The 72,089-nt window shown below is 60.2% G+C and overlaps 2 long non-coding RNA genes across 3 annotated transcripts; both read left to right on the forward strand.

Annotated features, from left to right (window-relative positions):
• Positions 1 to 3,301: 3,301 nt before the first annotated feature.
• Positions 3,302 to 34,382, forward strand: LOC138651195 (uncharacterized). Its single transcript, XR_011315450.1, has 3 exons — positions 3,302 to 3,570; positions 6,638 to 6,956; positions 34,262 to 34,382. It is a non-coding gene; the product is annotated as an uncharacterized lncRNA (long non-coding RNA).
• Positions 34,383 to 46,350: 11,968 nt separating this feature from the next.
• LOC138651090 (uncharacterized) lies at positions 46,351 to 55,215 on the forward strand. Of its 2 annotated transcripts, XR_011315434.1 has the most exons (3): positions 46,351 to 46,628; positions 49,746 to 50,064; positions 55,094 to 55,215. It is a non-coding gene; the product is annotated as an uncharacterized lncRNA (long non-coding RNA). The 2 variants fall into 2 exon arrangements; XR_011315433.1 differs by lacking the exon at positions 46,351 to 46,628 and having other exon boundaries at positions 49,261 to 50,064.
• Positions 55,216 to 72,089: the final 16,874 nt, after the last annotated feature.

The raw sequence follows: 72,089 nt of genomic DNA on the forward strand, positions 1-72,089 counted from the left end.
CACCAATAGTACACCTGGTGCTTGAGAATGCCGTCCAGTGCCCACACCAACAGTACACATAGTGCTGGAGGATGCCGTCTGATGCCCATAGAAATGGCACACGTAGTGCTGGAGAATGCCACCCAGTGCCAAACACCAATAGTACACCTGGTGCTGGAGAATGCCGGGGTCGGCCATGTTTTTTCTAGACCTGGCTAACGGGACGTCTTTATCATGCTCGTTAGCCCGGTATAGAGTCGCCCCTGCTGCTGGAGAGGGGCGTGGTCGGCTAACGGGACGTCTTTAATCATGCTCGTTAGCCCGGTCTAGAGTCGCCCCAGCTGCTGCTGGAGAGGGGCGTGGTCGGCTAACGGGAAGCATATATCATGCTCGTTAGCCCGGTCTAGAGTCGCCCCTGCTGCTGGAGAGGGGCGTGGTCGGTCATGTTTTTCCAGACCGGGCTAACGGGACGCCTTTATCAGGTTCGTTAGCCCGGTCTAGAGTCCGCACCAACAGTACACATAGTGCTGGAGAATGCCGTCCGAGGCCCGTAGAAGTGGCACACGTAGTGCTGGAGAGTGCCATCCACTGCCAGACACCAATAGTACACCTGGTGCTTGAGAATGCCGTCCAGTGCCCACACCAACAGTACACATAGTGCTGGAGGATGCCGTCTGATGCCCGTAGAAGTGGCACACGTAGCGCTGGAGAGTGCCATCCACTGCCAGACACCAATAGTACACCTGGTGCTGGAGAATGCCATCCAGTGCCCACACCAACAGTACACATAGTGCTGGAGAATGCCGTCCAGTGGCCATACCAACAGTACACATGGTGCTGGAGAATGCCGTCCAGTGCCCACACCAACAGTACACATGGTGCTGGACAATGCCGTCCGTGGCCCGTAGAAGTGGCACACGAAGCGCTGGAGAGTGCCATCCACTGCCAGACACCAATAGTACACCTGGTGCTGGAGAATGCCAACCAGTGCCCACACCAACAGTACACATAGTGCTGGAGAATGCCGTCTGATGCCCATAGAAATGGCACACGTAGTGCTGGAGAATGCCACCCAGTGCCAAACACCAATAGTACACCTGGTGCTGGAGAATGCCGGGGTCGGCCATGTTTTTTCTAGACCTGGCTAACGGGACGTCTTTATCATGCTCGTTAGCCCGGTATAGAGTCGCCCCTGCTGCTGGAGAGGGGCGTGGTCGGCTAACGGGACGTCTTTAATCATGCTCGTTAGCCCGGTCTAGAGTCGCCCCTGCTGCTGGAGAGGGGCGTGGTCGGCTAACGGGACGCATTTATCATGTTCGTTAGCCCGGTCTAGAGTCGCCCCAGCTGCTGGAGAGGGGCGTGGTCGGTCATGTTTTTCCAGACCGGGCTAACGGGACGCCTTTATCAGGTTCGTTAGCCCGGTCTACAGTCCGCACCAACAGTACACATAGTGCTGGAGAATGCCGTCCGAGGCCCGTAGAAGTGGCACACGTAGTGCTGGAGAGTGCCATCCACTGCCAGACACCAATAGTACACCTGGTGCTTGAGAATGCCGTCCAGTGCCCACACCAACAGTACACATAGTGCTGGAGAATGCCGTCCAGTGCCCATACCAACAGTACACCTGGTGCTGGAGAATGCCATCCAGTGCCCACACCAACAGTACACATAGTGCTGGAGGATGCCGTCTGATGCCCGTAGAAGTGGCACACGTAGCGCTGGAGAGTGCCATCCACTGCCAGACACCAATAGTACACCTGGTGCTGGAGAATGCCATCCAGTGCCCACACCAACAGTACACATAGTGCTGGAGAATGCCGTCCAGTGCCCATACCAACAGTACACCTGGTGCTGGAGAATGCCATCCAGTGCCCACACCAACAGTACACATAGTGCTGGAGAATGCCGTCCAGTGCCCATACCAACAGTACACATGGTGCTGGAGAATGCCGTCCAGTGCCCACACCAACAGTACACATAGTGCTGGAGAATGCCGTCCGAGGCCCGTAGAAGTGGCACACGTAGTGCTGGAGAGTGCCATCCACTGCCAGACACCAATAGTACACCTGGTGCTTGAGAATGCCGTCCAGTGCCCACACCAACAGTACACATAGTGCTGGAGGATGCCGTCTGATGCCCGTAGAAGTGGCACACGTAGCGCTGGAGAGTGCCATCCACTGCCAGACACCAATAGTACACCTGGTGCTGGAGAATGCCAACCAGTGCCCACACCAACAGTACACATAGTGCTGGAGAATGCCGTCTGATGCCCATAGAAATGGCACACGTAGTGCTGGAGAATGCCACCCAGTGCCAAACACCAATAGTACACCTGGTGCTGGAGAATGCCGGGGTCGGCCATGTTTTTTCTAGACCTGGCTAACGGGACGTCTTTATCATGCTCGTTAGCCCGGTCTAGAGTCGCCCCAGCTGCTGCTGGAGAGGGGCGTGGTCGGCTAACGGGACGCATTTATCATGTTCGTTAGCCCGGTCTAGAGTCGCCCCTGCTGCTGGAGAGGGGCGTGGTCGGCCATGTTTTTCCAGACCGGGCTAACGGGACGCCTTTATCAGGTTCGTTAGCCCGGTCTAGAGTCCGCACCAACAGTACACATAGTGCTGGAGAATGCCGTCCGAGGCCCGTAGAAGTGGCACACGTAGTGCTGGAGAGTGCCATCCACTGCCAGACACCAATAGTACACCTGGTGCTTGAGAATGCCGTCCAGTGCCCACACCAACAGTACACATAGTGCTGGAGGATGCCGTCTGATGCCCGTAGAAGTGGCACACGTAGCGCTGGAGAGTGCCATCCACTGCCAGACACCAATAGTACACCTGGTGCTGGAGAATGCCATCCAGTGCCCACACCAACAGTACACATAGTGCTGGAGAATGCCGTCCAGTGCCCACACCAACAGTACACATGGTGCTGGACAATGCCGTCCGTGGCCCGTAGAAGTGGCACACGTAGCGCTGGAGAGTGCCATCCACTGCCAGACACCAATAGTACACCTGGTGCTGGAGAATGCCAACCAGTGCCCACACCAACAGTACACATAGTGCTGGAGAATGCCATCTGATGCCCATAGAAATGGCACACGTAGTGCTGGAGAATGCCACCCAGTGCCAAACACCAATAGTACACCTGGTGCTGGAGAATGCCGGGGTCGGCCATGTTTTTCTAGACCTGGCTAACGGGACGTCTTTATCATGCTCGTTAGCCCGGTCTAGAGTCGCCCCAGCTGCTGCTGGAGAGGGGCGTGGTCGGCAGTGGCTGGCCGGGGGGCGGGGTTACGGCGCTATGGCAACCATGATCCGGCCTGCATGGAAGGTGGAAGGGGGAGGAGTGGTGTGACACGCCGGGCTGCCTGTAGTGGAGGCTCGGGGGGCGGAGTCAGCACCGTGCAGCAGCCGCACACTGACATGCTCTCCCCGGCTCTTCCCGCCTCTTCCCGGTACAGTGAAGCCGGGGGAAGGGCGGCCGGGCTCTGTGTGTGACATGGCGCCGAGCCCGCCCCCTGCTTCCCCGCTCCGGCTGCAGCAGCCATGACGTCACCTGTGAGCGCCGGCTTTGAACCGTGGAGCTGCCGGCCGGTAAGTACGTGCCCGTATCTGCACCACCGCTGCATGTCTGTATGGGGTCAGCTGTGGGGGGCACGGCCGGGGAGACCGGGGTCCCTGCAGTCTGTATGGGGTCAGCTGTGGGGGCACTGCGGGGGAGACAGGCTGTCCCCCTAAGGGGACGGTGAGAAGAGCACAGTGTATGGGGTCAGCTGTGGGGGCACTGTGGGGGAGACAGGCTGTCCCCGTAAGGGGACGGTGAGGAGAGCACAGTGTATGGGGTTAGCTGTGGGGGAGACAGGCTGTCCCCGTAAGGGGACAGTGAGAAGGGACCAGTGTATGGGGTCAGCTGTGGGGGCACTGTGGGGGAGACAGGCTGTCCCCGTAAGGGGACGGTGAGAAGAGCACAGTGTATGGGGTCAGCTGTGGGGGCACTGTGGGGGAGACAGGCTGTCCCCGTAAGGGGACGGTGAGGAGAGCACAGTGTATGGGGGCACTGTGGGGGAGACAGGCTGTCCCCGTAAGGGGACGGTGAGAAGAGCACAGTGTATGGGGTCAGCTGTGGGGGCACTGTGGGGGAGACAGGCTGTCCCCGTAAGGGGACGGTGAGGAGAGCACAGTGTGTGGGGGCACTGTGGGGGAGACAGGCTGTCCCCGTAAGTGGACGGTGAGAAGAGAACAGTGTATGGGGTTAGCTGTGGGGGAGACAGGCTGTCCCCGTAAGGGGACGGTGAGAAGAGCACAGTGTATGGGGTCAGCTGTGGGGGCACTGTGGGGGAGACAGGCTGTCCCCGTAAGGGGACGGTGAGAAGAGCACAGTGTATGGGGTCAGCTGTGGGGGCACTGTGGGGGAGACAGGCTGTCCCCGTAAGGGGACGGTGAGGAGAGCACAGTGTATGGGGGCACTGTGGGGGAGACAGGCTGTCCCCGGAAGGGGACGGTGAGAAGAGCACAGTGTATGGGGTCAGCTGTGGGGGCACTGTGGGGGAGACAGGCTGTCCCCGTAAGGGGACGGTGAGGAGAGCACAGTGTGTGGGGGCACTGTGGGGAAGACAGGCTGTCCCCGTAAGTGGACGGTGAGAAGAGAACAGTGTATGGGGTTAGCTGTGGGGGAGACAGGCTGTCCCCGTAAGGGGACGGTGAGAAGAGCACAGTGTATGGGGTCAGCTGTGGGGGCACTGTGGGGGAGACAGGCTGTCCCCGTAAGGGGACGGTGAGAAGAGCACAGTGTATGGGGTCAGCTGTGGGGGCACTGTGGGGGAGACAGGCTGTCCCCGTAAGGGGACGGTGAGGAGAGCACAGTGTATGGGGGCACTGTGGGGGAGACAGGCTGTCCCCGTAAGGGGACGGTGAGAAGAGAACAGTGTATGGGGTCAGCTGTGGGGGCACTGTGGGGGAGACAGGCTGTCCCCGTAAGGGGACGGTGAGGAGAGCACAGTGTGTGGGGGCACTGTGGGGGAGACAGGCTGTCCCCGTAAGTGGACGGTGAGAAGAGAACAGTGTATGGGGTTAGCTGTGGGGAAGACAGGCTGTCCCCGTAAGGGGATGGTGAGAAGAGAACAGTGTATGGGGTCAGCTGTGGGGGCACTGTGGGGGAGACAGGCTGTCCCCGTAAGGGGACGGTGAGAAGAGCACAGTGTATGGGGTCAGCTGTGGGGGCACTGTGGGGGAGACAGGCTGTCCCCGTAAGTGGACGGTGAGGAGAGCACAGTGTATGGGGTTAGCTGTGGGGAAGACAGGCTGTCCCCGTAAGGGGACGGTGAGAAGAGCACAGTGTATGGGGTCAGCTGTGGGGGCACTGTGGGGGAGACAGGCTGTCCCCGTAAGGGGACGGTGAGGAGAGCACAGTGTGTGGGGGCACTGTGGGGGAGACAGGCTGTCCCCGTAAGTGGACGGTGAGAAGAGAACAGTGTATGGGGTTAGCTGTGGGGGAGACAGGCTGTCCCCGTAAGGGGACGGTGAGAAGGGAACAGTGTATGGGGTCAGCTGTGGGGGCACTGTGGGGGAGACAGGCTGTCCCCGTAAGGGGACGGTGAGAAGAGCACAGTGTATGGGGTCAGCTGTGGGGGCACTGTGGGGGAGACAGGCTGTCCCCGTAAGGGGACGGTGAGGAGAGCACAGTGTATGGGGGCACTGTGGGGGAGACAGGCTGTCCCCGTAAGGGGACGGTGAGAAGAGCACAGTGTATGGGGTCAGCTGTGGGGGCACTGTGGGGGAGACAGGCTGTCCCCGTAAGGGGACGGTGAGGAGAGCACAGTGTGTGGGGGCACTGTGGGGGAGACAGGCTGTCCCCGTAAGTGGACGGTGAGAAGAGAACAGTGTATGGGGTTAGCTGTGGGGGAGACAGGCTGTCCCCGTAAGGGGACGGTGAGAAGAGCACAGTGTATGGGGTCAGCTGTGGGGGCACTGTGGGGGAGACAGGCTGTCCCCGTAAGGGGACGGTGAGAAGAGCACAGTGTATGGGGTCAGCTGTGGGGGCACTGTGGGGGAGACAGGCTGTCCCCGTAAGGGGACGGTGAGGAGAGCACAGTGTATGGGGGCACTGTGGGGGAGACAGGCTGTCCCCGGAAGGGGACGGTGAGAAGAGCACAGTGTATGGGGTCAGCTGTGGGGGCACTGTGGGGGAGACAGGCTGTCCCCGTAAGGGGACGGTGAGAAGAGCACAGTGTATGGGGGCACTGTGGGCGAGACAGGCTGTCCCCGGAAGGGGACGGTGAGAAGAGCACAGTGTATGGGGTCAGCTGTGGGGGCACTGTGGGGGAGACAGGCTGTCCCCGTAAGTGGACGGTGAGAAGAGAACAGTGTATGGGGTTAGCTGTGGGGGAGACAGGCTGTCCCCGGAAGGGGATGGTGAGAAGAGAACAGTGTATGGGGTCAGCTGTGGGGGGGCACTTCGGGCGAGACAGGCGGTCCCCGGAAGGGGATGGTGAGAGAGGCACAGTGAATGGGGTCAGCTGTGGGGGGCATGGCAGGGGTACAGGCAGTCCCTGGGGGGTGAGGGGAGGGTTAGGGGGGCTGTGTTGTCACTGCTATGAACACTAATTATAAAATACAATATTTCCCTTATTAATTTTTATTTTTTTCTTTCCCTGTCTCTCAGTAGGTAACAGAGCGTCACCCACAGGAAGCTCTTGGGGCAGTCGCTGGCTCGCTGTGTCTCTGCTGGGAATATACGCTCATGGAAGAAGGGGTTAATGTACCAGTAGACTTAATAGGACTTAGAATAAAAATTATTTAAAAATTCAATAATTTCCTTTTTTTTTTTTCAAATAGGTAGCAAGGCATCGTGGACACTGGCTCAAGAACTGGCGGGACAAGGACTCCGAGTTTCCCTAATGGACGACATCGCTATGGAGGAACACTGCTCTCCGGCCTCCATCATCATGTGGAGTAGCTAAGCCTCTTCATCCTCGGTTCGGGTAAGTGACAATCCATGTATGTAAGGTCTAAGGAGCTGTCATGGCACATGTACATACATGTATGTGTATACATGTATATACAGTCAGTTGTCATGGCACTCGGGAAGTCACACCAGGGGGCTGTGTGGCTCTGTAGACCTCTACAGCACCACACAGCCCCCTCTACACCAATCCACAGCCATCCTCAGCCCCTCAGAGACAGCACCCATCCTCTGACACCCTCCTCCAGGGCCTGACACCCTCCTCCAGGGCCTGACACCCTCCTCCAGGGCCTGACACCCTCCTCCAGGGCCTGACACCCTCCTCCAGGGCCTGACACCCTCCTCCAGGGCCTGACACCCTCCTCCAGGGCCTGACACCCTCCTCCAGGGCCTGACACCCTCCTCCAGGGCCTGACACCCTCCTCCAGGGCCTGACACCCTCCTCCAGGGCCTGACACCCTCCTCCAGGGCCTGACACCCTCCTCCAGGGCCTGACACCCTCCTCCAGGGCCTGACACCCTCCTCCAGGGCCTGACGCCCTCCTCCAGGGCCTGACGCCCTCCTCCAGGGCCTGACGCCCTCCTCCAGGGCCTGACGCCCTCCTCCAGGGCCTGACGCCCTCCTCCAGGGCCTGACGCCCTCCTCCAGGGCCTGACGCCCTCCTCCAGGGCCTGACGCCCTCCTCCAGGGCCTGACGCCCTCCTCCAGGGCCTGACGCCCTCCTCCAGGGCCTGACGCCCTCCTCCAGGGCCTGACGCCCTCCTCCAGGGCCTGACGCCCTCCTCCAGGGCCTGACGCCCTCCTCCAGGGCCTGACGCCCTCCTCCAGGGCCTGACGCCCTCCTCCAGGGCCTGACGCCCTCCTCCAGGGCCTGACGCCCTCCTCCAGGGCCTGACGCCCTCCTCCAGGGCCTGACGCCCTCCTCCAGGGCCTGACGCCCTCCTCCAGGGCCTGACGCCCTCCTCCAGGGCCTGACGCCCTCCTCCAGGGCCTGACGCCCTCCTCCAGGGCCTGACGCCCTCCTCCAGGGCCTGACGGCCTCCTCCAGGGCCTGACGGCCTCCTCCAGGGCCTGACGGCCTCCTCCAGGGCCTGACGGCCTCCTCCAGGGCCTGACGGCCTCCTCCAGGGCCTGACGGCCTCCTCCAGGGCCTGACGGCCTCCTCCAGGGCCTGACGGCCTCCTCCAGGGCCTGACGGCCTCCTCCAGGGCCTGACGGCCTCCTCCAGGGCCTGACGGCCTCCTCCAGGGCCTGACGGCCTCCTCCAGGGCCTGACGGCCTCCTCCAGGGCCTGACGGCCTCCTCCAGGGCCTGACGGCCTCCTCCAGGGCCTGACGGCCTCCTCCAGGGCCTGACGGCCTCCTCCAGGGCCTGACGGCCTCCTCCAGGGCCTGACGGCCTCCTCCAGGGCCTGACGGCCTCCTCCAGGGCCTGACGGCCTCCTCCAGGGCCTGACGGCCTCCTCCAGGGCCTGACGGCCTCCTCCAGGGCCTGACGGCCTCCTCCAGGGCCTGACGGCCTCCTCCAGGGCCTGACGGCCTCCTCCAGGGCCTGACGGCCTCCTCCAGGGCCTGACGGCCTCCTCCAGGGCCTGACGGCCTCCTCCAGGGCCTGACGGCCTCCTCCAGGGCCTGACGGCCTCCTCCAGGGCCTGACGGCCTCCTCCAGGGCCTGACGGCCTCCTCCAGGGCCTGACGGCCTCCTCCAGGGCCTGACGGCCTCCTCCAGGGCCTGACGGCCTCCTCCAGGGCCTGACGGCCTCCTCCAGGGCCTGACGGCCTCCTCCAGGGCCTGACGGCCTCCTCCAGGGCCTGACGGCCTCCTCCAGGGCCTGACGGCCTCCTCCAGGGCCTGACGGCCTCCTCCAGGGCCTGACGGCCTCCTCCAGGGCCTGACGGCCTCCTCCAGGGCCTGACGGCCTCCTCCAGGGCCTGACGGCCTCCTCCAGGGCCTGACGGCCTCCTCCAGGGCCTGACGGCCTCCTCCAGGGCCTGACGGCCTCCTCCAGGGCCTGACGGCCTCCTCCAGGGCCTGACGGCCTCCTCCAGGGCCTGACGGCCTCCTCCAGGGCCTGACGGCCTCCTCCAGGGCCTGACGGCCTCCTCCAGGGCCTGACGGCCTCCTCCAGGGCCTGACGGCCTCCTCCAGGGCCTGACGGCCTCCTCCAGGGCCTGACGGCCTCCTCCAGGGCCTGACGGCCTCCTCCAGGGCCTGACGGCCTCCTCCAGGGCCTGACGGCCTCCTCCAGGGCCTGACGGCCTCCTCCAGGGCCTGACGGCCTCCTCCAGGGCCTGACGGCCTCCTCCAGGGCCTGACGGCCTCCTCCAGGGCCTGACGGCCTCCTCCAGGGCCTGACGGCCTCCTCCAGGGCCTGACGGCCTCCTCCAGGGCCTGACGGCCTCCTCCAGGGCCTGACGGCCTCCTCCAGGGCCTGACGGCCTCCTCCAGGGCCTGACGGCCTCCTCCAGGGCCTGACGGCCTCCTCCAGGGCCTGACGGCCTCCTCCAGGGCCTGACGGCCTCCTCCAGGGCCTGACGGCCTCCTCCAGGGCCTGACGGCCTCCTCCAGGGCCTGACGGCCTCCTCCAGGGCCTGACGGCCTCCTCCAGGGCCTGACGGCCTCCTCCAGGGCCTGACGGCCTCCTCCAGGGCCTGACGGCCTCCTCCAGGGCCTGACGGCCTCCTCCAGGGCCTGACGGCCTCCTCCAGGGCCTGACGGCCTCCTCCAGGGCCTGACGGCCTCCTCCAGGGCCTGACGGCCTCCTCCAGGGCCTGACGGCCTCCTCCAGGGCCTGACGGCCTCCTCCAGGGCCTGACGGCCTCCTCCAGGGCCTGACGGCCTCCTCCAGGGCCTGACGGCCTCCTCCAGGGCCTGACGGCCTCCTCCAGGGCCTGACGGCCTCCTCCAGGGCCTGACGGCCTCCTCCAGGGCCTGACGGCCTCCTCCAGGGCCTGACGGCCTCCTCCAGGGCCTGACGGCCTCCTCCAGGGCCTGACGGCCTCCTCCAGGGCCTGACGGCCTCCTCCAGGGCCTGACGGCCTCCTCCAGGGCCTGACGGCCTCCTCCAGGGCCTGACGGCCTCCTCCAGGGCCTGACGGCCTCCTCCAGGGCCTGACGGCCTCCTCCAGGGCCTGACGGCCTCCTCCAGGGCCTGACGGCCTCCTCCAGGGCCTGACGGCCTCCTCCAGGGCCTGACGGCCTCCTCCAGGGCCTGACGGCCTCCTCCAGGGCCTGACGGCCTCCTCCAGGGCCTGACGGCCTCCTCCAGGGCCTGACGGCCTCCTCCAGGGCCTGACGGCCTCCTCCAGGGCCTGACGGCCTCCTCCAGGGCCTGACGGCCTCCTCCAGGGCCTGACGGCCTCCTCCAGGGCCTGACGGCCTCCTCCAGGGCCTGACGGCCTCCTCCAGGGCCTGACGGCCTCCTCCAGGGCCTGACGGCCTCCTCCAGGGCCTGACGGCCTCCTCCAGGGCCTGACGGCCTCCTCCAGGGCCTGACGGCCTCCTCCAGGGCCTGACGGCCTCCTCCAGGGCCTGACGGCCTCCTCCAGGGCCTGACGGCCTCCTCCAGGGCCTGACGGCCTCCTCCAGGGCCTGACGGCCTCCTCCAGGGCCTGACGGCCTCCTCCAGGGCCTGACGGCCTCCTCCAGGGCCTGACGGCCTCCTCCAGGGCCTGACGGCCTCCTCCAGGGCCTGACGGCCTCCTCCAGGGCCTGACGGCCTCCTCCAGGGCCTGACGGCCTCCTCCAGGGCCTGACGGCCTCCTCCAGGGCCTGACGGCCTCCTCCAGGGCCTGACGGCCTCCTCCAGGGCCTGACGGCCTCCTCCAGGGCCTGACGGCCTCCTCCAGGGCCTGACGGCCTCCTCCAGGGCCTGACGGCCTCCTCCAGGGCCTGACGGCCTCCTCCAGGGCCTGACGGCCTCCTCCAGGGCCTGACGGCCTCCTCCAGGGCCTGACGGCCTCCTCCAGGGCCTGACGGCCTCCTCCAGGGCCTGACGGCCTCCTCCAGGGCCTGACGGCCTCCTCCAGGGCCTGACGGCCTCCTCCAGGGCCTGACGGCCTCCTCCAGGGCCTGACGGCCTCCTCCAGGGCCTGACGGCCTCCTCCAGGGCCTGACGGCCTCCTCCAGGGCCTGACGGCCTCCTCCAGGGCCTGACGGCCTCCTCCAGGGCCTGACGGCCTCCTCCAGGGCCTGACGGCCTCCTCCAGGGCCTGACGGCCTCCTCCAGGGCCTGACGGCCTCCTCCAGGGCCTGACGGCCTCCTCCAGGGCCTGACGGCCTCCTCCAGGGCCTGACGGCCTCCTCCAGGGCCTGACGGCCTCCTCCAGGGCCTGACGGCCTCCTCCAGGGCCTGACGGCCTCCTCCAGGGCCTGACGGCCTCCTCCAGGGCCTGACGCCCTCCTCCAGGGCCTGACGCCCTCCTCCAGGGCCTGACGCCCTCCTCCAGGGCCTGACGCCCTCCTCCAGGGCCTGACGCCCTCCTCCAGGGCCTGACGCCCTCCTCCAGGGCCTGACGCCCTCCTCCAGGGCCTGACGCCCTCCTCCAGGGCCTGACGCCCTCCTCCAGGGCCTGACGCCCTCCTCCAGGGCCTGACGCCCTCCTCCAGGGCCTGACGCCCTCCTCCAGGGCCTGACGCCCTCCTCCAGGGCCTGACGCCCTCCTCCAGGGCCTGACGCCCTCCTCCAGGGCCTGACGCCCTCCTCCAGGGCCTGACGCCCTCCTCCAGGGCCTGACGCCCTCCTCCAGGGCCTGACGCCCTCCTCCAGGGCCTGACGCCCTCCTCCAGGGCCTGACGCCCTCCTCCAGGGCCTGACGCCCTCCTCCAGGGCCTGACGCCCTCCTCCAGGGCCTGACGCCCTCCTCCAGGGCCTGACGCCCTCCTCCAGGGCCTGACGCCCTCCTCCAGGGCCTGACGCCCTCCTCCAGGGCCTGACGCCCTCCTCCAGGGCCTGACGCCCTCCTCCAGGGCCTGACGCCCTCCTCCAGGGCCTGACGCCCTCCTCCAGGGCCTGACGCCCTCCTCCAGGGCCTGACGCCCTCCTCCAGGGCCTGACGCCCTCCTCCAGGGCCTGACGCCCTCCTCCAGGGCCTGACGCCCTCCTCCAGGGCCTGACGCCCTCCTCCAGGGCCTGACGCCCTCCTCCAGGGCCTGACGCCCTCCTCCAGGGCCTGACGCCCTCCTCCAGGGCCTGACGCCCTCCTCCAGGGCCTGACGCCCTCCTCCAGGGCCTGACGCCCTCCTCCAGGGCCTGACGCCCTCCTCCAGGGCCTGACGCCCTCCTCCAGGGCCTGACGCCCTCCTCCAGGGCCTGACGCCCTCCTCCAGGGCCTGACGCCCTCCTCCAGGGCCTGACGCCCTCCTCCAGGGCCTGACGCCCTCCTCCAGGGCCTGACGCCCTCCTCCAGGGCCTGACGCCCTCCTCCAGGGCCTGACGCCCTCCTCCAGGGCCTGACGCCCTCCTCCAGGGCCTGACGCCCTCCTCCAGGGCCTGACGCCCTCCTCCAGGGCCTGACGCCCTCCTCCAGGGCCTGACGCCCTCCTCCAGGGCCTGACGCCCTCCTCCAGGGCCTGACGCCCTCCTCCAGGGCCTGACGCCCTCCTCCAGGGCCTGACGCCCTCCTCCAGGGCCTGACACCCTCCTCCAGGGCCTGACACCCTCCTCCAGGGCCTGACACCCTCCTCCAGGGCCTGACACCCTCCTCCAGGGCCTGACACCCTCCTCCAGGGCCTGACGCCCTCCTCCAGGGCCTGACACCCTCCTCCAGGGCCTGACACCCTCCTCCAGGGCCTGACACCCTCCTCCAGGGCCTGACACCCTCCTCCAGGGCCTGACACCCTCCTCCAGGGCCTGACACCCTCCTCCAGGGCCTGACACCCTCCTCCAGGGCCTGACACCCTCCTCCAGGGCCTGACACCCTCCTCCAGGGCCTGACACCCTCCTCCAGGGCCTGACACCCTCCTCCAGGGCCTGACACCCTCCTCCAGGGCCTGACACCCTCCTCCAGGGCCTGACACCCTCCTCCAGGGCCTGACACCCTCCTCCAGGGCCTGACACCCTCCTCCAGGGCCTGACACCCTCCTCCAGGGCCTGACACCCTCCTCCAGGGCCTGACACCCTCCTCCAGGGCCTGACACCCTCCTCCAGGGCCTGACACCCTCCTCCAGGGCCTGACACCCTCCTCCAGGGCCTGACACCCTCCTCCAGGGCCTGACACCCTCCTCCAGGGCCTGACACCCTCCTCCAGGGCCTGACACCCTCCTCCAGGGCCTGACACCCTCCTCCAGGGCCTGACACCCTCCTCCAGGGCCTGACACCCTCCTCCAGGGCCTGACACCCTCCTCCAGGGCCTGACACCCTCCTCCAGGGCCTGACACCCTCCTCCAGGGCCTGACACCCTCCTCCAGGGCCTGACACCCTCCTCCAGGGCCTGACACCCTCCTCCAGGGCCTGACACCCTCCTCCAGGGCCTGACACCCTCCTCCAGGGCCTGACACCCTCCTCCAGGGCCTGACACCCTCCTCCAGGGCCTGACACCCTCCTCCAGGGCCTGACACCCTCCTCCAGGGCCTGACACCCTCCTCCAGGGCCTGACACCCTCCTCCAGGGCCTGACACCCTCCTCCAGGGCCTGACACCCTCCTCCAGGGCCTGACACCCTCCTCCAGGGCCTGACACCCTCCTCCAGGGCCTGACACCCTCCTCCAGGGCCTGACACCCTCCTCCAGGGCCTGACACCCTCCTCCAGGGCCTGACACCCTCCTCCAGGGCCTGACACCCTCCTCCAGGGCCTGACACCCTCCTCCAGGGCCTGACACCCTCCTCCAGGGCCTGACACCCTCCTCCAGGGCCTGACACCCTCCTCCAGGGCCTGACACCCTCCTCCAGGGCCTGACACCCTCCTCCAGGGCCTGACACCCTCCTCCAGGGCCTGACACCCTCCTCCAGGGCCTGACACCCTCCTCCAGGGCCTGACACCCTCCTCCAGGGCCTGACACCCTCCTCCAGGGCCTGACACCCTCCTCCAGGGCCTGACACCCTCCTCCAGGGCCTGACACCCTCCTCCAGGGCCTGACACCCTCCTCCAGGGCCTGACACCCTCCTCCAGGGCCTGACACCCTCCTCCAGGGCCTGACACCCTCCTCCAGGGCCTGACACCCTCCTCCAGGGCCTGACACCCTCCTCCAGGGCCTGACACCCTCCTCCAGGGCCTGACACCCTCCTCCAGGGCCTGACACCCTCCTCCAGGGCCTGACACCCTCCTCCAGGGCCTGACACCCTCCTCCAGGGCCTGACACCCTCCTCCAGGGCCTGACACCCTCCTCCAGGGCCTGACACCCTCCTCCAGGGCCTGACACCCTCCTCCAGGGCCTGACACCCTCCTCCAGGGCCTGACACCCTCCTCCAGGGCCTGACACCCTCCTCCAGGGCCTGACACCCTCCTCCAGGGCCTGACACCCTCCTCCAGGGCCTGACACCCTCCTCCAGGGCCTGACACCCTCCTCCAGGGCCTGACACCCTCCTCCAGGGCCTGACACCCTCCTCCAGGGCCTGACACCCTCCTCCAGGGCCTGACACCCTCCTCCAGGGCCTGACACCCTCCTCCAGGGCCTGACACCCTCCTCCAGGGCCTGACACCCTCCTCCAGGGCCTGACACCCTCCTCCAGGGCCTGACACCCTCCTCCAGGGCCTGACACCCTCCTCCAGGGCCTGACACCCTCCTCCAGGGCCTGACACCCTCCTCCAGGGCCTGACACCCTCCTCCAGGGCCTGACACCCTCCTCCAGGGCCTGACACCCTCCTCCAGGGCCTGACACCCTCCTCCAGGGCCTGACACCCTCCTCCAGGGCCTGACACCCTCCTCCAGGGCCTGACACCCTCCTCCAGGGCCTGACACCCTCCTCCAGGGCCTGACACCCTCCTCCAGGGCCTGACACCCTCCTCCAGGGCCTGACACCCTCCTCCAGGGCCTGACACCCTCCTCCAGGGCCTGACACCCTCCTCCAGGGCCTGACACCCTCCTCCAGGGCCTGACACCCTCCTCCAGGGCCTGACACCCTCCTCCAGGGCCTGACACCCTCCTCCAGGGCCTGACACCCTCCTCCATCCTCTGACACCCTCCTCCATCCTCTGACACCCTCCTCCAGCCTCTGACACCCTCCTCCATGGCCTGACACCCTCCTCCATGGCCTGACACCCTCCTCCATGGCCTGACACCCTCCTCCATCCTCTGACACCCTCCTCCAGGGCCTGACACCCTCCTCCATCCTGTGACACCCTCCTCCAGCCTCTGACACCCTCCTCCAGGGCCTGACACCCTCCTCCAGCCTCTGACACCCTCCTCCATGGGCTGACACCCTCCTCCATGGGCTGACACCCTCCTCCATGGGCTGACACCCTCCTCCATGGGCTGACACCCTCCTCCATGGGCTGACACCCTCCTCCATGGGCTGACACCCTCCTCCATGGCCTGACACCCTCCTCCATGGCCTGACACCCTCCTCCAGCCTCTGACACCCTCCTCCAGCCTCTGACACCCTCCTCCATGGCCTGACACCCTCCTCCATGGCCTGACACCCTCCTCCATGGCCTGACACCCTCCTCCAGCCTCTGACACCCTCCTCCATGGCCTGACACCCTCCTCCATGGCCTGACACCCTCCTCCATGGCCTGACACCCTCCTCCATGGCCTGACACCCTCCTCCATGGCCTGACACCCTCCTCCATGGCCTGACACCCTCCTCCATGGCCTGACACCCTCCTCCATGGCCTGACACCCTCCTCCATGGCCTGACACCCTCCTCCATCCTCTGACACCCTCCTCCATGGCCTGACACCCTCCTCCAGCCTCTGACACCCTCCTCCAGCCTCTGACACCCTCCTCCAGCCTCTGACACCCTCCTCCACGGCCTGACACCCTCCTCCACGGGCTGACACCCTCCTCCACGGGCTGACACCCTCCTCCATCCTCTGACACCCTCCTCCAGCCTCTGACACCCTCCTCCAGCCTCTGACACCCTCCTCCATGGGCTGACACCCTCCTCCATGGGCTGACACCCTCCTCCATGGGCTGACACCCTCCTCCATGGCCTGACACCCTCCTCCATCCTCTGACACCCTCCTCCAGCCTCTGACACCCTCCTCCAGCCTCTGACACCCTCCTCCAGCCTCTGACACCCTCCTCCAGCCTCTGACACCCTCCTCCACGGCCTGACACCCTCCTCCACGGCCTGACACCCTCCTCCATCCTCTGACACCCTCCTCCATCCTCTGACACCCTCCTCCATGGCCTGACACCCTCCTCCAGCCTCTGACACCCTCCTCCATCCTCTGACACCCTCCTCCAGCCTCTGACACCCTCCTCCAGCCTCTGACACCCTCCTCCAGGGCCTGACACCCTCCTCCAGGGCCTGACACCCTCCTCCAGGGCCTGACACCCTCCTCCAGGGCCTGACACCCTCCTCCAGGGCCTGACACCCTCCTCCATCCTCTGACACCCTCCTCCATCCTCTGACACCCTCCTCCATCCTCTGACACCCTCCTCCAGCCTCTGACACCCTCCTCCAGCCTCTGACACCCTCCTCCATGGCCTGACACCCTCCTCCATGGCCTGACACCCTCCTCCATGGCCTGACACCCTCCTCCATGGCCTGACACCCTCCTCCAGCCTCTGACACCCTCCTCCAGCCTCTGACACCCTCCTCCATGGCCTGACACCCTCCTCCATGGCCTGACACCCTCCTCCATGGCCTGACACCCTCCTCCATGGCCTGACACCCTCCTCCATGGCCTGACACCCTCCTCCATGGCCTGACACCGTCCTCCATGGCCTGACACCGTCCTCCATGGCCTGACACCCTCCTCCAGGGCCTGACACCCTCCTCCATGGCCTGACACCCTCCTCCATGGCCTGACACCCTCCTCCATGGCCTGACACCCTCCTCCATGGCCTGACACCCTCCTCCATGGCCTGACACCCTCCTCCATGGCCTGACACCCTCCTCCATGGCCTGACACCCTCCTCCATGGCCTGACACCCTCCTCCATGGCCTGACACCCTCCTCCAGGGCCTGACACCCTCCTCCAGGGCCTGACACCCTCCTCCATCCTCTGACACCCTCCTCCAGGGCCTGACACCCTCCTCCATCCTGTGACACCCTCCTCCAGCCTCTGACACCCTCCTCCAGGGCCTGACACCCTCCTCCAGCCTCTGACACCCTCCTCCATGGGCTGACACCCTCCTCCATGGGCTGACACCCTCCTCCATGGGCTGACACCCTCCTCCATGGGCTGACACCCTCCTCCATGGGCTGACACCCTCCTCCATGGGCTGACACCCTCCTCCATGGGCTGACACCCTCCTCCATGGGCTGACACCCTCCTCCATGGCCTGACACCCTCCTCCATGGCCTGACACCCTCCTCCAGCCTCTGACACCCTCCTCCAGCCTCTGACACCCTCCTCCAGCCTCTGACACCCTCCTCCAGCCTCTGACACCCTCCTCCAGCCTCTGACACCCTCCTCCAGCCTCTGACACCCTCCTCCAACCTCTGACACCCTCCTCCAGCCTCTGACACCCTCCTCCAGCCTCTGACACCCTCCTCCAGCCTCTGACACCCTCCTCCAGCCTCTGACACCCTCCTCCATGGCCTGACACCCTCCTCCATGGCCTGACACCCTCCTCCATGGCCTGACACCCTCCTCCATCCTCTGACACCCTCCTCCATGGCCTGACACCCTCCTCCATCCTCTGACACCCTCCTCCAGCCTCTGACACCCTCCTCCAGCCTCTGACACCCTCCTCCAGCCTCTGACACCCTCCTCCAGCCTCTGACACCCTCCTCCAGGGCCTGACACCCTCCTCCATCCTGTGACACCCTCCTCCAGCCTCTGACACCCTCCTCCAGCCTCTGACACCCTCCTCCATGGCCTGACACCCTCCTCCATGGCCTGACACCCTCCTCCATGGCCTGACACCCTCCTCCAGCCTCTGACACCCTCCTCCAGCCTCTGACACCCTCCTCCATGGCCTGACACCCTCCTCCATGGCCTGACACCCTCCTCCATGGACTGACACCCTCCTCCATGGCCTGACACCCTCCTCCAGCCTCTGACACCCTCCTCCAGCCTCTGACACCCTCCTCCATGGCCTGACACCCTCCTCCATGGCCTGACACCCTCCTCCAGCCTCTGACACCCTCCTCCATGGCCTGACACCCTCCTCCATGGCCTGACACCCTCCTCCATGGCCTGACACCCTCCTCCATGGCCTGACACCCTCCTCCATGGCCTGACACCCTCCTCCATGGCCTGACACCCTCCTCCATGGCCTGACACCCTCCTCCATGGCCTGACACCCTCCTCCATGGCCTGACACCCTCCTCCATGGCCTGACACCCTCCTCCATGGCCTGACACCCTCCTCCATCCTCTGACACCCTCCTCCAGGGCCTGACACCCTCCTCCAGCCTCTGACACCCTCCTCCAGCCTCTGACACCCTCCTCCAGCCTCTGACACCCTCCTCCAGCCTCTGACACCCTCCTCCAGCCTCTGACACCCTCCTCCAGCCTCTGACACCCTCCTCCAGCCTCTGACACCCTCCTCCAGCCTCTGACATCCTCCTCCAGCCTCTGACACCCTCCTCCAGCCTCTGACACCCTCCTCCAGCCTCTGACACCCTCCTCCATGGCCTGACACCCTCCTCCATGGCCTGACACCCTCCTCCAGGGCCTGACACCCTCCTCCATGGCCTGACACCCTCCTCCAGCCTCTGACACCCTCCTCCAGGGCCTGACACCCTCCTCCAGGGCCTGACACCCTCCTCCAGGGCCTGACACCCTCCTCCAGGGCCTGACACCCTCCTCCAGGGCCTGACACCCTCCTCCATGGCCTGACACCCTCCTCCAGCCTCTGACACCCTCCTCCAGCCTCTGACACCCTCCTCCAGCCTCTGACACCCTCCTCCAGCCTCTGACATCCTCCTCCAGCCTCTGACACCCTCCTCCATGGCCTGACACCCTCCTCCATCCTCTGACCCCCTCCTCCATGGCCTGACACCCTCCTCCATCCTCTGACACCCTCCTCCAGGGCCTGACACCCTCCTCCAGGGCCTGACACCCTCCTCCAGCCTCTGACACCCTCCTCCATGGCCTGACACCCTCCTCCATCCTCTGACACCCTCCTCCATGGCCTGACACCCTCCTCCATCCTCTGACACCCTCCTCCAGGGCCTGACACCCTCCTCCAGGGCCTGACACCCTCCTCCAGGGCCTGACACCCTCCTCCAGGGCCTGACACCCTCCTCCATGGCCTGACACCCTCCTCCATGGCCTGACACCCTCCTCCATGGCCTGACACCCTCCTCCATGGCCTGACACCCTCCTCCATGGCCTGACACCCTCCTCCATGGCCTGACACCCTCCTCCATGGCCTGACACCCTCCTCCATGGCCTGACACCCTCCTCCATGGCCTGACACCCTCCTCCAGGGCCTGACACCCTCCTCCAGGGCCTGACACCCTCCTCCAGGGCCTGACACCCTCCTCCAGGGCCTGACACCCTCCTCCAGGGCCTGACACCCTCCTCCAGGGCCTGACACCCTCCTCCAGGGCCTGACACCCTCCTCCAGGGCCTGACACCCTCCTCCAGCCTCTGACACCCTCCTCCAGGGCCTGACACCCTCCTCCAGGGCCTGACACCCTCCTCCAGGGCCTGACACCCTCCTCCAGGGCCTGACACCCTCCTCCAGGGCCTGACACCCTCCTCCAGGGCCTGACACCCTCCTCCAGGGCCTGACACCCTCCTCCAGGGCCTGACACCCTCCTCCAGGGCCTGACACCCTCCTCCAGGGCCTGACACCCTCCTCCAGGGCCTGACACCCTCCTCCAGGGCCTGACACCCTCCTCCAGCCTCTGACACCCTCCTCCATGGCCTGACACCCTCCTCCATCCTCTGACACCCTCCTCCATGGCCTGACACCCTCCTCCATCCTCTGACACCCTCCTCCATGGCCTGACACCCTCCTCCATCCTCTGACACCCTCCTCCAGGGCCTGACACCCTCCTCCAGGGCCTGACACCCTCCTCCAGCCTCTGACACCCTCCTCCATGGCCTGACACCCTCCTCCATGGCCTGACACCCTCCTCCATGGCCTGACACCCTCCTCCATGGCCTGACACCCTCCTCCATGGCCTGACACCCTCCTCCATGGCCTGACACCCTGCTCCATGGCCTGACACCCTCCTCCATGGCCTGACACCCTCCTCCATGGCCTGACACCCTCCTCCAGCCTCTGACACCCTCCTCCATGGCCTGACACCCTCCTCCATGGCCTGACACCCTCCTCCAGCCTCTGACACCCTCCTCCATCCTCTGACACCCTCCTCCAGGGCCTGACACCCTCCTCCAGGGCCTGACACCCTCCTCCAGGGCCTGACACCCTCCTCCAGGGCCTGACACCCTCCTCCAGGGCCTGACACCCTCCTCCAGGGCCTGACACCCTCCTCCATGGCCTGACACCCTCCTCCATGGCCTGACACCCTCCTCCATGGCCTGACACCCTCCTCCATCCTCTGACACCCTCCTCCATCCTCTGACACCCTCCTCCAGCCTCTGACACCCTCCTCCAGCCTCTGACACCCTCCTCCATCCTCTGACACCCTCCTCCATCCTCTGACACCCTCCTCCATGGCCTGACACCCTCCTCCATGGCCTGACACCCTCCTCCATGGCCTGACACCCTCCTCCATGGCCTGACACCCTCCTCCATGGCCTGACACCCTCCACCATGGCCTGACACCCTCCTCCATGGCCTGACACCCTCCTCCATGGCCTGACACCCTCCTCCATGGCCTGACACCCTCCCCCATGGCCTGACACCCTCCTCCATGGCCTGACACCCTCCTCCATGGCCTGACACCCTCCTCCATGGCCTGACACCCTCCTCCATGGCCTGACACCCTCCTCCATGGGCTGACACCCTCCTCCATCCTCTGACACCCTCCTCCATGGCCTGACACCCTCCTCCATGGCCTGACACCCTCCTCCATGGCCTGACACCCTCCTCCATGGCCTGACACCCTCCTCCATGGCCTGACACCCTCCTCCATGGCCTGACACCCTCCTCCATGGCCTGACACCCTCCTCCATGGCCTGACACCCTCCTCCATGGCCTGACACCCTCCTCCATGGCCTGACACCCTCCTCCATGGCCTGACACCCTCCTCCATGGCCTGACACCCTCCTCCATGGCCTGACACCCTCCTCCATGGCCTGACACCCTCCTCCATCCTCTGACACCCTCCTCCATCCTCTGACACCCCCCTCCATCCTGTGACACCCTCCTCCATCCTGTGACACCCTCCTCCAGCCTCTGACACCCTCCTCCAGGGCCTGACACCCTCCTCCATCCTCTGACACCCTCCTCCATCCTCTGACACCCTCCTCCAGGGCCTGACACCCTCCTCCAGGGCCTGACACCCTCCGCCAGGGCCTGACACCCTCCTCCAGGGCCTGACACCCTCCTCCAGCCTCTGACACCCTCCTCCATGGCCTGACACCCTCCTCCAGCCTCTGACACCCTCCTCCATGGCCTGACACCCTCCTCCAGCCTCTGACACCCTCCTCCATGGCCTGACACCCTCCTCCATGGCCTGACACCCTCCTCCATGGCCTGACACCCTCCTCCATGGCCTGACACCCTCCTCCAGCCTCTGACACCCTCCTCCAGCCTCTGACACCCTCCTCCATGGCCTGACACCCTCCTCCATGGCCTGACACCCTCCTCCATGGCCTGACACCCTCCTCCATGGCCTGACACCCTCCTCCATGGCCTGACACCCTCCTCCATGGCCTGACACCCTCCTCCATGGCCTGACACCCTCCTCCATGGCCTGACACCCTCCTCCATGGCCTGACACCCTCCTCCATGGCCTGACACCCTCCTCCATGGCCTGACACCCTCCTCCATGGCCTGACACCCTCCTCCATGGCCTGACACCCTCCTCCATGGCCTGACACCCTCCTCCATGGCCTGACACCCTCCTCCAGGGCCTGACACCCTCCTCCATCCTCTGACACCCTCCTCCAGGGCCTGACACCCTCCTCCAGCCTCTGACACCCTCCTCCAGGGCCTGACACCCTCCTCCAGCCTCTGACACCCTCCTCCAGCCTCTGACACCCTCCTCCAGCCTCTGACACCCTCCTCCAGCCTCTGACACCCTCCTCCAGCCTCTGACACCCTCCTCCAGCCTCTGACATCCTCCTCCAGCCTCTGACACCCTCCTCCAGCCTCTGACACCCTCCTCCAGCCTCTGACACCCTCCTCCAGCCTCTGACACCCTCCTCCATGGCCTGACACCCTCCTCCATGGCCTGACACCCTCCTCCATGGCCTGACACCCTCCTCCATGGCCTGACACCCTCCTCCATGGCCTGACACCCTCCTCCATGGCCTGACACCCTCCTCCATGGCCTGACACCCTCCTCCAGCCTCTGACACCCTCCTCCATGGCCTGACACCCTCCTCCATGGCCTGACACCCTCCTCCAGCCTCTGACACCCTCCTCCAGCCTCTGACACCCTCCTCCAGCCTCTGACACCCTCCTCCAGCCTCTGACACCCTCCTCCATGGCCTGACACCCTCCTCCATGGCCTGACACCGTCCTCCATGGCCTGACACCGTCCTCCATGGCCTGACACCCTCCTCCATCCTCTGACACCCTCCTCCATCCTCTGACACCCTCCTCCATCCTCTGACACCCTCCTCCATCCTCTGACACCCTCCTCCATCCTCTGACACCCTCCTCCAGCCTCTGACACCCTCCTCCAGCCTCTGACACCCTCCTCCAGGGCCTGACACCCTCCTCCAGGGCCTGACACCCTCCTCCAGGGCCTGACACCCTCCTCCAGGGCCTGACACCCTCCTCTATGGCCTGACACCCTCCTCCAGCCTCTGACACCCTCCTCCAGCCTCTGACACCCTCCTCCAGGGCCTGACACCCTCCTCCAGGGCCTGACACCCTCCTCCAGGGCCTGACACCCTCCTCCAGGGCCTGACACCCTCCTCCATGGCCTGACACCCTCCTCCAGCCTCTGACACCCTCCTCCATGGCCTGACACCCTCCTCCATGGCCTGACACCCTCCTCCATGGCCTGACACCCTCCTCCATGGCCTGACACCCTCCTCCATGGCCTGACACCCTCCTCCATCCTCTGACACCCTCCTCCAGCCTCTGACACCCTCCTCCAGCCTCTGACACCCTCCTCCAGCCTCTGACACCCTCCTCCAGCCTCTGACACCCTCCTCCAGCCTCTGACACCCTCCTCCAGCCTCTGACACCCTCCTCCAGCCTCTGACACCCTCCTCCAGCCTCTGACACCCTCCTCCAGCCTCTGACACCCTCCTCCAGCCTCTGACACCCTCCTCCATGGCCTGACACCCTCCTCCATGGCCTGACACCCTCCTCCAGCCTCTGACACCCTCCTCCATGGCCTGACACCCTCCTCCATCCTCTGACCCCCTCCTCCAGGGCCTGTCACCCTCCTCCAGGGCCTGACACCCTCCTCCAGCCTCTGACACCCTCCTCCATGGCCTGACACCCTCCTCCATCCTCTGACACCCTCCTCCAGCCTCTGACACCCTCCTCCAGCCTCTGACACCCTCCTCCAGCCTCTGACACCCTCCTCCACGGCCTGACACCCTCCTCCATCCTCTGACACCCTCCTCCATGGCCTGACACCCTCCTCCATGGCCTGACACCCTCCTCCATGGCCTGACACCCTCCTCCATGGCCTGACACCCTCCTCCATGGCCTGACACCCTCCTCCATGGCCTGACACCCTCCTCCATGGCCTGACACCCTCCTCCATGGCCTGACACCCTCCTCCATGGCCTGACACCCTCCTCCATGGCCTGACACCCTCCTCCAGGGCCTGACACCCTCCTCCAGGGCCTGACACCCTCCTCCAGGGCCTGACACCCTCCTCCAGGGCCTGACACCCTCCTCCATGGCCTGACACCCTCCTCCATCCTCTGACACCCTCCTCCATGGCCTGACACCCTCCTCCATCCTCTGACACCCTCCTCCAGGGCCTGACACCCTCCTCCAGGGCCTGACACCCTCCTCCAGCCTCTGACACCCTCCTCCATGGCCTGACACCCTCCTCCATGGCCTGACACCCTCCTCCATGGCCTGACACCCTCCTCCAGGGCCTGACACCCTCCTCCAGGGCCTGACACCCTCCTCCAGGGCCTGACACCCTCCTCCAGGGCCTGACACCCTCCTCCAGGGCCTGACACCCTCCTCCAGCCTCTGACACCCTCCTCCATGGCCTGACACCCTCCTCCATCCTCTGACACCCTCCTCCATGGCCTGACACCCTCCTCCATCCTCTGACACCCTCCTCCAGGGCCTGACACCCTCCTCCAGGGCCTGACACCCTCCTCCAGGGCCTGACACCCTCCTCCAGCCTCTGACACCCTCCTCCATGGCCTGACACCCTCCTCCATGGCCTGACACCCTCCTCCATGGCCTGACACCCTCCTCCATGGCCTGACACCCTCCTCCATGGCCTGACACCCTCCTCCATGGCCTGACACCCTCCTCCATGGCCTGACACCCTCCTCCATGGCCTGACACCCTCCTCCATGGCCTGACACCCTCCTCCATGGCCTGACACCCTCCTCCATGGCCTGACACCCTCCTCCATGGCCTGACACCCTCCTCCATGGCCTGACACCCTCCTCCATGGCCTGACACCCTCCTCCATGGCCTGACACCCTCCTCCATGGCCTGACACCCTCCTCCAGGGCCTGACACCCTCCTCCAGGGCCTGACACCCTCCTCCAGGGCCTGACACCCTCCTCCAGGGCCTGACACCCTCCTCCAGCCTCTGACACCCTCCTCCATGGCCTGACACCCTCCTCCATGGCCTGACACCCTCCTCCATGGCCTGACACCCTCCTCCATGGCCTGACACCCTCCTCCAGCCTCTGACACCCTCCTCCAGCCTCTGACACCCTCCTCCAGCCTCTGACACCCTCCTCCAGCCTCTGACACCCTCCTCCAGCCTCTGACACCCTCCTCCAGCCTCTGACACCCTCCTCCAGCCTCTGACACCCTCCTCCAGCCTCTGACACCCTCCTCCAGCCTCTGACACCCTCCTCCAGCCTCTGACACCCTCCTCCAGCCTCTGACACCCTCCTCCAGCCTCTGACACCCTCCTCCATGGCCTGACACCCTCCTCCATGGCCTGACACTCTCCTCCATCTTCTGACACCCTCCTCCATGGCCTGACACCCTCCTCCATGGCCTGACACCCTCCTCCAGCCTCTGACACCCTCCTCCATGGCCTGACACCCTCCTCCATCCTCTGACACCCTTCTCCATCCTCTGACACCCTCCTCCATCCTCTGACACCCTCCTCCATCCTCTGACACCCTCCTCCATGGCCTGACACCCTCCTCCAGCCTCTGACACCCTCCTCCAGCCTCTGACACCCTCCTCCAGCCTCTGACACCCTCCTCCATGGCCTGACACCCTCCTCCATCCTCTGACACCCTCCTCCATCCTCTGACCCCCTCCTCCATCCTCTGACCCCCTCCTCCATGGCCTGACACCCTCCTCCATGGCCTGACACCCTCCTCCATGGCCTGACACCCTCCTCCATGGGCTGACACCCTCCTCCATGGGCTGACACCCTCCTCCATGGGCTGACACCCTCCTCCATGGGCTGACACCCTCCTCCATGGGCTGACACCCTCCTCCATGGGCTGACACCCTCCTCCATGGGCTGACACCCTCCTCCATGGGCTGACACCCTCCTCCATGGGCTGACACCCTCCTCCATGGGCTGACACCCTCCTCCATGGGCTGACACCCTCCTCCATGGGCTGACACCCTCCTCCATGGCCTGACACCCTCCTCCATGGCCTGACACCCTCCTCCAGCCTCTGACACCCTCCTCCAGCCTCTGACACCCTCCTCCAGCCTCTGACACCCTCCTCCAGCCTCTGACACCCTCCTCCAGCCTCTGACACCCTCCTCCAGCCTCTGACACCCTCCTCCAGCCTCTGACACCCTCCTCCAGCCTCTGACACCCTCCTCCAGCCTCTGACACCCTCCTCCAGCCTCTGACACCCTCCTCCAGCCTCTGACACCCTCCTCCAGCCTCTGACACCCTCCTCCACGGCCTGACACCCTCCTCCATCCTCTGACACCCTCCTCCATCCTCTGACACCCTCCTCCATCCTCTGACACCCTCCTCCATGGCCTGACACCCTCCTCCAGCCTCTGACACCCTCCTCCAGGGCCTGACACCCTCCTCTATGGCCTGACACCCTCCTCTATGGCCTGACACCCTCCTCCAGCCTCTGACACCCTCCTCCAGCCTCTGACACCCTCCTCCAGCCTCTGACACCCTCCTCCAGCCTCTGACACCCTCCTCCAGCCTCTGACACCCTCCTCCAGCCTCTGACACCCTCCTCCAGCCTCTGACACCCTCCTCCAGCCTCTGACACCCTCCTCCATCCTCTGACACCCTCCTCCAGCCTCTGACACCCTCCTCCACGGCCTGACACCCTCCTCCATCCTCTGACACCCTCCTCCATCCTCTGACACCCTCCTCCATCCTCTGACACCCTCCTCCATGGCCTGACACCCTCCTCCAGCCTCTGACACCCTCCTCCAGGGCCTGACACCCTCCTCTATGGCCTGACACCCTCCTCCAGCCTCTGACACCCTCCTCCATGGCCTGACACCCTCCTCCATGGCCTGACACCCTCCTTCAGCCTCTGACACCCTCCTCCATGGCCTGACACCCTCCTCCATGGCCTGACACCCTCCTCCATGGCCTGACACCCTCCTCCATGGCCTGACACCCTCCTCCATGGCCTGACACCCTCCTCCATGGCCTGACACCCTCCTCCATGGCCTGACACCCTCCTCCATGGCCTGACACCCTCCTCCATGGCCTGACACCCTCCTCCATGGCCTGACACCCTCCTCCATGGCCTGACACCCTCCTCCATGGCCTGACACCCTCCTCCATCCTCTGACACCCTCCTCCAGCCTCTGACACCCTCCTCCATGGCCTGACACCCTCCTCCATGGCCTGACACCCTCCTCCATGGCCTGACACCCTCCTCCAGCCCCTGACACCCTCCTCCATCCTCTGACACCCTCCTCCATCCTCTGACACGCTGCTCCATCCTCTGACACCCTCCTCCATGGCCTGACACCCTCCTCCATGGCCTGACACCCTCCTCCATGGCCTGACACCCTCCTCCATGGCCTGACACCCTCCTCCATGGCCTGACACCCTCCTCCATCCTCTGACACCCTCCTCCATCCTCTGACACCCTCCTCCATGGCCTAACACCCTCCTCCATGGCCTGACACCCTCCTCCATGGCCTGACACCCTCCTCCATGGGCTGACACCCTCCTCCATCCTCTGACACCCTCCTCCATCCTCTGACACCCTCCTCCATCCTCTGACACCCTCCTCCAGCCTCTGACACCCTCCTCCATCCTCTGACACCCTCCTCCATCCTCTGACACCCTCCTCCATGGCCTGACACCCTCCTCCATCCTCTGACACCCTCCTCCAGCCTCTGACACCCTCCTCCAGCCTCTGACACCCTCCTCCAGCCTCTGACACCCTCCTCCACGGCCTGACACCCTCCTCCATCCTCTGACACCCTCCTCCATGGCCTGACACCCTCCTCCATGGCCTGACACCCTCCTCCATGGCCTGACACCCTCCTCCAGCCTCTGACACCCTCCTCCATCCTCTGACACCCTCCTCCATGGCCTGACACCCTCCTCCATCCTCTGACACCCTCCTCCATGGGCTGACACCCTCCTCCATGGGCTGACACCCTCCTCCATGGCCTGACACCCTCCTCCATGGCCTGACACCCTCCTCCATGGCCTGACACCCTCCTCCATGGCCTGACACCCTCCTCCATGGCCTGACACCCTCCTCCATGGCCTGACACCCTCCTCCATGGCCTGACACCCTCCTCCAGCCTCTGACACCCTCCTCCATGGCCTGACACCCTCCTCCAGCCTCTGACACCCTCCTCCAGCCTCTGACACCCTCCTCCAGCCTCTGACACCCTCCTCCAGCCTCTGACACCCTCCTCCAGCCTCTGACACCCTCCTCCAGCCTCTGACACCCTCCTCCAGCCTCTGACACCCTCCTCCAGCCTCTGACACCCTCCTCCAGCCTCTGACACCCTCCTCCAGCCTCTGACACCCTCCTCCACGGCCTGACACCCTCCTCCATCCTCTGACACACTCCTCCAGCCTCTGACACCCTCCTCCAGCCTCTGACACCGTCCTCCAGCCTCTGACACCCTCCTCCATGGCCTGACACCCTCCTCCAGCCTCTGACACCCTCCTCCATGGCCTGACACACTCCTCCAGCCTCTGACACCCTCCTCCAGCCTCTGACACCCTCCTCCATGGCCTGACACCCTCCTCCAGCCTCTGACATCCTCCTCCATGGCCTGACACCCTCCTCCATCCTCTGACCCCCTCCTCCATGGCCTGACACCCTCCTCCATCCTCTGACACCCTCCTCCAGGGCCTGACACCCTCCTCCAGGGCCTGACACCCTCCTCCAGCCTCTGACACCCTCCTCCATGGCCTGACACCCTCCTCCAGCCTCTGACACCCTCCTCCAGCCTCTGACACCCTCCTCCAGCCTCTGACACCCTCCTCCAGCCTCTGACACCCTCCTCCAGCCTCTGACACCCTCCTCCAGCCTCTGACACCCTCCTCCAGCCTCTGACACCCTCCTCCAGGGCCTGACACCCTCCTCCAGGGCCTGACACCCTCCTCCAGGGCCTGACTCCCTCCTCCAGGGCCTGACACCCTCCTCCAGCCTCTGACACCCTCCTCCATGGCCTGACACCCTCCTCCATCCTCTGACACCCTCCTCCATGGCCTGACACCCTCCTCCATCCTCTGACACCCTCCTCCATGGCCTGACACCCTCCTCCATGGCCTGACACCCTCCTCCATGGCCTGACACCCTCCTCCATGGCCTGACACCCTCCTCCATGGCCTGACACCCTCCTCCATGGCCTGACACCCTCCTCCATGGCCTGACACCCTCCTCCATGGCCTGACACCCTCCTCCATGGCCTGACACCCTCCTCCATGGCCTGACACCCTCCTCCATGGCCTGACACCCTCCTCCATGGCCTGACACCCTCCTCCATGGCCTGACACCCTCCTCCAGGGCCTGACACCCTCCTCCAGGGCCTGACACCCTCCTCCAGGGCCTGACACCCTCCTCCAGCCTCTGACACCCTCCTCCATGGCCTGACACCCTCCTCCAGCCTCTGACACCCTCCTCCAGCCTCTGACACCCTCCTCCAGCCTCTGACACCCTCCTCCAGCCTCTGACACCCTCCTCCAGCCTCTGACACCCTCCTCCATGGCCTGACACCCTCCTACAGCCTCTGACACCCTCCTCCAGCCTCTGACACCCTCCTCCATGGCCTGACACTCTCCTCCATCTTCTGACACCCTCCTCCATGGCCTGACACCCTCCTCCAGCCTCTGACACCCTCCTCCATGGCCTGACACCCTCCTCCATCCTCTGACACCCTTCTCCATCCTCTGACACCCTCCTCCATCCTCTGACACCCTTCTCCATGGCCTGACACCCTCCTCCATGGCCTGACACCCTCCTCCAGCCTCTGACACCCTCCTCCAGTCTCTGACACCCTCCTCCAGCCTCTGACACCCTCCTCCAGCCTCTGACACCCTCCTCCAGCCTCTGACACCCTCCTCCAGCCTCTGACACCCTCCTCCATGGCCTGACACCCTCCTCCATCCTCTGACACCCTCCTCCATCCTCTGACCCCCTCCTCCATGGCCTGACACCCTCCTCCATGGGCTGACACCCTCCTCCATGGGCTGACACCCTCCTCCATGGGCTGACACCCTCCTCCATGGGCTGACACCCTCCTCCATGGGCTGACACCCTCCTCCATGGGCTGACACCCTCCTCCATGGGCTGACACCCTCCTCCATGGCCTGACACCCTCCTCCATGGCCTGACACCCTCCTCCATGGCCTGACACCCTCCTCCATGGCCTGACACCCTCCTCCATGGCCTGACACCCTCCTCCATCCTCTGACACCCTCCTCCAGCCTCTGACACCCTCCTCCAGCCTCTGACACCCTCCTCCAGCCTCTGACACCCTCCTCCAGCCTCTGACACCCTCCTCCATGGCCTGACACTCTCCTCCATCTTCTGACACCCTCCTCCATGGCCTGACACCCTCCTCCATGGCCTGACACCCTCCTCCAGCCTCTGACACCCTCCTCCATGGCCTGACACCCTCCTCCATCCTCTGACACCCTTCTCCATCCTCTGACACCCTCCTCCATCCTCTGACACCCTCCTCCATGGCCTGACACCCTCCTCCAGCCTCTGACACCCTCCTCCAGCCTCTGACACCCTCCTCCAGCCTCTGACACCCTCCTCCAGCCTCTGACACCCTCCTCCAGCCTCTGACACCCTCCTCCAGCCTCTGACACCCTCCTCCATGGCCTGACACCCTCCTCCATCCTCTGACACCCTCCTCCATCCTCTGACCCCCTCCTCCATGGCCTGACACCCTCCTCCATGGCCTGACACCCTCCTCCATGGCCTGACACCCTCCTCCATGGCCTGACACCCTCCTCCATGGCCTGACACCCTCCTCCATGGCCTGACACCCTCCTCCATGGCCTGACACCCTCCTCCATGGGCTGACACCCTCCTCCATGGGCTGACACCCTCCTCCATGGGCTGACACCCTCCTCCAGCCTCTGACACCCTCCTCCATGGCCTGACACCCTCCTCCATGGCCTGACACCCTCCTCCAGCCTCTGACACCCTCCTCCATGGCCTGACACCCTCCTCCATGGCCTGACACCCTCCTCCATGGCCTGACACCCTCCTCCATGGCCTGACACCCTCCTCCATGGCCTGACACCCTCCTCCATGGCCTGACACCCTCCTCCATGGCCTGACACCCTCCTCCATGGCCTGACACCCTCCTCCATCCTCTGACACCCTCCTCCATGGCCTGACACCCTCCTCCATGGCCTGACACCCTCCTCCATGGCCTGACATCCTCCTCCATGGGCTGACACCCTCCTCCATCCTCTGACACCCTCCTCCAGCCTCTGACACCCTCCTCCAGCCTCTGACACCCTCCTCCATCCTCTGACACCCTCCTCCAGCCTCTGACACCCTCCTCCATCCTCTGACACCCTCCTCCATCCTCTGACACCCTCCTCCATCCTCTGACACCCTCCTCCAGCCTCTGACACCCTCCTCCAGCCTCTGACACCCTCCTCCATGGCCTGACACCCTCCTCCATCCTCTGACACCCTCCTCCATCCTCTGACACCCTCCTCCATCCTCTGACACCCTCCTCCATGGCCTGACACCCTCCTCCAGCCTCTGACACCCTCCTCCAGCCTCTGACACCCTCCTCCAGCCTCTGACACCCTCCTCCAGCCTCTGACACCCTCCTCCAGCCTCTGACACCCTCCTCCAGCCTCTGACACCCTCCTCCAGCCTCTGACACCCTCCTCCATGGCCTGACACCCTCCTCCATGGCCTGACACCCTCCTCCATGGCCTGACACCCTCCTCCATGGCCTGACACCCTCCTCCAGCCTCTGACACCCTCCTCCATCCTTTGACACCCTCCTCCATGGCCTGACACCCTCCTCCAGCCTCTGACACCCTCCTCCATGGCCTGACACCCTCCTCCATCCTCTGACACCCTCCTCCATGGGCTGACACCCTCCTCCATGGCCTGACACCCTCCTCCATGGCCTGACACCCTCCTCCATGGCCTGACACCCTCCTCCATGGCCTGACACCCTCCTCCATGGCCTGACACCCTCCTCCATGGCCTGACACCCTCCTCCATGGCCTGACACCCTCCTCCAGCCTCTGACACCGTCCTCCAGCCTCTGACACCCTCCTCCATGGCCTGACACCCTCCTCCAGCCTCTGACACCCTCCTCCATGGGCTGACACCCTCCTCCATGGGCTGACACCCTCCTCCATGGGCTGACACCCTCCTCCATGGCCTGACACCCTCCTCCAGCCTCTGACACCCTCCTCCAGCCTCTGACACCCTCCTCCAGCCTCTGACACCCTCCTCCAGCCTCTGACACCCTCCTCCAGCCTCTGACACCCTCCTCCAGCCTCTGACACCCTCCTCCAGCCTCTGACACCCTCCTCCAGCCTCTGACACCCTCCTCCAGCCTCTGACACCCTCCTCCAGCCTCTGACACCCTCCTCCAGCCTCTGACACCCTCCTCCAGCCTCTGACACCCTCCTCCAGCCTCTGACACCCTCCTCCAGCCTCTGACACCCTCCTCCAGCCTCTGACACCCTCCTCCAGCCTCTGACACCCTCCTCCAGCCTCTGACACCCTCCTCCAGCCTCTGACACCCTCCTCCAGCCTCTGACACCCTCCTCCAGCCTCTGACACCCTCCTCCAGCCTCTGACACCCTCCTCCAGCCTCTGACACCCTCCTCCAGCCTCTGACACCCTCCTCCAGCCTCTGACACCCTCCTCCAGCCTCTGACACCCTCCTCCAGCCTCTGACACCCTCCTCCAGCCTCTGACACCCTCCTCCAGCCTCTGACACCCTCCTCCAGCCTCTGACACCCTCCTCCAGCCTCTGACACCCTCCTCCAGCCTCTGACACCCTCCTCCAGCCTCTGACACCCTCCTCCAGCCTCTGACACCCTCCTCCACGGCCTGACACCCTCCTCCATCCTCTGACACCCTCCTCCAGCCTCTGACACCCTCCTACAGCCTCTGACACCCTCCTCCAGCCTCTGACACCCTCCTCCAGCCTCTGACACCCTCCTCCATGGCCTGACACCCTCCTCCATGGGCTGACACCCTCCTCCATGGGCTGACACCCTCCTCCATGGGCTGACACCCTCCTCCATGGGCTGACACCCTCCTCCATGGCCTGACACCCTCCTCCATGGCCTGACACCCTCCTCCATGGCCTGACACCCTCCTCCATGGCCTGACACCCTCCTCCATGGCCTGACACCCTCCTCCAGCCTCTGACACCCTCCTCCAGCCTCTGACACCCTCCTCCATGGCCTGACACCCTCCTCCATGGCCTGACACCCTCCTCCATCCTCTGACACCCTCCTCCATGGCCTGACACCCTCCTCCAGCCTCTGACACCCTCCTCCAGCCTCTGACACCCTCCTCCAGCCTCTGACACCCTCCTCCATGGCCTGACACTCTCCTCCATGGCCTGACACTCTCCTCCATCTTCTGACACCCTCCTCCATGGCCTGACACCCTCCTCCAGCCTCTGACACCCTCCTCCAGCCTCTGACACCCTCCTCCAGCCTCTGACACCCTCCTCCAGCCTCTGACACCCTCCTCCAGCCTCTGACACCCTCCTCCAGCCTCTGACACCCTCCTCCACGGCCTGACACCCTCCTCCATCCTCTGACACCCTCCTCCATCCTCTGACACCCTCCTCCATCCTCTGACACCCTCCTCCAGCCTCTGACACCCTCCTCCAGCCTCTGACACCCTCCTCCAGCCTCTGACACCCTCCTCCATCCTCTGACACCCTCCTCCATGGCCTGACACCCTCCTCCATGGCCTGACACCCTCCTCCATCCTCTGACACCCTCCTCCATGGCCTGACACCCTCCTCCATGGCCTGACACCCTCCTCCATCCTCTGACACCCTCCTCCATCCTCTGACACCCTCCTCCATGGCCTGACACCCTCCTCCATCCTCTGACACCCTCCTCCATGGCCTGACACCCTCCTCCATGGCCTGACACCCTCCTCCATGGCCTGACACCCTCCTCCATCCTCTGACACCCTCCTCCATCCTCTGACACCCTCCTCCATGGCCTGACACCCTCCTCCATGGCCTGACACCCTCCTCCAGCCTCTGACACCCTCCTCCAGCCTCTGACACCCTCCTCCAGCCTCTGACACCCTCCTCCAGCCTCTGACACCCTCCTCCACGGCCTGACACCCTCCTCCAGCCTCTGACACCCTCCTCCAGCCTCTGACACCCTCCTCCACGGCCTGACACCCTCCTCCACGGCCTGACACCCTCCTCCAGCCTCTGACACCCTCCTCCAGCCTCTGACACCCTCCTCCATGGCCTGACACCCTCCTCCAGCCTCTGACACCCTCCTCCAGCCTCTGACACCCTCCTCCATGGCCTGACACCCTCCTCTTTTTATAGTATTCTGCATTGTGCAATATGTTTTTAATTTGATTTTTCTCTTTCCACAGGTTGAAAGCTGAGATTGGAATTTGTTTCATTTAAAAGCAGTTTTTTTCTTATTGTTTTTTGTGATAAATGTATTTTGCCTCGGTCTCATCAATTTTTCCACAAATAAAAAGTTTAACATGATTTTGTTTGCCTCTCTAGTATATTGGTGGGGTAAAGTGTTGATTGAATATATTCAGATGCCGAATATGTCCAAATAGGTCTATTAGTACCGATTATAAATGGTTATAGTGGGGGATATCTGGGAAAGACCCTCACACACCTTCAGCAGTGGCACTTGTCGGGCTGTCTTCACCCTGCCAATGGTAACTCATTGTGTCCCGTACGCGGGGGATGCTAGGTGTCCAGCACCACAGAACCCAGCCACATTGTGTCGTCACCACCCTCCTGCTATGATGGCATTGGGCCCTCATCACTATGTGTTAATATATGTGCAGCGCCATCGGATTGTGCTATAAGTGAAATAAAATGTGTTCACCATTACTTCCATAGCGCTGTACATATATCACCAACACTCAGAGACCATAGATTACGAGCCCTATCAGTATGTTTCTATAGCATATAAACAGCTACTATATAGACTGCATATGCACTATATGTACACACGCTATTAGTCCAGGGTCACACTTGTGTGTGCAATGTGAGAAACGCATCAATACCCGGCACTCAGGACTGGAGTATATATTTATATGCAGCTGAATGCTACTTTTCTGAGTTTCGGCAGCAGTGCCGGGTATTGATGCCAGAGACTCATGCGAGTTTCTTGTATTGCACACGCAAATGTGACCCTGGCCTCACACCCATGCATTCGCCTTTCTGTACCTATATACCCAAACACACACTATATGCATCAAATACACTCTGCATGCATATATACACACACTGATGCTCTCCTCTGTATTACACACACACACACTATACGTGCATTAAGAATAATCATTTTAACATGGGCACCACAGACTATAAAAAAATCTGTCACATGTGCAACCAGCGCTAAGGTTGGGAAGAGGAAAAATGAAACGAACAAAAAAAAAGTCAAATTCCCTGGGGAGCAGGGGGACAAGTGATGTTGCTGTGTGCTTTCGGGGAAGAAAGCCCAGGGTTTCCCCTTTAAAAAGACACCAAAAGTGCGTCGCTGAGACTTGTGGTTCCGGAGAAACGAGGCCGGGACCGTGAGCTCCCCCTTTCGATGAAAATCACGCGGTGTGGTCTGGGTAAGAAACGTGACATATAGCTTTTCTTACCCGGACCAAACCCTGCCAGTGAAAAAAAATTTCAAAGTCCGAAATGAATGGGATTCCTCATAGGGAGATAAACGCTTGTATCTCCGTGGTTGACTGACATATTCACTAAATATTTCAGGTGGTGAGGGCACAGACTCTCCCACAAATGATAAAAGACCCCCCTCGACCGGCTGAGACTTGGGATTCCAGGGATATTGGCCCCAAACGGGGACCCCCCCCCCATCAAATCGCTTCCAATGCATGTCTATGAGAAAAAGCATGCCAAAACTCCAGGGGTCACCGCTCTACGGTCGTAGGTCTGCTTTTGCACCCGAAACCCTCTAATAAGCTTTAAAATAGGCTGTAGAGAGAAAAGGAGCATGAACCGACGCACGGCCATTGAAAACATGCTCATAAGGAGGTTGCGGCGACCGCACACAATTGCGCAGGCGCCCGCTGCAACCCACAGTCCGGTAGAAGAGTACCTACACACATCTTACAGGGTGACTTAATGGAAAAAAACATTGAAAACCTTACCGTGTGAGCGTGCGAGTGTCCAGGAAGGTGTGGGGGAATCCTGGCCATACGTGGTCCCTATGGGAAAAATGAATGGAGCCTTCTCAAACTGTTCCTCTTTAGTGTTAACGGGACATACTGTGTATACATATGTCACCTACTTAACATTACATACATTGCACACATACAGGTTTATGTTTTTTTACACCGTAAAGCAACTCTTTAATTGGCAGCGGACAGTCACATATAGCTGTCCGTTAAACAACTCAGCGAAGCGTATTTTGGTGCCACAAAGAAAACAGTTCGGTAGAAGAGTACCTACACACATCATACAGAGTGACTTAATGGAAAAAGACATTGAAAACCTTACCGTGTGAGCGTTGGAGTGTCCGGGAAGGTGTGGGGGAATTCTGGCCATACGTGGTCCCTATGGGAGAAAATGAATGGAGCCTTCTCAAATGGGATTCCCCATAGGGAGATAAACGCTTATATCTCTGTGGTTGACTGACATATGCACTTTAAGGTGGTGGGAGCACAGACTCTCCCACAAATTTTATGACCTGCCTCGACCGGTTGAGACTTGGGATTCCAGAGATATTGGCCCCAAACGGGGACCCCCCCCCCCCATTAAATCGCTTCCAATGCATGTCTATGAGAAAAACATGCCAAAACTCTGGGGATCCCCGCTCCGTGGTCGTAGGTCCTGCGCACAAGTTCTTTACGGGGAAGAAAGCCTAGGGTTTCCCCTTTAAAAAGACATCAAAAGCGTGTCACTGCAACTTGTGTTTGTTTGTTTGTTTGCAACTTGTGTGCAATTTGTGGGAGACAAATGTTAAGACCCCCCTCGACCGGCTGAGACTTGGGATTCCAGGGATATTGGCCCCAAACGGGGACCCCCCCCCCCCCCTTTAAAAAGACACCAAAAGCGCGTCGCTGAGACTTGTGGTTCCGGAGGAATAAGGCCGGGACCGTGAGCCCCCCTTCACTGAAAATGACACGGTGTGGTCTGGGTAAGAAACGTGACATATAGCTTTTCTTACCCGGACCAAACATAGTAACATAGTTAGTAAGGCCGAAAAAAGACATTTGTCCATCCAGTTCAGCCTATATTCCATCATAATAAATCCCCAGATCTACGTCCTTCTACAGAACCTAATAATTGTATGATACAATATTGTTCTGCTCCAGGAAGACATCCAGGCCTCTCTTGAACCCCTCGACTGAGTTCGCCATCACCACCTCCTCAGGCAAGCAATTCCAGATTCTCACTGCCCTAACAGTAAAGAATCCTCTTCTATGTTGGTGGAAAAACCTTCTCTCCTCCAGACGCAAAGAATGCCCCCTTGTGCCCGTCACCTTCCTTGGTATAAACAGATCCTCAGCGAGATATTTGTATTGTCCCCTTATATACTTATACATGGTTATTAGATCGCCCCTCAGTCGTCTTTTTTCTAGACTAAATAATCCTAATTTCGCTAATCTATCTGGGTATTGTAGTTCTCCCATCCCCTTTATTAATTTTGTTGCCCTCCTTTGTACTCTCTCTAGTTCCATTATATCCTTCCTGAGCACCGGTGCCCAAAACTGGACACAGTACTCCATGTGCGGTCTAACTAGGGATTTGTACAGAGGCAGTATAATGCTCTCATCATGTGTATCCAGACCTCTTTTAATGCACCCCATGATCCTGTTTGCTTTGGCAGCTGCTGCCTGGCACTGGCTGCTCCAGGTAAGTTTATCATTAACTAGGATCCCCAAGTCCTTCTCCCTGTCAGATTTACCCAGTGGTTTCCCGTTCAGTGTGTAATGGTGATATTGATTCCCTCTTCCCATGTGTATAACCTTACATTTATCATTGTTAAACCTCATCTGCCACCTTTCAGCCCAAGTTTCCAACTTATCCAGATCCATCTGTAGCAGAATACTATCTTCTCTTGTATTAACTGCTTTACATAGTTTTGTATCATCTGCAAATATCGATATTTTACTGTGTAAACCTTCTACCAGATCATTAATGAATATGTTGAAGAGAACAGGTCCCAATACTGACCCCTGCGGTACCCCACTGGTCACAGCGACCCAGTTAGAGACTATACCATTTATAACCACCCTCTGCTTTCTATCACTAAGCCAGTTACTAACCCATTTACACACATTTTCCCCCAGACCAAGCATTCTCATTTTGTGTACCAACCTCTTGTGCGGCACGGTATCAAACGCTTTGGAAAAATCGAGATATACCACGTCCAATGACTCACCGTGGTCCAGCCTATAGCTTACCTCTTCATAAAAACTGATTAGATTGGTTTGACAGGAGCGATTTCTCATAAACCCATGCTGATATGGAGTTAAACAGTTATTCTCATTGAGATAATCCAGAATAACATCCCTCAGAAACCCTTCAAATATTTTACCAACAATAGAGGTTAGACTTACTGGCCTATAATTTCCAGGTTCACTTTTAGAGCCCTTTTTGAATATTGGCACCACATTTGCTATGCGCCAGTCCTGCGGAACAGACCCTGTCGCTATAGAGTCACTAAAAACCCTGCCAGTGAAAAAAATATTTCAAAGTCCGAAATGAATGGGATTCCTCATAGGGAGATAAACGCTTGTATCTCTGTGGTTGACTGACATGTGCACTAGATATTTCAGGTGGTGAGGGCACAGACTCTCCCACAAATGTTAAAACCCCCTCGATCGGCTGAGACTTGGGATTCCAGAGATATTGGCCCCCAAACAGGGACCCCCCCCCATCAAATCACTTCCAATGCATGTCTATGAGAAAAAACATGCCAAAACTCCGGGGGTCACCGCACTTTATCAAGCTCGTTGGCCCGGTCTGGAGTCCGCACCAACAGTACACATAGTGCTGGAGAATGCCGTCCGATGCCCGTAGAACTGGCACACGTAGTGCTGGAGAATGCCATCCAGTGCCCACACCAACAGTACACATAGTGCTGGAGAATGCCGTCCGATGCCCGTAGAAGTGGCACACGTAGTGCTGGAGAATGCCATCCAGTGCCCACACCAATAGTACACCTGGTGCTGGAGAATGCCATCCAGTGCCCACACCAATAGTACACCTGGTGCTGGAGAATGCCATCCAGTGCCCACACCAATAGTACACCTGGTGCTGGAGAATGCCATCCAGTGCCCACACCAATAGTACACCTGGTGCTGGAGAATGCCATCCAGTGCCCACACCAATAGTACACCTGGTGCTGCAGAATGCCATCCAGTGCCCACACCAACAGTACACATAGTGCTGGAGAATGCCGTCTGATGCCCGTAGAAGTGGCACACGTAGCGCTGGAGAATGCCATCCACTGCCAAACACCAATAGTACACCTGGTGCTGGAGAATGCCGTCCAGTGCCCACACCAATAGTACACCTGGTGCTGGAGAATGCCATCCAGTACCCACACCAATAGTACACCTGGTGCTGGAGAATGCCATCCAGTGCCCACACCAATAGTACACCTGGTGCTGGAGAATGCCATCCAGTGCCCACACCAATAGTACACCTGGTGCTGCAGAATGCCATCCAGTGCCCACACCAACAGTACACATAGTGCTGGAGAATGCCGTCTGATGCCCGTAGAAGTGGCACACGTAGCGCTGGAGAATGCCATCCACTGCCAAACACCAATAGTACACCTGGTGCTGGAGAATGCCGTCCAGTGCCCACACCAACAGTACACATAGTGCTGGAGAATGCCATCCAGTGCCCACACCAACAGTACACATGGTGCTGGAGAATGCCATCCAATGCCCATAGAAATGGCACACGTAGTGCTGGAGAATGCCATCCAGTGCCAAACACCAATAGTACACATGGTGCTGGAGAATGCCGTGGTCGGTCATGTTTTTCCAGACCGGGCTAACGGGACGCCTTTATCAGGTTCGTTAGCCCGGTCTAGAGTCCGCACCAACAGTACACATAGTGCTGGAGAATGCCGTCCGAGGCCCGTAGAAGTGGCACACGTAGTGCTGGAGAGTGCCATCCACTGCCAGACACCAATAGTACACCTGGTGCTGGAGAATGCCATCCAGTGCCCACACCAACAGTACACATGGTGCTGGAGAATGCCGTCCAGTGCCCATACCAACAGTACACATGGTGCTGGAGAATGCCATCCAGTGCCCACACCAACAGTACACATAGTGCTGGAGAATGCCGTCTGATGCCCGTAGAAGTGGCACACGTAGCGATGGAGAATGCCATCTACTGCCAAACACCAATAGTACACCTGGTGCTGGAGAATGCCGTCCAGTGCCCACACCAACAGTACACATGGTGCTGGAGAATGCCATCCAATGCCCATAGAAATGGTACACGTAGTGCTGGAGAATGCCATCCACTGCCAGACACCAATAGTACACCTGGTGCTGGAGAATGCCAACCAGTGCCCACACCAACAGTACACATAGTGCTGGAGAATGCCGTCTGATGCCCATAGAAATGGCACACGTAGTGCTGGAGAATGCCACCCAGTGCCAAACACCAACAGTACACATAGTTCTGGAGAATGCCGTCTGATGCCCGTAGAAGTGGCACACGTAGTGCTGGAGAGTGCCATCCACTGCCAGACACCAATAGTACACCTGGTGCTGGAGAATGCCATCCAGTGCCCACACCAACAGTACACATAGTGCTGGAGAATGCCGTCCAGTGCCCATACCAACAGTACACATGGTGCTGGAGAATGCCGTCCAGTGCCCATACCAACAGTACACATGGTGCTGGAGAATGCCATCCAGTGCCCACACCAACAGTACACATAGTGCTGGAGAATGCCGTCTGATGCCCGTAGAAGTGGCACACGTAGCGATGGAGAATGCCATCCACTGCCAGACACCAATAGTACACCTGGTGCTGGAGAATGCCATCCAGTGCCCACACCAACAGTACACATAGTGCTGGAGAATGCCGTCTGATGCCCGTAGAAGTGGCACACGTAGCGATGGAGAATGCCATCTACTGCCAAACACCAATAGTACACCTGGTGCTGGAGAATGCCGTCCAGTGCCCACACCAACAGTACACATGGTGCTGGAGAATGCCATCCAATGCCCATAGAAATGGTACACGTAGTGCTGGAGAATGCCATCCACTGCCAGACACCAATAGTACACCTGGTGCTGGAGAATGCCAACCAGTGCCCACACCAACAGTACACATAGTGCTGGAGAATGCCGTCTGATGCCCATAGAAATGGCACACGTAGTGCTGGAGAATGCCATCCAGTGCCCACACCAACAGTACACATGGTGCTGGACAATGCCGTCTGATGCCCGTAGAAGTGGCACACGTAGCGATGGAGAATGCCATCCACTGCCAAACACCAATAGTACACCTGGTGCTGGAGAATGCCGTCCAGTGCCCACACCAACAGTACACATGGTGCTGGAGAATGCCATCCAATGCCCATAGAAATGGCACACGTAGTGCTGGAAAATGCCATCCAGTGCCAAACACCAATAGTACACATGGTGCTGGAGAATGCCGGGGTCGGCCATGTTTTTCCAGACCTGGCTAACGGGACGCCTTTATCATGTTCGTTAGCCCGGTCTAGAGTCGCCCCAGCTGCTGGAGAGGGGCGTGGTCGGTCATGTTTCTCCAGACCGGGCTAACGGGACGCCTTTATCAGGTTCGTTAGCCCGGTCTACAGTCCGCACCAACAGTACACATAGTGCTGGAGAATGCCGCCCGAGGCCCGTAGAAGTGGCACACGTAGCGCTGGAGAGTGCCATCCACTGCCAGACACCAATAGTACACCTGGTGCTGGAGAATGCCATCCAGTGCCCACACCAACAGTACACATAGTGCTGGAGGATGCCGTCTGATGCCCGTAGAAGTGGCACACGTAGCGCTGGAGAGTGCCATCCACTGCCAGACACCAATAGTACACCTGGTGCTGGAGAATGCCATCCAGTGCCCACACCAACAGTACACATAGTGCTGGAGAATGCCGTCCAGTGGCCATACCAACAGTACACATGGTGCTGGAGAATGCCGTCCAGTGCCCACACCAACAGTACACATGGTGCTGGACAATGCCGTCCGTGGCCCGTAGAAGTGGCACACGTAGCGCTGGAGAGTGCCATCCACTGCCAGACACCAATAGTACACCTGGTGCTGGAGAATGCCAACCAGTGCCCACACCAACAGTACACATAGTGCTGGAGAATGCCAACCAGTGCCCACACCAACAGTACACATAGTGCTGGAGAATGCCGTCTGATGCCCATAGAAATGGCACACGTAGTGCTGGAGAATGCCACCCAGTGCCAAACACCAATAGTACACATGGTGCTGGAGAATGCCGGGGTCGGCCATGTTTTTTCTAGACCTGGCTAACGGGACGTCTTTATCATGTTCGTTAGCCCGGTATAGAGTCGCCCCTGCTGCTGGAGAGGGGCGTGGTCGGCTAACGGGACGTCTTTAATCATGCTCGTTAGCCCGGTCTAGAGTCGCCCCAGCTGCTGGAGAGGGGCGTGGTCGGCTAACGGGACGTCTTTAATCATGCTCGTTAGCCCGGTCTAGAGTCGCCCCTGCTGCTGGAGAGGGGCGTGGTCGGCTAACGGGACATCTTTATCATGTTCGTTAGCCCGGTCTAGAGTCGCCCCAGCTGCTGGAGAGGGGCGTGGTCGGCCATGTTTTTCCAGACCGGGCTAACGGGACGCCTTTATCAGGTTCGTTAGCCCGGTCTAGACTCCGCACCAACAGTACACATAGTGCTGGAGAATGCCGTCCGAGGCCCGTAGAAGTGGCACACGTAGTGCTGGAGAGTGCCATCCACTGCCAGACACCAATAATACACCTGGTGCTGGAGAATGCCATCCAGTGCCCACACCAACAGTACACATAGTGCTGGAGAATGCCGTCTGATGCCCGTAGAAGTGGCACACGTAGCGCTGGAGAGTGCCATCCACTGCCAGACACCAATAGTACACCTGGTGCTGGAGAATGCCATCCAGTGCCCACACCAACAGTACACATAGTGCTGGAGAATGCCGTCTGATGCCCGTAGAAGTGGCACACGTAGCGCTGGAGAGTGCCATCCACTGCCAGACACCAATAGTACACCTGGTGCTGGAGAATGCCATCCAGTGCCCACACCAACAGTACACATAGTGCTGGAGAATGCCGTCCAGTGCCCATACCAACAGTACACCTGGTGCTGGAGAATGCCATCTAGTGCCCACACCAACAGTACACATAGTGCTGGAGAATGCCGTCCAGTGCCCATACCAACAGTACACATGGTGCTGGAGAATGCCGTCCAGTGCCCACACCAACAGTACACATGGTGCTGGAGAATGCCGTCCGAGGCCCGTAGAAGTGGCACACGTAGTGCTGGAGAGTGCCATCCACTGCCAGACACCAATAGTACACCTGGTGCTGGAGAATGCCGTCCAGTGCCCACACCAACAGTACACATAGTGCTGGAGGATGCCGTCTGATGCCCGTAGAAGTGGCACACGTAGTGCTGGAGAATGCCATCCACTGCCAGACACCAATAGTACACCTGGTGCTGGAGAATGCCATCCAGTGCCCACACCAACAGTACACATAGTGCTGGAGAATGCCGTCCAGTGGCCATACCAACAGTACACATGGTGCTGGAGAATGCCGTCCAGTGCCCACACCAACAGTACACATGGTGCTGGACAATGCCGTCCGTGGCCCGTAGAAGTGGCACACGAAGCGCTGGAGAGTGCCATCCACTGCCAGACACCAATAGTACACCTGGTGCTGGAGAATGCCAACCAGTGCCCACACCAACAGTACACATAGTGCTGGAGAATGCCAACCAGTGCCCACACCAACAGTACACATAGTGCTGGAGAATGCCGTCTGATGCCCATAGAAATGGCACACGTAGTGCTGGAGAATGCCACCCAGTGCCAAACACCAATAGTACACCTGGTGCTGGAGAATGCCGGGGTCGGCCCTGTTTTTTCTAGACCTGGCTAACGGGACGTCTTTAATCATGCTCGTTAGCCCGGTATAGAGTCGCCCCTGCTGCTGGAGAGGGGCGTGGTCGGCTAACGGGACGTCTTTATCATGCTCGTTAGCCCGGTCTAGAGTCGCCCCAGCTGCTGGAGAGGGGCGTGGTCGGTCATGTTTTTCCAGACAGGGCTAACGGGACGCCTTTATCAGGTTCGTTAGCCCGATCTAGAGTCCGCACCAACAGTACACATAGTGCTGGAGAATGCCGTCCGAGGCCCGTAGAAGTGGCACACGTAGTGCTGGAGAGTGCCATCCACTGCCAGACACCAATAGTACACCTGGTGCTTGAGAATGCCGTCCAGTGCCCACACCAACAGTACACATAGTGCTGGAGGATGCCGTCTGATGCCCGTAGAAGTGGCACACGTAGCGCTGGAGAGTGCCATCCACTGCCAGACACCAATAGTACACCTGGTGCTGGAGAATGCCATCCAGTGCCCACACCAACAGTACACATAGTGCTGGAGAATGCCGTCCAGTGCCCATACCAACAGTACACCTGGTGCTGGAGAATGCCATCCAGTGCCCACACCAACAGTACACATAGTGCTGGAGAATGCCGTCCAGTGCCCATACCAACAGTACACATGGTGCTGGAGAATGCCGTCCAGTGCCCACACCAACAGTACACATAGTGCTGGAGAATGCCGTCCGAGGCCCGTAGAAGTGGCACACGTAGTGCTGGAGAGTGCCATCCACTGCCAGACACCAATAGTACACCTGGTGCTTGAGAATGCCGTCCAGTGCCCACACCAACAGTACACATAGTGCTGGAGGATGCCGTCTGATGCCCGTAGAAGTGGCACACGTAGCGCTGGAGAGTGCCATCCACTGCCAGACACCAATAGTACACCTGGTGCTGGAGAATGCCATCCAGTGCCCACACCAACAGTACACATAGTGCTGGAGAATGCCGTCCAGTGCCCATACCAACAGTACACATGGTGCTGGAGAATGCCGTCCAGTGCCCACACCAACAGTACACATGGTGCTGGACAATGCCGTCCGTGGCCCGTAGAAGTGGCACACGTAGCGCTGGAGAGTGCCATCCACTGCCAGACACCAATAGTACACCTGGTGCTGGAGAATGCCAACCAGTGCCCACACCAACAGTACACATAGTGCTGGAGAATGCCGTCTGATGCCCATAGAAATGGCACACGTAGTGCTGGAGAATGCCACCCAGTGCCAAACACCAATAGTACACCTGGTGCTGGAGAATGCCGGGGTCGGCCATGTTTTTTCTAGACCTGGCTAACGGGACGTCTTTATCATGCTCGTTAGCCCGGTCTAGAGTCGCCCCTGCTGCTGGAGAGGGGCGTGGTCGGCTAACGGGACGTATTTATCATGCTCGTTAGCCCGGTCTAGAGTCGCCCCAGCTGCTGGAGAGGGGCGTGGTCGGCTAACGGGACGTATTTATCATGCTCGTTAGCCCGGTCTAGAGTCGCCCCAGCTGCTGGAGAGGGGCGTGGTCGGCCATGTTTTTCCAGACCGGGCTAACGGGACGCCTTTATCAGGTTCGTTAGCCCGGTCTACAGTCCGCACCAACAGTACACATAGTGCTGGAGAATGCCGTCCGAGGCCCGTAGAAGTGGCACACGTAGTGCTGGAGAGTGCCATCCACTGCCAGACACCAATAGTACACCTGGTGCTTGAGAATGCCGTCCAGTGCCCACACCAACAGTACACATAGTGCTGGAGAATGCCGTCCAGTGCCCATACCAACAGTACACATGGTGCTGGAGAATGCCGTCCAGTGCCCACACCAACAGTACACATAGTGCTGGAGAATGCCGTCCAGTGCCCATACCAACAGTACACATGGTGCTGGAGAATGCCGTCCAGTGCCCACACCAACAGTACACATGGTGCTGGACAATGCCGTCCGTGGCCCGTAGAAGTGGCACACGTAGCGCTGGAGAGTGCCATCCACTGCCAGACACCAATAGTACACCTGGTGCTGGAGAATGCCAACCAGTGCCCACACCAACAGTACACATAGTGCTGGAGAATGCCGTCTGATGCCCATAGAAATGGCACACGTAGTGCTGGAGAATGCCACCCAGTGCCAAACACCAATAGTACACATGGTGCTGGAGAATGCCGGGGTCGGCCATGTTTTTCTAGACCTGGCTAACGGGACGTCTTTATCATGCTCGTTAGCCCGGTATAGAGTCGCCCCTGCTGCTGGAGAGGGGCGTGGTCGGCTAACGGGACGCATTTATCATGCTCGTTAGCCCGGTCTAGAGTCGCCCCAGCTGCTGCTGGAGAGGGGCGTGGTCGGCAGTGGCTGGCCGGGGGGCGGGGTTACGGCGCTATGGCAACCATGATCCGGCCTGCATGGAAGGTGGAAGGGGGAGGAGTGGTGTGACACGCCGGGCTGCCTGTAGTGGAGGCTCGGGGGGCGGAGTCAGCACCGTGCAGCAGCCGCACACTGACATGCTCTCCCCGGCTCTTCCCGCCTCTTCCCGGTACAGTGAAGCCGGGGGAAGGGCGGCCGGGCTCTGTGTGTGACATGGCGCCGAGCCCGCCCCCTGCTTCCCCGCTCCGGCTGCAGCAGCCATGACGTCACCTGTGAGCGCCGGCTTTGAACCGTGGAGCTGCCGGCCGGTAAGTACGTGCCCGTATCGGCACCACCGCTGCATGTCTGTATGGGGTCAGCTGTGGGGGGCACGGCCGGGGAGACCGGGGTCCCTGCAGTCTGTATGGGGTCAGCTGTGGGGGCACTGCGGGGGAGACAGGCTGTCCCCGTAAGGGGACGGTGAGAAGAGCACAGTGTATGGGGTCAGCTGTGGGGGCACTGTGGGGGAGACAGGCTGTCCCCGTAAGGGGACGTTGAGGAGAGCACAGTGTATGGGGTTAGATGTGGGGGAGACAGGCTGTCCCCGTAAGGGGACGGTGAGAAGAGCACAGTGTATGGGGTCAGCTGTGGGGGCACTGTGGGGGAGACAGGCTGTCCCCGTAAGGGGACGGTGAGGAGAGAACAGTGTGTGGGGGCACTGTGGGGGAGACAGGCTGTCCCCGTAAGTGGACGGTGAGAAGAGAACAGTGTATGGGGTTAGCTGTGGGGGAGACAGGCTGTCCCCGTAAGGGGACGGTGAGAAGAGAACAGTGTATGGGGTCAGCTGTGGGGGCACTGTGGGGGAGACAGGCTGTCCCCGTAAGGGGACGGTGAGAAGAGCGCAGTGTATGGGGTCAGCTGTGGGGGCACTGTGGGGGAGACAGGCTGTCCCCGTAAGGGGACGGTGAGGAGAGCACAGTGTATGGGGGCACTGTGGGGGAGACAGGCTGTCCCCGGAAGGGGACGGTGAGAAGAGCACAGTGTATGGGGTCAGCTGTGGGGGCACTGTGGGGGAGACAGGCTGTCCCCGTAAGGGGACGGTGAGGAGAGCACAGTGTGTGGGGGCACTGTGGGGGAGACAGGCTGTCCCCGTAAGTGGACGGTGAGAAGAGAACAGTGTATGGGGTTAGCTGTGGGGGAGACAGGCTGTCCCCGTAAGGGGACGGTGAGAAGAGCACAGTGTATGGGGTCAGCTGTGGGGGCACTGTGGGGGAGACAGGCTGTCCCCGTAAGGGGACGGTGAGAAGAGCACAGTGTATGGGGTCAGCTGTGGGGGCACTGTGGGGGAGACAGGCTGTCCCCGTAAGGGGACGGTGAGGAGAGCACAGTGTATGGGGGCACTGTGGGGGAGACAGGCTGTCCCCGGAAGGGGACGGTGAGAAGAGCACAGTGTATGGGGTCAGCTGTGGGGGCACTGTGGGGGAGACAGGCTGTCCCCGTAAGGGGACGGTGAGGAGAGCACAGTGTGTGGGGGCACTGTGGGGGAGACAGGCTGTCCCCGTAAGTGGACGGTGAGAAGAGAACAGTGTATGGGGTTAGCTGTGGGGGAGACAGGCTGTCCCCGTAAGGGGACGGTGAGAAGAGCACAGTGTATGGGGTCAGCTGTGGGGGCACTGTGGGGGAGACAGGCTGTCCCCGTAAGGGGACGGTGAGAAGAGCACAGTGTATGGGGTCAGCTGTGGGGGCACTGTGGGGGAGACAGGCTGTCCCCGTAAGGGGACGGTGAGGAGAGCACAGTGTATGGGGGCACTGTGGGGGAGACAGGCTGTCCCCGTAAGGGGACGGTGAGAAGAGAACAGTGTATGGGGTCAGCTGTGGGGGCACTGTGGGGGAGACAGGCTGTCCCCGTAAGGGGACGGTGAGGAGAGCACAGTGTGTGGGGGCACTGTGGGGGAGACAGGCTGTCCCCGTAAGTGGACGGTGAGAAGAGAACAGTGTATGGGGTTAGCTGTGGGGGAGACAGGCTGTCCCCGTAAGGGGATGGTGAGAAGAGAACAGTGTATGGGGTCAGCTGTGGGGGCACTGTGGGGGAGACAGGCTGTCCCCGTAAGGGGACGGTGAGGAGAGCACAGTGTGTGGGGGCACTGTGGGGGAGACAGGCTGTCCCCGTAAGTGGACGGTGAGAAGAGAACAGTGTATGGGGTTAGCTGTGGGGGAGACAGGCTGTCCCCGTAAGGGGACGGTGAGAAGGGAACAGTGTATGGGGTCAGCTGTGGGGGCACTGTGGGGGAGACAGGCTGTCCCCGTAAGGGGACGGTGAGAAGAGCACAGTGTATGGGGTCAGCTGTGGGGGCACTGTGGGGGAGACAGGCTGTCCCCGTAAGGGGACGGTGAGGAGAGCACAGTGTATGGGGGCACTGTGGGGGAGACAGGCTGTCCCCGTAAGGGGACGGTGAGAAGAGCACAGTGTATGGGGTCAGCTGTGGGGGCACTGTGGGGGAGACAGGCTGTCCCCGTAAGGGGACGGTGAGGAGAGCACAGTGTGTGGGGGCACTGTGGGGGAGACAGGCTGTCCCCGTAAGTGGACGGTGAGAAGAGAACAGTGTATGGGGTTAGCTGTGGGGGAGACAGGCTGTCCCCGTAAGGGGACGGTGAGAAGAGCACAGTGTATGGGGTCAGCTGTGGGGGCACTGTGGGGGAGACAGGCTGTCCCCGTAAGGGGACGGTGAGAAGAGCACAGTGTATGGGGTCAGCTGTGGGGGCACTGTGGGGGAGACAGGCTGTCCCCGTAAGGGGACGGTGAGGAGAGCACAGTGTATGGGGGCACTGTGGGGGAGACAGGCTGTCCCCGGAAGGGGACGGTGAGAAGAGCACAGTGTATGGGGTCAGCTGTGGGGGCACTGTGGGGGAGACAGGCTGTCCCCGTAAGGGGACGGTGAGAAGAGCACAGTGTATGGGGGCACTGTGGGCGAGACAGGCTGTCCCCGGAAGGGGACGGTGAGAAGAGCACAGTGTATGGGGTCAGCTGTGGGGGCACTGTGGGGGAGACAGGCTGTCCCCGTAAGTGGACGGTGAGAAGAGAACAGTGTATGGGGTTAGCTGTGGGGGAGACAGGCTGTCCCCGTAAGTGGACGGTGAGAAGAGAACAGTGTATGGGGTTAGCTGTGGGGGAGACAGGCTGTCCCCGGAAGGGGATGGTGAGAAGAGAACAGTGTATGGGGTCAGCTGTGGGGGGCACTTCGGGCGAGACAGGCGGTCCCCGGAAGGGGATGGTGAGAGAGGCACAGTGAATGGGGTCAGCTGTGGGGGGCATGGCAGGGGTACAGGCAGTCCCTGGGGGGTGAGGGGAGGGTTAGGGGGGCTGTGTTGTCACTGCTATGAACACTAATTATAAAATACAATATTTCCCTTATTAATTTTTATTTTTTTCTTTCCCTGTCTCTCAGTAGGTAACAGAGCGTCACCCACAGGAAGCTCTTGGGGCAGTCGCCGGCTCGCTGTGTCTCTGCTGGGAATATACGCTCATGGAAGAAGGGGTTAATGTACCAGTAGACTTAATAGGACTTAGAATAAAAATTATTTAAAAATTCAATAATTTCCTTTTTTTTTTTTCAAATAGGTAGCAAGGCATCGTGGACACTGGCTCAAGAACTGGCGGGACAAGGACTCCGAGTTTCCCTAATGGACGACATCGCTATGGAGGAACACTGCTCTCCGGCCTCCATCATCATGTGGAGCAGCTAAGCCTCTTCATCCTCGGTTCGGGTAAGTGACAATCCATGTATGTATGGTCTAAGGAGCTGTCATGGCACATGTACATACATGTATGTGTATACATGTATATACAGTCAGTTGTCATGGCACTCGGGAAGTCACACCAGGGGGCTGTGTGGCTCTGTAGACCTCTACAGCACCACACAGCCCCCTCTACACCAATCCACAGCCATCCTCAGCCCCTCAGAGACAGCACCCATCCTCTGACACCCTCCTCCAGGGCCTGACACCCTCCTCCAGGGCCTGACACCCTCCTCCAGGGCCTGACACCCTCCTCCAGGGCCTGACACCCTCCTCCAGGGCCTGACACCCTCCTCCAGGGCCTGACACCCTCCTCCAGGGCCTGACACCCTCCTCCAGGGCCTGACACCCTCCTCCAGGGCCTGACACCCTCCTCCAGGGCCTGACACCCTCCTCCAGGGCCTGACACCCTCCTCCAGGGCCTGACACCCTCCTCCAGGGCCTGACACCCTCCTCCAGGGCCTGACACCCTCCTCCAGGGCCTGACACCCTCCTCCAGGGCCTGACACCCTCCTCCAGGGCCTGACACCCTCCTCCAGGGCCTGACACCCTCCTCCAGGGCCTGACACCCTCCTCCAGGGCCTGACACCCTCCTCCAGGGCCTGACACCCTCCTCCAGGGCCTGACACCCTCCTCCAGGGCCTGACACCCTCCTCCAGGGCCTGACACCCTCCTCCAGGGCCTGACACCCTCCTCCAGGGCCTGACACCCTCCTCCAGGGCCTGACACCCTCCTCCAGGGCCTGACACCCTCCTCCAGGGCCTGACACCCTCCTCCAGGGCCTGACACCCTCCTCCAGGGCCTGACACCCTCCTCCAGGGCCTGACACCCTCCTCCAGGGCCTGACACCCTCCTCCAGGGCCTGACACCCTCCTCCAGGGCCTGACACCCTCCTCCAGGGCCTGACACCCTCCTCCAGGGCCTGACACCCTCCTCCAGGGCCTGACACCCTCCTCCAGGGCCTGACACCCTCCTCCAGGGCCTGACACCCTCCTCCAGGGCCTGACACCCTCCTCCAGGGCCTGACACCCTCCTCCAGGGCCTGACACCCTCCTCCAGGGCCTGACACCCTCCTCCAGGGCCTGACACCCTCCTCCAGGGCCTGACACCCTCCTCCAGGGCCTGACACCCTCCTCCAGGGCCTGACACCCTCCTCCAGGGCCTGACACCCTCCTCCAGGGCCTGACACCCTCCTCCAGGGCCTGACACCCTCCTCCAGGGCCTGACACCCTCCTCCAGGGCCTGACACCCTCCTCCAGGGCCTGACACCCTCCTCCAGGGCCTGACACCCTCCTCCAGGGCCTGACACCCTCCTCCAGGGCCTGACACCCTCCTCCAGGGCCTGACACCCTCCTCCAGGGCCTGACACCCTCCTCCAGGGCCTGACACCCTCCTCCAGGGCCTGACACCCTCCTCCAGGGCCTGACACCCTCCTCCAGGGCCTGACACCCTCCTCCAGGGCCTGACACCCTCCTCCAGGGCCTGACACCCTCCTCCAGGGCCTGACACCCTCCTCCAGGGCCTGACACCCTCCTCCAGGGCCTGACACCCTCCTCCAGGGCCTGACACCCTCCTCCAGGGCCTGACACCCTCCTCCAGGGCCTGACACCCTCCTCCAGGGCCTGACACCCTCCTCCAGGGCCTGACACCCTCCTCCAGGGCCTGACACCCTCCTCCAGGGCCTGACACCCTCCTCCAGGGCCTGACACCCTCCTCCAGGGCCTGACACCCTCCTCCAGGGCCTGACACCCTCCTCCAGGGCCTGACACCCTCCTCCAGGGCCTGACACCCTCCTCCAGGGCCTGACACCCTCCTCCAGGGCCTGACACCCTCCTCCAGGGCCTGACACCCTCCTCCAGGGCCTGACACCCTCCTCCAGGGCCTGACACCCTCCTCCAGGGCCTGACACCCTCCTCCAGGGCCTGACACCCTCCTCCAGGGCCTGACACCCTCCTCCAGGGCCTGACACCCTCCTCCAGGGCCTGACACCCTCCTCCAGGGCCTGACACCCTCCTCCAGGGCCTGACACCCTCCTCCAGGGCCTGACACCCTCCTCCAGGGCCTGACACCCTCCTCCAGGGCCTGACACCCTCCTCCAGGGCCTGACACCCTCCTCCAGGGCCTGACACCCTCCTCCAGGGCCTGACACCCTCCTCCAGGGCCTGACACCCTCCTCCAGGGCCTGACACCCTCCTCCAGGGCCTGACACCCTCCTCCAGGGCCTGACACCCTCCTCCAGGGCCTGACACCCTCCTCCAGGGCCTGACACCCTCCTCCAGGGCCTGACACCCTCCTCCAGGGCCTGACACCCTCCTCCAGGGCCTGACACCCTCCTCCAGGGCCTGACACCCTCCTCCAGGGCCTGACACCCTCCTCCAGGGCCTGACACCCTCCTCCAGGGCCTGACACCCTCCTCCAGGGCCTGACACCCTCCTCCAGGGCCTGACACCCTCCTCCAGGGCCTGACACCCTCCTCCAGGGCCTGACACCCTCCTCCAGGGCCTGACACCCTCCTCCAGGGCCTGACACCCTCCTCCAGGGCCTGACACCCTCCTCCAGGGCCTGACACCCTCCTCCAGGGCCTGACACCCTCCTCCAGGGCCTGACACCCTCCTCCAGGGCCTGACACCCTCCTCCAGGGCCTGACACCCTCCTCCAGGGCCTGACACCCTCCTCCAGGGCCTGACACCCTCCTCCAGGGCCTGACACCCTCCTCCAGGGCCTGACACCCTCCTCCAGGGCCTGACACCCTCCTCCAGGGCCTGACACCCTCCTCCAGGGCCTGACACCCTCCTCCAGGGCCTGACACCCTCCTCCAGGGCCTGACACCCTCCTCCAGGGCCTGACACCCTCCTCCAGGGCCTGACACCCTCCTCCAGGGCCTGACACCCTCCTCCAGGGCCTGACACCCTCCTCCAGGGCCTGACACCCTCCTCCAGGGCCTGACACCCTCCTCCAGGGCCTGACACCCTCCTCCAGGGCCTGACACCCTCCTCCAGGGCCTGACACCCTCCTCCAGGGCCTGACACCCTCCTCCAGGGCCTGACACCCTCCTCCAGGGCCTGACACCCTCCTCCAGGGCCTGACACCCTCCTCCAGGGCCTGACACCCTCCTCCAGGGCCTGACACCCTCCTCCAGGGCCTGACACCCTCCTCCAGGGCCTGACACCCTCCTCCAGGGCCTGACACCCTCCTCCAGGGCCTGACACCCTCCTCCAGGGCCTGACACCCTCCTCCAGGGCCTGACACCCTCCTCCAGGGCCTGACACCCTCCTCCAGGGCCTGACACCCTCCTCCAGGGCCTGACACCCTCCTCCAGGGCCTGACACCCTCCTCCAGGGCCTGACACCCTCCTCCAGGGCCTGACACCCTCCTCCAGGGCCTGACACCCTCCTCCAGGGCCTGACACCCTCCTCCAGGGCCTGACACCCTCCTCCAGGGCCTGACACCCTCCTCCAGGGCCTGACACCCTCCTCCAGGGCCTGACACCCTCCTCCAGGGCCTGACACCCTCCTCCAGGGCCTGACACCCTCCTCCAGGGCCTGACACCCTCCTCCAGGGCCTGACACCCTCCTCCAGGGCCTGACACCCTCCTCCAGGGCCTGACACCCTCCTCCAGGGCCTGACACCCTCCTCCAGGGCCTGACACCCTCCTCCAGGGCCTGACACCCTCCTCCAGGGCCTGACACCCTCCTCCAGGGCCTGACACCCTCCTCCAGGGCCTGACACCCTCCTCCAGGGCCTGACACCCTCCTCCAGGGCCTGACACCCTCCTCCAGGGCCTGACACCCTCCTCCAGGGCCTGACACCCTCCTCCAGGGCCTGACACCCTCCTCCAGGGCCTGACACCCTCCTCCAGGGCCTGACACCCTCCTCCAGGGCCTGACACCCTCCTCCAGGGCCTGACACCCTCCTCCAGGGCCTGACACCCTCCTCCAGGGCCTGACACCCTCCTCCAGGGCCTGACACCCTCCTCCAGGGCCTGACACCCTCCTCCAGGGCCTGACACCCTCCTCCAGGGCCTGACACCCTCCTCCAGGGCCTGACACCCTCCTCCAGGGCCTGACACCCTCCTCCAGGGCCTGACACCCTCCTCCAGGGCCTGACACCCTCCTCCAGGGCCTGACACCCTCCTCCAGGGCCTGACACCCTCCTCCAGGGCCTGACACCCTCCTCCAGGGCCTGACACCCTCCTCCAGGGCCTGACACCCTCCTCCAGGGCCTGACACCCTCCTCCAGGGCCTGACACCCTCCTCCAGGGCCTGACACCCTCCTCCAGGGCCTGACACCCTCCTCCAGGGCCTGACACCCTCCTCCAGGGCCTGACACCCTCCTCCAGGGCCTGACACCCTCCTCCAGGGCCTGACACCCTCCTCCAGGGCCTGACACCCTCCTCCAGGGCCTGACACCCTCCTCCAGGGCCTGACACCCTCCTCCAGGGCCTGACACCCTCCTCCAGGGCCTGACACCCTCCTCCAGGGCCTGACACCCTCCTCCAGGGCCTGACACCCTCCTCCAGGGCCTGACACCCTCCTCCAGGGCCTGACACCCTCCTCCAGGGCCTGACACCCTCCTCCAGGGCCTGACACCCTCCTCCAGGGCCTGACACCCTCCTCCAGGGCCTGACACCCTCCTCCAGGGCCTGACACCCTCCTCCAGGGCCTGACACCCTCCTCCAGGGCCTGACACCCTCCTCCAGGGCCTGACACCCTCCTCCAGGGCCTGACACCCTCCTCCAGGGCCTGACACCCTCCTCCAGGGCCTGACACCCTCCTCCAGGGCCTGACACCCTCCTCCAGGGCCTGACACCCTCCTCCAGGGCCTGACACCCTCCTCCAGGGCCTGACACCCTCCTCCAGGGCCTGACACCCTCCTCCAGGGCCTGACACCCTCCTCCAGCCCCCTTTTCAGTACTATAATCCCAACCTCACGCCATTTACTTTTTATAGTATTCTGCATTGTGCAATATGTTTTTAATTAGATTTTTTTCTTTCCACAGGTTGAAAGCAGAGCTTGGAATTTGTTTCATTTTAAAGCAGTTTTTTTTCTTATTGTTTTTTGTGATAAATGTATTTTGCCTCGGTCTCATCAATTTTTCCACAAATAAAAAGTTTAACATGATTTTGTTTGCCTCTCTAGTATATTGGTGGGGTAAAGTGTTGGTTGAATATATTCAGATGCCGAATATGGCCAAATAGATCTATTAGTACCGATTATAAATGCATTGTTAGGAAGATGCACTATCCTGAGCTCAGATGCTGCAATTTAGCATCCAGGGTAGTGGGGAATATCTGGGAAAGACCCTCACACACCTTCAGCAGTGGCACTTGTCGGGCTGTCTTCACCCTGCCAATGGTAACTCATTGTGTCCCGTACGCGGGGGATGCTAGGTGTCCAGCACCACAGAACCCAGCCACATTGTGTCGTCACCACCCTCCTGCTATGATGGCATTGGGCCCTCATCACTATGTGTTAATATATGTGCAGCGCCATCGGATTGTGCTATAAGTGAAATAAAATGTGTTCACCATTACTTCCATAGCGCTGTACATATATCACCAACACTCAGAGACCATAGATTACGAGCCCTATCAGTATGTTTCTATAGCATATAAACAGCTACTATATAGACTGCATATGCACTATATGTACACACGCTATTAGTCCAGGGTCACACTTGTGTGTGCAATGTGAGAAACGCATCAATACCCGGCACTCATGATTGGAGTATATATTTATATGCAGCTGAATGCTACTTTTCTGAGTTTCGGCAGCAGTGCCGGGTATTGATGCCAGAGACTCATGCGAGTTTCTTGTATTGCACACGCAAATGTGACCCTGGCCTCACACCCATGCATTCGCCTTTCTGTACCTATATACCCAAACACACACTGTATGCATCAAATACACTCTGCATGCATATATACACACTGATGCTCTCCTCTGTATTATACACACACACTATACGTGCATTAAGAATAATGATTTTAACATGGGCACCACAGACTATAAAAAAATCTGTCACATATGTGCAACCAGCGCTAAGGTTGGGAAGAGGAAAAATGAAACGAACAAAAAAAAAGTCATTCCCTGGGGAGCAGGGGGACAAGTGATGTTGCTGTGTGCTTTCGGGGAAGAAAGCCCACGGTTTCCCCTTTAAAAAGACACCAAAAGTGCGTCGCTGAGACTTGTGGTTCCGGAGAAATGACGCCGGGACCGTGAGCTCCCCCTTTCGATGAAAATCACGCGGTGTGGTCTGGGTAAGAAACGTGACATATAGATTTTCTTACCCGGACCAAACCCTGCCAGTGAAAAAAATATTTCAAAGTCCGAAATGAATGGGATTCCTCATAGGGAGATAAACGCTTGTATCTCCGTGGTTGACTGACATATGCACTAGATATGTCAGGTGGTGAGGGCACAGACTCTCCCACAAATGATAAAAGACCCCCCTCGACCGGCTGAGACTTGGGATTCCAGGGATATTGGCCCCAAACGGGGACCCCCCCATCAAAACGCTTCCGATGCATGTCTATGAGAAAAAACATGCCAAAACTCCGGGGGTCACCGCTCTACGGTCGTAGGTCTGCTTTTGCACCCGAAACCCTCTAATAAGCTTTAAAACAGGCTGTAGAGAGAAAAGGAGCATGAACTGACGCACGGCCATTGAAAACATGCTCATAAGGAGGTTGCGGCGACCGCACACAATTGCGTAGGCGCCCGCTGCAACCCACAGTTCGGTAGAAGAGTGCCTACACACATCATACAGGATGATTTGATGGAAAAAAAACAATGAAAACCTTACCGTGTGAGTGTCCAGAAACGTGGGGGAATCCTGGCCATATGTGGTCCCTATCGGAAAAATGTATGGAGCCTTCTCAAACTGTTCCTCTTTAGTGTTAACGGGACATACTGTGTATATATATATATATATATATATAGTGTGACCTACTTGACATTACATACATTACATACATACAAGCGTAGGAGTGTCCAGGAAGGTGTGGGGGAATCCTGGCCATACGTGGTCCCTATGGGAAAAATGTATGGAGCTTTCTCAAATGGGATTCCCCATAGGGAGATAAACGCTTATATCTCTGTGGTTGACTGACATATGCACTAGATATTTCAGGTGGTGGGAGCACAGACTCTCCCACAAATTTTATGACCTGCCTCGACCGGCTGAGACTTGGTATTCCAGAGATATTGGCCCCAAACGGGGACCCCCCCCCCCCTCCATAAAATCGCTTCCAATGCATGTCTATGAGAAAAACATGCCAAAACTCCGGGGGTCACCGCTCTGCGGTCGTAGGTCCTGCGCAAAAGTTCTTTTCGGAGAAGAAAGCCCAGGCTTTCCCCTTTAAAAAGACACCAAAAGCGCGTCGCTGAGACTTGCGGTTCCAGAGGAATAAGGCCGGGACCGTGAGCTCCCCCTTCAATTAAAATGACACCGTCGTTTTCTGGGTAAGAAACGGGGACCTAGCCGACTCTTACCCGGATCTCACTCTGCCAGTGGTAAAAATATTTGAAAGTCCTAAATGAATGGGTTTCCTCATAGGGAGACAAACGTTTTTATCTCCGTGGTTGACTGACATATGCACTAGATATTTCAGGTCCCAAAGTTCTACGGCTCCTGGAAGCCAAAAACACCTCGCCGGAAAATTTCAAAGTCCCAAGGACTCTTTCTTGAAAATCAATCCGGGGACCATGGAAGTGTCCTCGGTACAGCCTCAGAGCTTTCCCCCGCCTGGAAGTCTGAAAGTTCTCTGTTTGTTCTCAGTGGAAAATCATATCTTTTTCAGTGTTCCACCCATCAGACCCAAACTTTGCCCCCCGCTTAGGTCTCTGTCTTGGGGTGCTTTACAACATATTGACGCCCCTTTAGGGTGGAAGGAGGGGAAATGGGTCATTTTTCACAAAATCGGAAATTTGTCAAAATATTTCTAAGTGTCAAGGACACTTTTGGAAAATCTTCCCCAGGCTCCTGGAAGCCTCCTCGGTACGCCTCCGGCGGTTTCCCCCTGCCTGGAAGTCTGACACTTGTCTGAAATTTTTAGAGTATGAAAACGCGTTTTTTCACCCAAAATTCGACTTTGCGCCCATGACTCGCAAACTTCACCCACAGTTAGGTCACTGCCTTGGGGTACCTCACAACATATTGACGCCCCCCTGGCGTGGAAGTAGGGGAAAAGTGTCATTTTTTACAAAATCGGAAATTTCACCCTCCTCCAGCCACGGACACCCTGCTCCAGCCACGGACACCCTCCTCCAGCCACGGACACCCTGCTCCAGCCGCGGACACCCTGCTCCAGCCACGGACACCCTGCTCCAGCCACGGACACCCTCCTCCAGCCACGGACACCCTCCTCCAGCCACGGACACCCTGCTCCAGCCGCGGACACCCTCCTCCAGCCACGGACACCCTCCTCCAGCCACGGACACCCTCCTCCAGCCACGGACACCCTCCTACAGCCACGGACACCCTGCTCCAGCCACTGAAACCCTCCTCCAGCCACGGACACCCTCCTCCAGCCACGGACACCCTCCTCCAGCCACTGACACCCTCCTCCAGCCAATGACACTCTCCTCCAGCCACGGACACCCTCATCCAGCCACGGACACCCTCCTCCAGCCACGGACACCCTCCTCCAGCCACGGACACCCTCCTCCAGCCACGGACACCCTGCTCCAGCCACGGACACCCTCCTCCAGCCACTGACACCCTCCTCCAGCCAATGACACCCTCCTCCAGCCGCGGACACCCTCCTCCAGCCACGGACACCCTCCTCCAGCCACGGACACCCTCCTCCAGCCACTGACACCCTCCTCCAGCCACGGACACCCTCCTCCAGCCACGGACACCCTCTTCCAGCCACGTACACCCTCATCCAGCCACGGACACCCTCCTCCAGCCACGGACACCCTCCTGCAGCCACGTACACCCTCCTCCATCCACGGACACCCTCCTCCAGCCACGGACACCCTCCTCCAGCCACGGACACCCTCCTCCAGCCACTGACACCCTCCTCCAGCCACGGACACCCTCCTCCAGCCAATGACACCCTCCTCCAGCCACGTACACCCTCATCCAGCCACGGACACCCTCCTCCAGCCACGGACACCCTCCTCCAGCCAAAACCACCCTCCTCCAGCCACGTACACCCTCCTCCAGCCGCGGACACCCTCCTCCAGCCGCGGACACCCTCCTCCAGCCGCGGACACCCTCCTCCAGCCGCGGACACCCTCCTCCAGCCGCGGACACCCTCCTCCAGCCGCGGACACCCTCCTCCAGCCACGGACACCCTGCTCCAGCCACGGACACCCTCCTCCAGCCACGGACACCCTCCTCCAGCCACGGACACCCTCCTCCAGCCACGGACACCCTCCTCCAGCCACATACACCCTCATCCAGCCACGGACACCCTCCTCCAGCCACGGACACCCTCCTCCAGCCAATGACACCCTCCTCCAGCCACGGACACCCTCATCCAGCCACGGACACCCTCCTCCAGCCACGGACACCCTCCTCCAGCCAAAACCACCCTCCTCCAGCCACGGACACCCTCCTCCAGCCGCGGACACCCTCCTCCAGCCGCGGACACCCTCCTCCAGCCGCGGACACCCTCCTCCAGCCACGGACACCCTCCTCCAGCCACGGACACCCTCCTCCAGCCACGGACACCCTCCTCCAGCCACGGACACCCTCCTCCAGCCACTGACACACTCCTCCAGCCACGGACACCCTCCTCCAGCCAATGACACCCTCCTCCAGCCACGTACACCCTCATCCAGCCACGGACACCCTCCTCCAGCCACGGACACCCTCCTCCAGCCAAAACCACCCTCCTCCAGCCACGGACACCCTCCTCCAGCCACGGACACCCTCCTCCAGCCGCGGACACCCTCCTCCAGCCGCGGACACCCTCCTCCAGCCAATGACACCCTCCTCCAGCCACGTACACCCTCATCCAGCCACGGACACCCTCCTCCAGCCACGGACACCCTCCTCCAGCCAAAACCACCCTCCTCCAGCCACGGACACCCTCCTCCAGCCAATGACACCCTCCTCCAGCCACGGACACCCTCCTCCAGCCACGGACACCCTCCTCCAGCCACGGACACCCTCCTCCAGCCACGGACACCCTCCTGCAGCCACGTACACCCTCCTCCAGCCACGGACACCCTCCTCCAGCCACTGACACCCTCCTCCAGCCACGGATACCCTCCTCCAGCCAATGACACCCTCCTCCAGCCACGTACACCCTCATCCAGCCACGGACACCCTCCTCCAGCCACGGACACCCTCCTCCAGCCAAAACCACCCTCCTCCAGCCACGTACACCCTCCTCCAGCCACGGACACCCTCCTCCAGCCACGGACACCCTCCTCCAGCCACGGGACACCCTCCTGCAGCCACGGACACCCTCCTCCAGCCACGTACACCCTCATCCAGCCACGGACACCCTCCTCCAGCCACGGACACCCTCCTCCAGCCAAAACCACCCTCCTCCAGCCAATGACACCCTCCTCCAGCCGCGGACACCCTCCTCCAGCCACGGACACCCTCCTCCAGCCACTGACACCCTCCTCCAGCCACGGACACCCTCCTCCAGCCACGGACACCCTCCTCCAGCCACGGACACCCTCCTCCAGCCACGGACACCCTCCTGCAGCCACGTACACCCTCCTCCAGCCACGGACACCCTCCTCCAGCCACGGACACCCTCCTCCAGCCAATGACACCCTCCTCCAGCCACGTACACCCTCATCCAGCCACGGACACCCACGGACACCCTCCTCCAGCCACTGACACCCTCCTCCAGCCACTGACACCCTCCTCCAGCCACGGACACCCTCCTCCAGCCAATGACACCCTCCTCCAGCCACGTACACCCTCCTCCAGCCACGGACACCCTCCTCCAGCCACGGACACCCTCCTCCAGCCAAAACCACCCTCCTCCAGCCACGTACACCCTCCTCCAGCCACGGACACCCTCCTCCAGCCACGGACACCCTCCTCCAGCCACGGGACACCCTCCTGCAGCCACGGACACCCTCCTCCAGCCACTGACACCCTCCTCCAGCCACAGACACCCTCCTCCAGCCAATGACACCCTCCTCCAGCCACGTACACCCTCCTCCAGCCACGGACACCCTCCTCCAGCCACGGACACCCTCCTCCAGCCAAAACCACCCTCCTCCAGCCACGTACACCCTCCTCCAGCCGCGGACACCCTCCTCCAGCCACGGACACCCTCCTCCAGCCACGGACACCCTCCTCCAGCCACGTACACCCTCATCCAGCCACGGACACCCTCCTCCAGCCACGGACACCATCCTCCAGCCAATGACACCCTCCTCCAGCCACGGACACCCTCATCCAGCCACGGACACCCTCCTCCAGCCACGGACACCCTCCTCCAGCCAAAACCACCCTCCTCCAGCCACGTACACCCTCCTCCAGCCACGGACACCCTCCTCCAGCCAATGACACCCTCCTCCAGCCGCGGACACCCTCCTCCAGCCACGGACACCCTCCTCCAGCCACGTACACCCTCATCCAGCCACGGACACCCTCCTCCAGCCACGGACACCCTCCTCCAGCCAATGACACCCTCCTCCAGCCGCGGACACCCTCCTCCAGCCACGGGACACCCTCCTGCAGCCACGGACACCCTCCTCCAGCCACGTACACCCTCATCCAGCCACGGACACCCTCCTCCAGCCACGGACACCCTCCTCCAGCCAAAACCACCCTCCTCCAGCCAATGACACCCTCCTCCAGCCGCGGACACCCTCCTCCAGCCACGGACACCCTCCTCCAGCCACGGACACCCTCCTCCAGCCACGGACACCCTCCTCCAGCCACGGACACCCTCCTCCAGCCACGTACACCCTCATCCAGCCACGGACACCCTCCTCCAGCCACGGACACCCTCCTGCAGCCACGTACACCCTCCTCCAGCCACGGACACCCTCCTCCAGCCACGGACACCCTCCTCCAGCCACGGACACCCTCCTCCAGCCACGGACACCCTCCTCCAGCCAATGACACCCTCCTCCAGCCACGTACACCCTCATCCAGCCACGGACACCCACGGACACCCTCCTCCAGCCACTGACACCCTCATCCAGCCACGGACACCCTCCTCCAGCCAATGACACCCTCCTCCAGCCACGTACACCCTCCTCCAGCCACGGACACCCTCCTCCAGCCACGGACACCCTCCTCCAGCCAAAACCACCCTCCTCCAGCCACGTACACCCTCCTCCAGCCACGGACACCCTCCTCCAGCCAATGACACCCTCCTCCAGCCACGTACACCCTCCTCCAGCCACGGACACCCTCCTCCAGCCACGGACACCCTCCTCCAGCCAAAACCACCCTCCTCCAGCCACGTACACCCTCCTCCAGCCACGGACACCCTCCTCCAGCCATGGACACCCTCCTCCAGCCACGGGACACCCTCCTGCAGCCACGGACACCCTCCTCCAGCCACGTACACCCTCATCCAGCCACGGACACCCTCCTCCAGCCACGGACACCCTCCTCAAGCCAATGACACCCTCCTCCAGCCACGGACACCCTCATCCAGCCACGGACACCCTCCTCCAGCCACGGACACCCTCCTCCAGCCAAAACCACCCTCCTCCAGCCACGTACACCCTCCTCCAGCCACGGACACCCTCCTCCAGCCGCGGACATCCTCCTCCAGCCACGGACACCCTCCTCCAGCCACGGACACCCTCCTCCAGCCACGGACACCCTCCTGCAGCCACGTACACCCTCCTCCAGCCACGGACACCCTCCTCCAGCCACTGACACCCTCCTCCAGCCACGGACACCCTCCTCCAGCCAATGACACCCTCCTCCAGCCACGTACACCCTCCTCCAGCCACGGACACCCTCCTCCAGCCACGGACACCCTCCTCCAGCCACGGACACCCTCCTGCAGCCACGTACACCCTCCTCCAGCCACGGACACCCTCCTCCAGCCACTGACACCCTCCTCCAGCCACGGACACCCTCCTCCAGCCAATGACACCCTCCTCCAGCCACGTACACCCTCCTCCAGCCGCGGACACCCTCCTCCAGCCACGGACACCCTCCTACAGCCACGGACACCCTGCTTCAGCCACGGACACCCTCATCCAGCCGCGGATACCCTCCTACAGCCGCGGACACCCTTCTCGAGCCGCGGACACCCTCCTCCAGCCGCGGACACCCTCCTCCAGCCACGTACACCCTCCTCCAGCCAATGACACCCTCCTCCAGCCACGGACACCCTCCTACAGCCACGTACACACTCCTCCAGCCGCGGACACCCTCCTCCAGCCGCGGACACCCTCCTCCAGCCGCGGACACCCTCCTCCAGCCGCGGACACCCTCCTCCAGCCGCGGACACCCTCCTCCAGCCACGTACACCCTCCTCCAGCCAATGACACCCTCCTCCAGCCACGGACACCCTCCTACAGCCACTGACACCCTCCTCCAGCCAATGGCACCCTCCTCCAGCCACGGACACCCTCCTCCAGCCACTGACACCCTCCTCCAGCCATGTAACCCTCCTCCACCAATGACACCCTCCTCCAGCCACGGACACCCTCCTCCAGCCGCGGACACCCCCCTACAGCCGCGGACACCCTCCTCCAGCCACGGACACCCTCCTCCAGACACTGACACCCTCCTCCAGCCACGGACAACCTCCTCCAGCCACGGACACCCTCCTCCAGCCACAGACACCCTATACACATATAGCTGTCCGTTAAACAACTCAGAGAAGCGTATTTTGGTGCCACAAAAAAAAAAAAAACTGTTCGGTAGAAGAGTACCTACACACATCATACAGGGTGACTTGATGGGAAAAGACATTGAAAACCTTACCGTGTGAGCGTAGGCGTGTCCAGATACATGGGGGGACCATACGTGGTCCCTATGGGAGAAAATGAATGGAGCCTTCTCAAACTGTTCCTCTTTAGTGTTAACGGGACATACTGTGTATACATATGTCACCTACTTAACATTACATACATTGCACACATACAGGTTTATGTTTTTTTACACCGTAAAGCAACTTTTTAATTGGCAGCGGACAGTCACATATAGCTGTCCGTTAAACAACTCAGAGAAGCGTATTTTGGTGCCACAAAAAAAAAAAAACAGTTCGGTAGAAGAGTACCTACACACATCATACAGGGTGACTTGATGGGAAAAGACATTGAAAACCTTACCGTGTGAGCGTAGGCGTGTCCAGATACATGGGGGGACCATACGTGGTCCCTATGGGAGAAAATGAATGGAGCCTTCTCAAACTGTTCCTCTTTAGTGTTAACGGGACATACTGTGTATACATATGTCACCTACTTAACATTACATACATTGCACACATACAGGTTTATGTTTTTTTACACCGTAAAGCAACTTTTTAATTGGCAGCGGACAGTCACATATAGCTGTCCGTTAAACAACTCAGCGAAGCGTATTTTGGTGCCACAAAAAAAAAAAAAACAGTTCGGTAGAAGAGTACCTACACACATCATACAGGGTGACTTGATGGGAAAAGACATTGAAAACCTTACCGTGTGAGCGTAGGCGTGTCCAGATACATGGGGGGGGACCATACGTGGTCCCTATGGGAGAAAATGAATGGAGCCTTCTCAAACTGTTCCTCTTTAGTGTTAACGGGACATACTGTGTATACATATGTCACCTACTTAACATTACATACATTGCACACATACAGGTTTATGTTTTTTTACACCGTAAAGCAACTTTTTAATTGGCAGCGGACAGTCACATATAGCTGTCCGTTAAACAACTCAGAGAAGCGTATTTTGGTGCCACAAAAAAAAAAAAACAGTTCGGTAGAAGAGTACCTACACACATCATACAGGGTGACTTGATGGGAAAAGACATTGAAAACCTTACCGTGTGAGCGTAGGCGTGTCCAGATACATGGGGGGACCATACGTGGTCCCTATGGGAGAAAATGAATGGAGCCTTCTCAAACTGTTCCTCTTTAGTGTTAACGGGACATACTGTGTATACATATGTCACCTACTTAACATTACATACATTGCACACATACAGGTTTATGTTTTTTTACACCGTAAAGCAACTTTTTAATTGGCAGCGGACAGTCACATATAGCTGTCCGTTAAACAACTCAGCGAAGCGTATTTTGGTGCCACAAAAAAAAAAAAAACAGTTCGGTAGAAGAGTACCTACACACATCATACAGGGTGACTTGATGGGAAAAGACATTGAAAACCTTACCGTGTGAGCGTAGGCGTGTCCAGATACATGGGGGGGGGACCATACGTGGTCCCTATGGGAGAAAATGAATGGAGCCTTCTCAAACTGTTCCTCTTTAGTGTTAACGGGACATACTGTGTATACATATGTCACCTACTTAACATTACATACATTGCACACATACAGGTTTATGTTTTTTTACACCGTAAAGCAACTCTTTAATTGGCAGCGGACAGTCACATATAGCTGTCCGTTAAACAACTCAGAGAAGCGTATTTTGGTGCCACAAAAAAAAAAAAAACAGTTCGGTAGAAGAGTACCTACACACATCATACAGGGTGACTTGATGGGAAAAGACATTGAAAACCTTACCGTGTGAGCGTAGGCGTGTCCAGATACATGGGGGGACCATACGTGGTCCCTATGGGAGAAAATGAATGGAGCCTTCTCAAACTGTTCCTCTTTAGTGTTAACGGGACATACTGTGTATACATATGTCACCTACTTAACATTACATACATTGCACACATACAGGTTTATGTTTTTTTACACCGTAAAGCAACTCTTTAATTGGCAGCGGACAGTCACATATAGCTGTCCGTTAAACAACTCAGCGAAGCGTATTTTGGTGCCACAAAAAAAAAAAAAACAGTTCGGTAGAAGAGTACCTACACACATCATACAGGGTGACTTGATGGGAAAAGACATTGAAAACCTTACCGTGTGAGCGTAGGCGTGTCCAGATACATGGGGGGGGACCATACGTGGTCCCTATGGGAGAAAATGAATGGAGCCTTCTCAAACTGTTCCTCTTTAGTGTTAACGGGACATACTGTGTATACATATGTCACCTACTTAACATTACATACATTGCACACATACAGGTTTATGTTTTTTTACACCGTAAAGCAACTCTTTAATTGGCAGCGGACAGTCACATATAGCTGTCCGTTAAACAACTCAGCGAAGCGTATTTTGGTGCCACAAAAAAAAAAAACAGTTCGGTAGAAGAGTACCTACACACATCATACAGGGTGACTTGATGGGAAAAGACATTGAAAACCTTACCGTGTGAGCGTAGGCGTGTCCAGATACATGGGGGGGGGGACCATACGTGGTCCCTATGGGAGAAAATGAATGGAGCCTTCTCAAACTGTTCCTCTTTAGTGTTAACGGGACATACTGTGTATACATATGTCACCTACTTAACATTACATACATTGCACACATACAGGTTTATGTTTTTTTACACCGTAAAGCAACTCTTTAATTGGCAGCGGACAGTCACATATAGCTGTCCGTTAAACAACTCAGCGAAGCGTATTTTGGTGCCACAAAAAAAAAAAAACAGTTCGGTAGAAGAGTACCTACACATCATACAGGGTGACTTGATGGGAAAAGACATTGAAAACCTTACCGTGTGAGCGTAGGCGTGTCCAGATACATGGGGGGGAACATACGTGGTCCCTATGGGAGAAAATGAATGGAGCCTTCTCAAACTGTTCCTCTTTAGTGTTAACGGGACATACTGTGTATACATATGTCACCTACTTAACATTAAATACATTGCACACATACAGGTTTATGTTTTTTTACACCGTAAAGCAACTCTTTAATTGGCAGCGGACAGTCACATATAGCTGTCCGTTAAACAACTCAGCGAAGCGTATTTTGGTGCCACAAATAAAAAAAAAACAGTTCGGTAGAAGAGTACCTACACACATCATACAGGGTGACTTGATGGGAAAAGACATTGAAAACCTTACCGTGTGAGCGTAGGCGTGGCCAGATACATGGGGGGGGGACCATACGTGGTCCCTATGGGAGAAAATGGATGGAGCCTTCTCAAACTGTTCCTCTTTAGTGTTAACGGGACATACTGTGTATACATATGTCACCTACTTAACATTACATACATTGCACACATACAGGTTTATGTTTTTTTACACCGTAAAGCAACTCTTTAATTGGCAGCGGACAGTCACATATAGCTGTCCGTTAAACAACTCAGCGAAGCGTATTTTGGTGCCACAAAAAAAAAAAAAAACAGTTCGGTAGAAGAGTACCTACACACATCATACAGGGTGACTTGATGGGAAAAGACATTGAAAACCTTACCGTGTGAGCGTAGGCGTGTCCAGATACATGGGGGGACCATACGTGGTCCCTATGGGAGAAAATGAATGGGATTCCCCATAGGGAGATAAACGCTTGTATCTCCATGGTTGACTGACATGTGCACTAGATATTTCAGGTGGTGAGAGCACAGACTCTCCCACAAATGTTAAGACCCCCTCGACCGGCTGAGCTTTGGGATTCCAGAGATATTGGCCCCAAACAGGGACCCCCCCCCCCATCAAATCGCTTCCAATGCATGTCTATGAGAAAACCATGCCAAAACTCTGGGGGTCACCGCTCGGCAGTCGTAGGTCCTGCGGACAAGTTCTTTACGGGGAAGAAAGCCCAGGGTCTGCCCTTTAAAATGACACCAAAAGCGTGTCGCTGAGACTTGTGGTTCCGGAGAAATGACGCCGGGACCGTGAGCTCCCCCTTCAATGAATATCACACGGTGTGGTCTGGGTAAGAAACGTGACATATAGCTTTTCTTACCGGGATCAAACCCTGCCAGTGGTAAAAATATTTCAAAGTCCGAAATGAATGGGATTCCCCATAGGGAGATAAACGCTTGTATCTCCATGGTTGACTGACATGTGCACTAGATATTTCAGGTGGTGAGAGCACAGACTCTCCCACAAATGTTAAGACCCCCTCGACCGGCTGAGCTTTGGGATTCCAGAGATATTGGCCCCAAACAGGGACCCCCCCCCATCAAATCGCTTCCAATGCATGTCTATGAGAAAACCATGCCAAAACTCTGGGGGTCACCGCTCGGCAGTCGTAGGTCCTGCGGACAAGTTCTTTACTGGGAAGAAAGCCCAGGGTCTGCCCTTTAAAATGACACCAAAAGTGTGTCGCTGAGACTTTTGGTTCCGGAGAAATGAAGCCGGGACCGTGAGCTCCCCCTTCAATGAATATCACACGGTGTGGTCTGGGTAAGAAACGTGACATATAGCTTTTCTTACCGGGATCAAACCCTGCCAGTGAAAAAAATATTTCAAAGTCCGAAATGAATGGGATTCCCCAAAGGGAGATAAACGCTTGTATCTCCATGGTTGACTGACATGTGCACTAGATATTTCAGGTGGTGAGAGCACAGACTCTCCCACAAATGTTAAGACCCCCTCGACCGGCTGAGCTTTGGGATTCCAGAGATATTGGCCCCAAACAGGGACCCCCCCCCCCCATCAAATCGCTTCCAATGCATGTCTATGAGAAAACCATGCCAAAACTCTGGGGGTCACCGCTCGGCAGTCGTAGGTCCTGCGGACAAGTTCTTTACGGGGAAGAAAGCCCAGGGTCTGCCCTTTAAAATGACACCAAAAGCGTGTCGCTGAGACTTGTGGTTCCGGAGAAATGACGCCGGGACCGTGAGCTCCCCCTTCAATGAATATCACACGGTGTGGTCTGGGTAAGAAACGTGACATATAGCTTTTCTTACCGGGATCAAACCCTGCCAGTGGTAAAAATATTTCAAAGTCCGAAATGAATGGGATTCCCCATAGGGAGATAAACGCTTGTATCTCCATGGTTGACTGACATGTGCACTAGATATTTCAGGTGGTGAGAGCACAGACTCTCCCACAAATGTTAAGACCCCCTCGACCGGCTGAGCTTTGGGATTCCAGAGATATTGGCCCCAAACAGGGACCCCCCCCCATCAAATCGCTTCCAATGCATGTCTATGAGAAAACCATGCCAAAACTCTGGGGGTCACCGCTCGGCAGTCGTAGGTCCTGCGGACAAGTTCTTTACTGGGAAGAAAGCCCAGGGTCTGCCCTTTAAAATGACACCAAAAGCGTGTCGCTGAGACTTTTGGTTCCGGAGAAATGAAGCCGGGACCGTGAGCTCCCCCTTCAATGAATATCACACGGTGTGGTCTGGGTAAGAAACGTGACATATAGCTTTTCTTACCGGGATCAAACCCTGCCAGTGAAAAAAATATTTCAAAGTCCGAAATGAATGGGATTCCCCATAGGGAGATAAACGCTTGTATCTCCATGGTTGACTGACATGTGCACTAGATATTTCAGGTGGTGAGAGCACAGACTCTCCCACAAATGTTAAGACCCCCTCGACCGGCTGAGCTTTGGGATTCCAGAGATATTGGCCCCAAACAGGGACCCCCCCCATCAAATCGCTTCCAATGCATGTCTATGAGAAAACCATGCCAAAACTCTGGGGGTCACCGCTCGGCAGTCGTAGGTCCTGCGGACAAGTTCTTTACGGGGAAGAAAGCCCAGGGTCTGCCCTTTAAAATGACACCAAAAGCGTGTCGCTGAGACTTGTGGTTCCGGAGAAATGACGCCGGGACCGTGAGCTCCCCCTTTCGATGAAAATCACACGGTGTGGTCTGGGTAAGAAACGTGACATATAGCTTTTCTTACCGGGATCAAACCCTGCCAGTGGTAAAAATATTTCAAAGTCCGAAATGAATGGGATTCCCCATAGGGAGATAAACGCTTGTATCTCCATGGTTGACTGACATGTGCACTAGATATTTCAGGTGGTGAGAGCACAGACTCTCCCACAAATGTTAAGACCCCCTCGACCGGCTGAGCTTTGGGATTCCAGAGATATTGGCCCCAAACAGGGACCCCCCCCCATCAAATCGCTTCCAATGCATGTCTATGAGAAAACCATGCCAAAACTCTGGGGGTCACCGCTCGGCAGTCGTAGGTCCTGCGGACAAGTTCTTTACGGGGAAGAAAGCCCAGGGTCTGCCCTTTAAAATGACACCAAAAGCGTGTCGCTGAGACTTGTGGTTCCGGAGAAATGACGCCGGGACCGTGAGCTCCCCCTTCAATGAAAATCACACGGTGTGGTCTGGGTAAGAAACGTGACATATAGCTTTTCTTACCGGGATCAAACCCTGCCAGTGGTAAAAATATTTCAAAGTCCGAAATGAATGGGATTCCCCATAGGGAGATAAACGCTTGTATCTCCATGGTTGACTGACATGTGCACTAGATATTTCAGGTGGTGAGAGCACAGACTCTCCCACAAATGTTAAGACCCCCTCGACCGGCTGAGCTTTGGGATTCCAGAGATATTGGCCCCAAACAGGGACCCCCCCCCATCAAATCGCTTCCAATGCATGTCTATGAGAAAACCATGCCAAAACTCTGGGGGTCACCGCTCGGCAGTCGTAGGTCCTGCGGACAAGTTCTTTACGGGGAAGAAAGCCCAGGGTCTGCCCTTTAAAATGACACCAAAAGCGTGTCGCTGAGACTTGTGGTTCCGGAGAAATGACGCCGGGACCATGAGCTCCCCCTTCAATGAAAATCACATGGTGTGGTCTGGGTAAGAAACGTGACATATAGCTTTTCTTACCGGGATCAAACCCTGCCAGTGGTAAAAATATTTCAAAGTCCGAAATGAATGGGATTCCCCATAGGGAGATAAACGCTTGTATCTCCATGGTTGACTGACATGTGCACTAGATATTTCAGGTGGTGAGAGCACAGACTCTCCCACAAATGTTAAGACCCCCTCGACCGGCTGAGCTTTGGGATTCCAGAGATATTGGCCCCAAACAGGGACCCCCCCCCATCAAATCGCTTCCAATGCATGTCTATGAGAAAACCATGCCAAAACTCTGGGGGTCACCGCTCGGCAGTCGTAGGTCCTGCGGACAAGTTCTTTACGGGGAAGAAAGCCCAGGGTCTGCCCTTTAAAATGACACCAAAAGCGTGTCGCTGAGACTTGTGGTTCCGGAGAAATGACGCCGGGACCGTGAGCTCCCCCTTTCGATGAAAATCACGCGGTGTGGTCTGGGTAAGAAACGTGACATATAGATTTTCTTACCCAGACCAAACCCTGCCAGTGAAAAAAATATTTCAAAGTCCGAAATGAATGGGATTCCTCATAGGGAGATAAACGCTTGTATCTCCGTGGTTGACTGACATATGCACTAGATATGTCAGGTGGTGAGGGCACAGACTCTCCCACAAATGATAAAAGACCCCCCTCGACCGGCTGAGACTTGGGATTCCAGGGATATTGGCCCCAAACGGGGACCCCCCCATCAAAACGCTTCCGATGCATGTCTATGAGAAAAAACATGCCAAAACTCCGGGGGTCACCGCTCTACGGTCGTAGGTCTGCTTTTGCACCCGAAACCCTCTAATAAGCTTTAAAACAGGCTGTAGAGAGAAAAGGAGCATGAACTGACGCACGGCCATTGAAAACATGCTCATAAGGAGGTTGCGGCGACCGCACACAATTGCGTAGGCGCCCGCTGCAACCCACAGTTCGGTAGAAGAGTGCCTACACACATCATACAGGATGATTTGATGGAAAAAAAACAATGAAAACCTTACCGTGTGAGTGTCCAGAAACGTGGGGGAATCCTGGCCATATGTGGTCCCTATCGGAAAAATGTATGGAGCCTTCTCAAACTGTTCCTCTTTAGTGTTAACGGGACATACTGTGTATATATATATATATATATATATATATATGTGTGACCTACTTGACATTACATACATTACATACATACAAGCGTAGGAGTGTCCAGGAAGGTGTGGGGGAATCCTGGCCATATGTGGTCCCTATGGGAAAAATGTATGGAGCTTTCTCAAATGGGATTCCCCATAGGGAGATAAACGCTTATATCTCT

This window comes from Ranitomeya imitator, chromosome 10 (genome assembly GCF_032444005.1).
Source record: "Ranitomeya imitator isolate aRanImi1 chromosome 10, aRanImi1.pri, whole genome shotgun sequence".
Lineage (NCBI taxonomy): Eukaryota > Metazoa > Chordata > Amphibia > Anura > Dendrobatidae > Ranitomeya > Ranitomeya imitator.